At 34.0% G+C, this 72089-nt stretch overlaps 1 protein-coding gene and 1 pseudogene across 1 annotated transcript; both read left to right on the forward strand.

Moving 5' to 3' along the window:
- The first annotated feature begins 977 nt into the window (after positions 1–977).
- On the forward strand, positions 978–2691 carry LOC120185377 (7-deoxyloganetic acid glucosyl transferase-like). The gene is made up of 3 exons (XM_039189617.1): positions 978–1473; positions 1571–1646; positions 1821–2691. The coding sequence occupies exons 1-3, from the start codon at positions 978–980 to the stop codon at positions 2689–2691; spliced, it is 1443 nt and encodes a 480-aa protein (XP_039045548.1).
- A 7815-nt stretch (positions 2692–10506) lies between these two features.
- On the forward strand, positions 10507–36380 carry LOC120185378 (annotated as a pseudogene).
- Positions 36381–72089: the final 35709 nt, after the last annotated feature.

A 72089-nucleotide genomic window follows, 5' to 3' on the forward strand; every position in this document is an offset into this window, starting at 1 on the left:
ATTGACGATTGGTTTTCAATTTCACATTTTTTTTCTTTTTTTTTCAGCATTAAACAAACGGAAAACATACCACGTCAGTAGAATTTAACAGTGTCGTTGGTCAACAACGGAAAACGTTAGTCACGAGGCCACATGGAATTTTTTTTAGTTAGAAGGTCACATTGATAAAAAAACCGATAGGGGCCACATTGATTTAAAAAACCGATAGGGGCCACATTGTTTTTTTTTTACGTTCAAGGACCTTTGATGTCTTTTTGTTTAGAATTTATAAAATGCATAGTTAATATATTATTACGTTAGTTTAAAATTTATCACACCATCTATTTAGTTAAAAAATAGTGGCAAATAACAAAAATGATCAAAATTTATAAGTTCAGTTATAAAGTTGAAAAAAGTCTAACATTTGGAGTGGTGTAAAAGGTTAAAAGAAATTTTATTCCTCTTTAATAACTTGATTTGAGCAGAGTAATCGATAAATTTAAATCTTTAAAACTATATATATAGTTTAAGTGTTTAAAGTGATTACGTATAATTATTTAAAAAGTTAGAGTTAAAAACATAATTAGGAAATATTTAAGATAAAGTACATGAATGAGATTCGACTATTCATATGTTCCAAACTCGTCTTTTTCTATTAAAAAATTGATGACAATCTAAGTTGGATGTTAGCATGTTGATTTTTAGAATCAGATTTTATCATATCGTATTCAACAAGTTAATGTTTAAATGAGACTACCATCATTTTTTTAATAAAAAAATGAGTTTGGAACATATAAATAATTAAATGATTATTTTATAACTTTTAATAGTCGAGAGATTCAACAAAATAATATATTATAATCAAAATATTATTTTATAAATTTTAATAGTAGGGAAATATTTGTTTACTTTACCCAATATTTTTTTAGTTTAAACTTTTCATTTAAGCAACCATTTTTATAGTTTATGCTGCTAAAGTTGAGGTTCCAATAAAAAAAATGGAAAATCAAAAACCTCAACCACCCCATGTCGTCTTCTTGCCCTTTCCGGCGCTGGGCCATATCAAACCGATGCTCAAACTAGCAGAGCTTCTCAGCCACGCCGGTCTCCAAGTCACCTTCATCAACACCCAACACATCCACCACCTTCTCCTCCCTTCCATCGACACCGACGCCCTCTACCGCCGCTTCCCTAACTTCAACTTCTTGTCCATCCCCGACGGTCTCCCCCCTCACCATCCACGCACCTTCTTAAACATCTTCCCATCTATAAGCTCCGCCACCGTAACTGCACTATGTCATATGTTGGTTTCTGATCTCAGCTGCACAACCACCACCTGCATCATAGCAGATGGGATAATGTCTTCTTCCGTCGTAACTGCTGGTGAAGAATTCGGGATCCCTGTTTTGGCGTTCCGCACGTTTAGTGCTTGCTGCACCTGGGCTAACTTTCACTTGTCGAAACTCATTGAAGAAGGGGAAGTTCCACTGCAAGGTTAGCTTAAGCCTTGTTGACTTTTTATCGATGATATATAATATAGATTTTGCTTCCTTTAATCATATACATATGTGTATTGTTTTTGCTGGTAAAGACATGGATAAGCTGGTGACTTGCATTCCAGGATTAGAGAATGTTTTAAGGTGTCGAGATCTTCCAGGAATTTGCAGGTACGGGAGTTGACTAAACAAGAACCGATCAAATTAAATGAAATTATGGCAGTTGGATTGATTTATTCATAATAAACTTCGATTTGGTTAACGAATGCAAATAATTAGATTAATGGAAGTCCGATTGGTCTATTGCCCGAAACTGGATCGACCGATTCATTGTACTATTTGCAGGGTTGAGAGAGCTGAGGATCCAATCCTGGAATTCTTTATCAACGAGGCCAAAGCCATGCTGCGAGCATCTGCTCTCATACTAAACACCTTCGATGAACTCGAAGCTCCCATCATTTCTAAACTCAGCTCTTTGTTCCCCAAAATCTACACGATCGGCCCTTTGCATGCTCTCTCAAATGTCCGTATCAACGTCAACGACGACCCATCCCCTTTAGCATCATCATCAACAAGTATTCTGTGGAAAGAGGACAAAGATTGCATCACTTGGCTCCATTCCCAACCATCGAAATCAGTCGTCTTCGCCAGCTTAGGAAGCATAGCGAGCTTGACGCAAGAGCAAATACTCGAGTTCTGGCATGGGTTGGTCGACAGCGGGAAATCATTTCTGTTGGTCATACGACCCGACTTAATCATTGGAGAAGACAGTAGTGGTAATTCGGCTCAACTCTTGACGGACCTTCAAGAAAGGACCAAAGGTAAGGGAATGATAGTGAGTTGGGCACCTCAAGAACAGGTGTTGTCTCACCCAGCCGTCGGAGGGTTCTTGACTCACGGCGGATGGAACTCGATCTTGGAAAGTACGCATGCCGGAGTGCCGATGATTTGTTGGCCTGTAATATCGGACCAACAAGTGAATAGCAGGTTCGTGAGTGAGGTTTGGAGAGTGGGTTTGGACATGAAAGACAGATGTGAGAGAGGAGTGGTGGAGAAAATGGTGAGGGATTTGATGGAAGTAAAGAGAGATGAAATCATGAAGGTGATGGATGGGGTTGCAGAGCAAGCACGGAAGAGTGTTGAAGAAGGTGGTTCGTCTTATCGGAACCTGGAGTTATTGATTCAAGAAATTAGGTCCATGACTACTTTGATTTAACTCCACAATTACGATAAATTATTTTATGATCTTCTAAGCAATGAATGATCTTCAAGAATATGGTTGCACCCTCCAACATCATTCTCGATCCATTGTTGTATGGTCACTTATATTTTCTCATGTACGTTTGTTGATTTCCGTAATGATTGACGATATACAATTGCTTGATTCAAAATTTAGAGTAGAATTTAAAGGTTAGGGATTGGTGGCTTCAAAATTTCAGTTAACCAATTAAACCGATATAACTGAATTTTTTAGATAATTGGTCGGTCAACGGTTAATGATTTTTTTCAAAATTCGATTATCGGTTAATTCGATTCAAAATCTGTTAGTTAACCGAATTAATAAAAAAATTTTAAATATTTAATATATTATTTATATAATAATAGCTTTAGTAGTTTTTAAATTTTGGTTCCAAATTAATCGATTGAACTAACCAATCGTATTAACTGAATTAGCCAGAAATATTAAATATTTAATATATAGTATATATTATTTAAAATTTAGGTTAATTCAATTAACCCACTGATTAACCGAACTTTATTTGATTCGATTAATTATTTTTTTAAAAAATTCGGGTAATAAAATTTTGAAAGTTGGATTCAGTTAGCTGGCCGATCGAACACCCAGGAATAGCATAAAGAAAATGTCTTTGTCATTTACATACGTGTTTGGAATGAGAGTTAATAATTTCTGTTTTGTTAGGATTAAAAGTCGTACAAGAAAAAGGAAATAAAGTAAAAGAAATGAAAATTAAGGAAACTAAATGATTATAAATATATTGTCGGATTCGTTGAAATTATGGAAGTGAAGGATATATAAACGAATCTTATAGTGGTTCCCTTAGTACTATTACGTTGTTAAAGTATGTTAACGAATAGTGTAGTGGTTCCCTTTGTACTATTATATTCCTTAAACTTATTAGAATGAGTAAAGAAAGCTGAAAATCTTGAACAAAGTTTCTTAACTTTTCATTAACAGTACATGGTTTATATACACAGTAACTAACTTCACAAGCTGGTAATCTGGTATAACAGAATACTAACAAACTAACTGCACTACATTACACATACACACAACAGATTACTTCAACAGCTCATTCTAGATTCATTCTAAAACATTTACTTCAATATCCCCCCTACTTTTTCTCTTCTCAACTTCAAGAAACGACAACACACCAAGCCTTTGTCTGAACTGAGCAAAACTATCTCTCGTTAGTGCTTTAGTAAGCCCGTCTGCTACTTGATGTTCAGAAGGTAAAAAGTTCACTTGAAGCTTTCCTGCAGCCACTCGTTCCCTCACGAAGTGTATGTCTAACTCCACATGCTTTGTCCTAGAGTGGTGTATTGGATTAGCACTCATGGAAATTGCACTGGTGTTGTCACCCCACGCCACTGAAGCAGTTTGAACTGGAACTTTCATATCAGTTAGCAATGCTTCAAGCCAAACGACATCAGAGGTGGCATCGGCTAGGCTCCTGTACTCAGCCTCTGTGGTGGATCTCGAGACTATCTTTTGTTTCTTTGAAATCCACTGAACCATGCTACCACCTAGGAAAACACAGGTGCCTGATATGGACCTTCTATCATCAACATTACTTCCCCAATCTGCATCAGCAAAAGCCACAAGCTGAAACGGTTCTGTTCTTGGCAAACACACCAAGCCATAATCGAGTGTCCCCTTAAGGTATCTCAGCACCCATTTGACAGCCACCAAGTGTTGTTCACATGGTGTATGCATAAACTGTGCTAGCTTATTCACACAATAAGCTATGTCTGGCCTTGTATGACAAGCATACAATAAGGACCCAACTAAACTTCGATATTCCCTTGCATTTTCTAACAAACTGCCTGCACCGTTACTTGAAAGTTAAATCGATGCAACCATAGGAGTTGAAGTTGCTGTGGCCTTACTCATTCCTGACTTATCTAGCAGTTCCATTATATACTTCTTCTGACTAAGGAACACTGCACCATCAACACCCTTAACTTCAATTCCAAGAAAGAAATTAAGCTTACCCAAGTCTTTGAGTGAAAACTTTTCTCCTAGCAACTTCACAACTTGTTCGATATCCTCATTTTTGCCTCATGTAACAATGATATCATCAACATAGGCTAAGACATACGTGTTAGTACAATCACTATGTTTAATGAACAATGAGTTATCTGCACGAGAACTTTGAAACCCCAAGTCCACCAGAAAAATTTTCAGCTTGGAGTACTAATTCCTTGGTGCTTGCCTCAATCCATACAAGGCTTTCTGTAGCTTGCACACCAACCCTTTTCCATCTCCAGCCTGTTATTCAAAGCCTTGAGGTTGTTCCATGAACACCTCTTTATTTAATTCGCCATTCAAAAACTTATTGTTAACGTCTACTTGCCTTAGACTCCAACCATTACGAGCAGCAATTGTCAACACAACATTTACTGTTGACATTTTTACGACAAGGCTAAATGTTTCTTGAAAATCCTGACCAGGCAATTGTGAGAATCCTTTAGCCACGAGTCTGGCTTTATATTTTTGTATCGGGCCATCAGCATTATGCTTGACTCGAAATAGCCACTTACAGCCAACAACAATCCTTCCTTCTGGTAGAGGGACAATCGACCACGTATTATTCCTTTGAAGTGCTTCATATTTAGAAAGAACAACTGCCTTCCACAATGGATTCTTGAAAGCTTCATAAATATTTTGAGGTTCAACCTCATTTATATCGTTGCTATTCTGACATGCAGATTAACCACTAATAGTTGAGGATTACATCTTGGGTTTGAACACTCCATTTTTTATGCGTGTAACCATGTGGTGACGTGTAACTGGTAGTAACGTCTCATGCTGACTATGACTACTTTAACCATTATCGCTCGATCCTTCATTAGCCTGATTCGACATAGAGGTATCTGCAACATTTGAACTCTGTTGTTCAATCTCATCTACTGCATTATTTCCTGACATTACAGGCTGTACATCTACTTCATGACTAGCAACTTCAGGCATATTCATATTGTTAAAGGAGTTGGACCCTGATACATCAGCACTGGTTACATGGTTATCACCGTGTGATTCTTCTCTCATGCAGACACGTTGAGCACCATTTACTATAGGAAATTGTACACTACTCTTACGTAACGTACACTTGCATCCAGTCTTGTTTCCTGATGTTGCAAAGGGAAAGAATTCTTCATCAAAAGTAACATGGCGTGAAATAAATAGTCGACCGTCCGAGTTCATACATTGGTAACCTTTGTGCTGAGTACTATATCCCAAGAACACGCACTGAGAGGATCGATAGGTAAGTTTGTGAGCATTATATGGCCGTAAATAGGGAAAGCAACGACAACCAAAAATTCTAAGATAGCTATAGTCTGGTTTCTTGGAGAATAACACCTCGTATGGGGATTTGTTTTGAAGAACTTTTATAGGCAATCAATTGATAAGGTGCACAGCAGTGCATACTGTATACGACCAGAACTTAAATGGAATTGAAGCTTGAGCCATAAGAACCAGTGCTGACTCAATTATGTGTCTGTGTTTTCGCTCGACTACACCGTTTTGCTCGGACGTTTGTGGACATGCTAGACGATGCACCACACCTAGTGACTTAAGCCAAGTGGAGACTGATCGATACTCACCTCCCCAATCACTTTGAACTTCTTTTACAGTGGCATTGAATTGAGTTCGTATCAAGCTGAAGAACAACTGGAAAGTTGGCAGAACCTGGTCCTTGGTTTTAAGCAAGTAAACCCAACTATGTCTCGTGCACGCATCAATGAAAGAGACATAATACCTATATCCAGTGGAGGCTATGTGTGTTGGACCCCATACATCACTGAAAACTAGGTAAAACGGCGTGGTATATACTATTTGAGATTGATTGAATGACAATTTATGGCTTTTACCCAATCTACATGCAACACATAACGAATTGTAAACCATATTATTTCTAGGAAACATTACACCAACTTATTTACATGCTTGCACAAGACATGATGAGCAGGATGCCCAAACTCTCGTGCCAGAGATCATACTTTTTATTGCTACTACAAGAATCTTCTACCATCATGGATGACAAGCTTCCAAGCACTCTGCATTTGTTATGAACTGATAAAGGCATGCATGCTCTTGTCCTTTTAGCAACACCACTTTAGTCATTTCATCCTTAACCAAGTACGACCCCGCATGAAACTCAAAGAACACCTTATTATCTCTAGCAAACTTTGACACAGAAAGAAGGTTTTGGTTACTGAGGGAACATGCAATAAATCATTAAGAACCAGTGCACGAGAATAGTAGTCATGGATGAAGAGCCATATATAACAGTGTATTTTTTCAGTACCTTCACTTTTGTCAGCCAACACCTGGAAACGTCTGATCAAAGTGATGCCAGCAACGATCGACCGAGTGTCCATTTTTTTCACACAGTTAACATTGTAACCGAGGACGGCCACGACCACGCCCTGTAGGTTTGTTACTCCTGTTATAACTGCCAGTTCCATTCCCGTTGTAGACCTGAGCTGTAGACCTACTATTTTCACGAGTGTTTGCACGAACAGTAGCTACATTCGCACTCATAAAAGGGATTGTTGCAACTGAAAACCACTCAATTGTGACTCAGCATCCATTAAGACTGTTTGACATTGTCAACAGAGAACATATCTTGCTCGTAGTAATCACAGCCACAAATGGTTGATATTCAACCGAAAGTCCATTTAGAATGGAAGCAATCTGTTCAAGTCCGAGATCGCACTCCACACGCTGCAAGCGCATCACACACTTCTTTAATCTTTGTAAGATATAGCCTCATGTTGTCATCACCTTTCTTAATAGATCTGAGTATACAATGTAGACTCATCACAGTCGTAGTTAACGATTGACAAAGAACTTCTGAACCGTTCACCACACATCAGCTGCTGTCTCAGCTCCTACAAATGAGGGAGCAAGGGATCACTGATTGTAGACAGCAACCAGGATGCAAGAGCACTATCCTGAGCAACATAGGTTTCATAGTCTTCATTTACAACACTAGCACCTGATTCATCAGCAATTCGAGCAGGTGGCGGTAGTAACTCTCCATTGAGCAGTCTCTCTAACCTGTTACGAACCGTGAGCAATATTTGTTGTTTCCACAATAAGAAATTCGCTTCATCTAACAAGATGTTGACCTTCTTATGTGTGAAGATCTTGCTACGAGCAGCTTCCCCGAATTCAAAGGCAATATTGCTACAATCGCCCATGAAAGCAGCAACCTCCAGGATCACAAGGCGGATGATACCATATTAGAATGAGTAAAGAAAGTTGAAAATCTTGAAGAAAGTTTCTTAACTTTCATTAACAGTACATGGTTTATATACACATAGTAACTAACTTCACAAGCTGGTAATTTGGTATAACAAATACTAACAAACTAACTGCACTACATTACACATACACACAATAGATTACTTCAACAGCTCATTCTAGATTCATTCTAGAATATTTACTTCAATAAAACTAATATATAGTAAGGAGAAAATACCTAACATCTCAACAATAGTAAGCATACCTCGGGGATATAAATAAGAACGGACGTAGGATTTTAAGTTAGGAGACAACTTTAAATTTATAAAATTTCGATGAAACAAACTTGAATTTATAAATTTTAAAAAAATAAAAATATATTTTCTATTAAAAATACATAACTCGCTCCCCTAGTTGCATTCCTCACTATAATCCTTCAATTGAGTAAAAGATAAATTCACTGCTCCAGAAACATGTGACTGACGATCAGACATGAACTTCAAAACACTTTGCTGATCGTTTTTCATTGTTGATTGCAGAAATTGATGTGATTGAAAATTTGATCTTTGAAGTAAATAAATTATTACTCCTGAGTGAGTAGTACTAATAACGTGTTATAAATAATATACGAAGCAATAAAAATAACATGAAGAAAAAATATAAGAATAAAGGAAATAATTGTATTATTATCTTAATATTAATTGTGTATATTTTCTTTGAACTCCATATTTATAAGCTTAAGAAGTAGATATAATATAGAACTCTAACTCAAATGGATATTAAAGTTCTAACGATAAAATATATCAAAACTCAATCTTATAAGCATAAATATACATTCACATATATAAATATTCATAATATTAATAATTTATTTTTTATGTTATATTAGAAAATTAATAGATTATCAATTTATCATATTTTTATTATCTATTAGTAAATTAGTATTTTTTAGTGATTTTTTTAAGATAACTACTAAAAATTACGTAAAAAGATTCGAGCTGCTCGCAAACTTATCGGGTTGAGTTGGACTTTGTTCGACAACTCGTTAAGGTCTCGAGTTAAACTTGAGTTCGATTCAAATAAACCCAGATAAAGTTTTTATCGAGTTATAACCAATTCAAATAAACCCGGATAAAATATCGAGTTTTGACGGAGTCAAGTTTCACTGCTTATCTCATTAAGTATGCAATATCTTCAAGCTTTAATGTGTACGTGAATTATGGAAAGTGAAGTAAAGAGGGAGATATTCCTTTTTGGGTGTTTATATTAAACTTAATGGTTATTGTTTCCCAGTCCACAAATATTTTTATGGATTCAATGCTTATTTGTTCTGTGAAGGATAAAATTGAATTGATTTAATCATGAATTAAACTTCCGATTTGTGTTCATCTTATGAAATGAACGTATTATATGGAAATAGTTGGTGGTTATTGGTTAGACAATACCTAAGAGTTTTTGATTTCTTGAATTGTCATTGGCACGCTCCCTTGTGTGAAGAAGCGAAGGTTATTGATTACTTGTGGACGCAAATAGAAATATGCATTCTCCCTCTTTTGAATCTTGATAATTGACAGCTGCATATATAACATGTCTATTGCTTTGTGATGATCATAATCATAGTCATAATTCACAGTTGCTATGTAGTAAGTGTAAGCATTGCTTATTGGTGAATCTCACTAGCCTACTAGATGTTTGCACATAGTAAATCTCGTCGTCTCGATAAATTTCTCTTTCTCTCTTAGATATTGGTGATTCCGGATAAACATTTTTTTCATTTTGGTCACACATCGTTAAAATTAATATAATTGCTGACATGATACTTTTATTTTTCAAAGATGACATGTGTAACACCCAATTCAGGGGCTAAAATTTTAGAAATTATAAAGTGGTGAATTTAATTGGTATTTTGGAAGAAATTAAGGACTAAATTGTAAAATCGCAAAAATTGATTACTATTTTAAGAAGTATAGAAAATTTAGTGACTAAACTCATGGTTTACCTATTTTTTATAGGATGAATTATAAACCCCACTTCCCAAGAGTTTCTACAGATTATCCCCCATTTCCCTCCCTCATTGACCCTCCTTTGATCTCCGATCTACTCACCGTCCGGCCTCCGTTTGACGAATCAAAACCACTATTGTGTTCGTTGTCGACCGATGAACAAAAACCCTTAAACCTTTCATCGTGAATCATCATCGTTCGTCGTTAATTTCAGTCGGAAGTATCGTCGGTTTTAAATAAATTTTCGTTGGTTTTCCATCGATTCATATCGATCCGGTCATCCGTTTTCGACACCTCCCACACCATCGTGTTCTTTGCATCATTCCAGTCCCCGGTGACCTCCGTGTCTCCGTCGTCGCTGGTGCGTGGAGGTGAGAAAGTCAAAGTTTCTAACGTTTCGGAATCGAGCTATCCACCGTTCAAAATTGTGAACCGAGCTTGGTAAGTGTCTTAAAATGCCATAAATAATTTTTAGAAAATTTTTTGGGATTTTTAGGGGCTCCCAAGACGCCCCACGCGCCCCCTGTCTGTGGGGATGGTTCTGCGCAGGTAAACAGAAAAAAGCCAGTTTGACCGACCCGACCTGACCCGTTGACCAGCGTTGACCATCGTTGACCAAAACTTTGACCGGCGTTGACCGACCATTGAACGACTGTTGACTTTTTTCGAGTATACCTATCCAGACATTTTTTGACGTCATGAATCCGCTTTTGGAGTCCGTTTCATCAAATTCGAACCCGATAAGCTATTTTTCACTTATTTATCATCCGATTCGATCCGTTTTTCGAAATTAAGCCTCGTTTTTTATGAAATTTTTATTGATATTTATTTGAGGAATTATTGGAAGTTGAATTAAAGATCGAGGGCATTCGAATGGAATTTATTTGGTTGATCAGTATGGCAAGGAAATCGAGATACTACTTTACTACTTCTTTATGCTTATTGGAATATGTTGATATTGGTAAATGTATGAATAAGATAATATTGGTCTCATATGTGTAGTTAATTAATTTCTACACTCGATCCGAATACGATAAAAATTTGCTAGCTGATTATGGTTCAAATGACTTTTATAAGAAATTGAGGGATTGTTAGAATTAAAATTACAAGTTCTGTGTTTAGTGATAAAGGAATCAGCTTGGATCTGTAACATATAATTTATTTCATCAAAGGCACTTGGATGATAAATTATGAGAATACTCCGATAGGGTAAAATGAAAAATACCCTTATGTTGTAAAAAGACAAGATTTGACCATGGAAGTAGGATAAGGGGTTTTTAAAGACATATTGATATGATGAAACTACTGATGTGCATAAGAAATACTAGTTTTGCTTAGGAAATTTAGATAACCGTTTTTAACCCCAAGAGAGATTATGCAAGATACTAGAAGTATGTAAAGGAATCATTTCGAGATCAGAGAATGTTTGAGAAAGTAATTAACCATAGGATCTCTAAATTAGAGTTATTTTCGTTAAGAGTTAATACTGAAATTATTTGGGTTAAAAAATTACGAAAATGCCCTTGAAAGGTAAAAATAGTCCGAGTTGACCATGAATGAGAAAGTACTTTGAGGATTTGTACTTAACTCGATAAATTACAGATTTAAATGTTAAGATTCTATCTTTGTACAGAAAATTCCTAATAACCTGATTGTAACTTCTGCGAAGGCAATAAACCTGAAAATCTCTTAGTTAAGAATAATGTATCGATAGTGCTCTTTTGACAAAATTGTACGAAATAAATGAAATAAATGATAAGTTTAAATTCGATAATAAGATCGGACGGAAAGAAATGATTATAATACACTGAATCTATAAAATGACCATAATACCCCTAGAATGGAAATGACCCAAGAATATCAACAAGCTAAGGAATGATTGGATATCCTCGAGCTCTGAAATGAATAGAATAAAGCTAAACACCAAAATGACCAAAATACCCTTATGGCCTAGACTAAGTAAATATTTTTGATTAATTAAGGAATCCAAGTAAATATGTGTGTTGTATTACCCTTAAAAGTTATGGAACACAACTTAAGTGAGTTGATCAACCTTAATGATATGTCAGTACCTGATATGCACATATATTACTTGAATGAGTGTTCGTCTACTCAAGTTTGGCTCGATGATAATTTTGGAAGTATTCAGCTCAGCTCAACTCTATATCGCATTCAGCACTAAGAATTGGATATTTGTTCGACAAATCAACCACGAAGACTGAACTGAACTGAACGGAAGTACAATATGTATCCAAAATTCAGAGACGTCCAAATTAATCTGAAAAACTACGAAGTAACTGGAATGGATTTGACTGCTAAATGAACTAGGTAACCTCAATGACTAAGGATTTAGTAAGTGATTTGAATAAGTCTGGAAACTCTGATGAGTTTACATAGTGTAAAATTATTATGGGTTATAAACCAAAAATCAAGTACGTCAGCATTTCATGATATCGTTGAAGTGTGGAAATGAAATAAAGACCCTTGGAAGACCCATTCAGTGATGACTCCAAGGATGATTTATGGACATTAATTGTTGTTATTAAAGAGAAAATATCTGAAGGACAAAGAATGAACCGGTCAACAGGCATTAATTCTGGGAGTTGTTTAGCTTGAGTTATTTCTATAATCCAATAGATCGACAGAGATTGTAAATGTCTTAAACCTTCATTTCTTCTTTATCAGCTCAAGTCTCGTTCTGAATAATTGATGATTCCGTCAGTTATTGAACTCTTCCAATAGTGATTCTAAATTCCAATATTCTATCGGTATACCGAAGACCCATGTTTCTCTGCCTGCCAAGATTATCCAATACCTCTAAATAATATATGTAAACTCTGGTGTGTTCTCTAATCACTTGAATATTTTATCTGATTTTCGATTTGAATTTTGTTGTGATTCCTGACATGGATTCTGATCTGATACTTGACCTGGATTTTAATCCGATACTTGACATGAATTCTGATATGATACTTGACCTGAATTATGTTTTGATTTTGATATATCCGTTTACGAACGAAACATGTTTTATTTGGGGGTATTGTTGGAGGAAGAATATTTGTAGGCTCATCGGCTTTGTGCTCAGGGCCTTACTGGACGTGACGGGGTTGTATGGTTTTGGGGAACCTACACATTTTGTTCGTGACGGATAGGGGAATTACTATGGTTTTTGAAAATTAAAAATATGTTTTAAAAAGATTTGTATCTTTCACTGGTTTTGTGGGAACACACTAGATAACCTATTCTGATCTCTTGAAGCTAGACATCTGAAATATTTCCCTGAACTAAATGTTACTATCTGTTACTACCTGAAATATCCATAGGATCTCTACTCAGTATAAAGATATGTAGATGTCTGAACCGATAAGTAAATATATGTTTATCTGTATCTGCACGTTTTTCAGCATCATCTGGTAGTTCTGTATTATGAGCTTTCCAAAGCTCACCCTGTTACTCACCTTTTTAGGTTAAAAGAATCATACCAGTACATATATCGATATCAGTAAAGGAGTTTTTCTGGCGTTCTTGCAGAGTGTGGTACATGTGATTAGGGGGCATATAATTGTATTTTATTTTATATACGAGTTTGAAAATCTATTTTATTTCTCCATACTAATAAATCATTTTATAAGTTACATGTTTTAACAAAAGTTTTAAATTTTCCGCTATTTTTATAGTGGGTCATTCTGGTGGCCCTAATGTGACACTCCAGATCGGATCGGGTTACCCACTTCAGTCTGAGGGGTTACAATTTAGTGGTATCAGAGCTATGGTTGAGTCAAAATTTTCAAAACAGACTGGTTGGTCGAATTTCAAAAAGATTTCTAATCAGTACATGCCCCTAGACTACAATCATACTTCTCTGAGCTGGAACTCCAAGGTTGAGTCCTTATCTGTAATGAGCAAACCTAAGTTTTCATACGTTAGGATTCTATCGTTTTATAAAGGAATAACAGTAACGTTTGTCTAAATTCTGTAAAGTACCACACGAGCCATGTGAGAGTTACTCATCTTAGAAATTCTGACCGACTCCGGAAATGAATTGGGATATGCTACTGCTCTATGAGCCTATTCTCGTAACCAATACTGAATTGATTCCTCAATGAAATTTTCGTTCGGATTCTTTTATTGAAATGAGGAAAAGTTCTGATAAGAATGTATACTCAGCTAGTTAAGGATTAGTGGAGGATTCATAATATATAAAGCTACTTGAAGATATGAAAGAACTGATGTAAGTTTTATTTATGCAATTATGTGAGATGAATGGATTTCGAGGATGAAATTCTTTTAAGGATGAGAGAATTGTAACACCCCAATTTAGGGGCTAAAATTTTAGAAATTATAAAGTGGTGAATTTAATTGGTATTTTGGAAGAAATTGAGGATTAAATTGTAAAATCGCAAAAATTGATTACCATTTTAAGAAGTTCAAAACATTCTGTGACTAAACTCATGGTTTTCTCATTTTTTATAGGATGAATTATAAACCCCATTTCCCGTGAGTTTCTATAGATTATCCCCCATTTCCCTCCCTTGTTGACCCTCCTTTGATCTCCGATCTACTCACCGTCCGGCCTCCGTTTGACGAATCGAAACCACCATCGTGTTTGTTGTCGACCGATGAACAAAACCCTTAAACCTTTCATCATCAATCGTAGTTGTTCGTCGTTAATTTCAGTCGGAAGTATCATCGGTTTTAAATAAATTTTCGTTGGTTTTCTATCGATCCGGCCATCTGTTTTCGGCACCTCCCACACCATCGTGTTCCTTGCATCGTTCTGAGTCCACCGGTGACCTCCGTGTCTCCGTCGTCGCCGACACGTGGAGGGGTGAGAAAGTTAAAATTTCTAACGTTTCGAAATCAAGCTCTCCACTTTTCAAAATTGTGAACCGAGCTTGGTAAGTGTCTTAAAATGCATAAAATAAATTTTAGAAAAAGTTTCGTGATTTTTAGGGGTTCCGAGGACGCCACACGCCCCACGCGCCGCCCCCTGCGTGTAGGGATGGTTCTGCGCAGGTAAACAGAAAAAAGAAAACAACCGGTTTGACAGGTCTGACCCGAAACAACCGGTTTGACAGGTCTGACCCGACTCGATCAGACCCGACTGGCCGACCCGACCCGTTGACCAGTGTGACCGTTGACCGGCGTTGACCACTGTTGACAAGAACTTTGATCGGCATTGACCGGCAATTGAATGATAGGTGACTTTTTCCGGGTATACTTATCCTGGCATTTTTTGATGTCCTGAATCCGTTTTTGGGGTCCGTTTCGTCAAATTCGAACCCGTTAAACTATTTTTTGGTGATTTATCATCCGATTCGTTCTGTTTTTCAGTAAGCCTTATTTTTTATGAAATTTTTATTGTTATGTATTTGAGGAATTATTGGAAGTTGAATTAAAGATCGAGGGCATTCGAATGGAGTTTATTTTATCGATCAGTATGGCATAAAAATCGAGGTAATACTTTACTACCTCTTTATGCTTATTGGAATATGTTGATATTGGTAAATGCATGAATAAGATAATATTGATCTTATATGTGTAGTTAATTAATTTCTACACTCGATCCGAATACGATAAAAATTCGGTAACTGATTATGGTTCAGATGACTTCTATAAGAAATTGAGGGATTGTTAGAATTAAAATTACAAGTTCTATGTTTAGTGATAAAGGAATCACCTTGGATATGTAACATATAATTTATTTCATCAAAGGTACATGGATGAGAAATTATGAGAATACTCTAGTAGGGTAAAATTATGAAAAATACCCTTATGTTGTAAAAAGACATTATTTGACCATGGAAGATAGATAAGGGGTTTTTAAAGACATATTGATCTGATGAAACTACTGATGTGTATAAGAAATACTAGTTTTGCTTAGGAAATTTGGGTAATCGATTTTTAACCCCAATAGGGTTTATGCAAGATACTAGAAGCCTGTTAAGGAATCATTTCGAGATCAGAGAATATTTGGGAAAACAATTAACCATAGGATCTCTAAATTAGAGTTATTTTTGTTAAAAGTTAGTACCGAAATTATTTGGGTTAAGATATTATGAAAATGCCCTTGAAAGATAAAAATAGTGTGAGTTAACCCTGAATGAGAAAGTACTTTGAGGATTCATACTTAACTCGATAAATTACAGATTTAAATGTTAAGATTCTATCTTTGTACAGAAAATTCCAGATAACCTGATTGTAACTTCTGAGAAGGCAATAGACCTGAAAATCTCTGAGTTAAGAATAATTTATCTATAGTGCTCTTTTGACAGAATTGTACGAAATGACTGAAATAAATGATAAGTTTAAATTCGATAATAAGATCGGACGGAAGGAAATGATTGTAATACACTGGATCTGTAAAATGACCAGAATACCCCTAGAATGGAAATGACCCAAGCATATCAACAAGCTCATGAATGATTGGATATCCTCGAGCTCTGAAATGAATGGAATAAAACTAAACACCAAAATGACCAAAATACCCTTATGGCCTAGACTAAGTAAATGTTTTGAATTAATTAAGGAATCCAAGTAAATATGGGTGTTGTACTACCATAAAAAGTTATGGAACACAACTTAAGTGAGTTGATCAACCTTAATGATATGTCAGTACTTTATCTGCACAGGTATTACTTTAATGAGTGTTCGTCTACTCAAGTTTGGCTAATCAGTTGAATATCTGTAAAGATCTGTGTTTCTCTACCTACCAAGATTATCCAGTACCTCTAATTAATATTTGTAAACTCTGGTGTGTTCCGTAATCAGTTGAATATTTTATCTAATTTTCGATTTGAATTAGGTTATGATACCTGACATGGATTCTAATCTGATACTTGACCTGGATTATGATCCGATACTTGACATGAATTCTGATCTGATACTTGACTTGTATTATGTTTTGATTTTGATATATCCGTTTACAGATGTAACATGTTTTATTTGGGGGTATTGTTGGAGGAAGAATATTTGCAGGCTCCTCAACTTTGTGGTTAGGGCCTTATTGGACGTGACGGGGTTGTATGGTTCTGGGGAACCTACATATGTTGTTCATGATGGATGGGGGAATTACTATGGTTTTTGAATTTTAAAAATATGTTTTATAAAGGAATAACAGTAACGTCTGTCTAAATTATGTAAAGTACCACACGAGCCATGTGAGAGTTACTCATCTGAGAAATTCTGACCCGACTCCGGAAATAAAATTGGGATATGCCACTGCTCTATGAGCCTATTCTCATAACCAATACTGAATTGATTCCTCAAGGAAATTTTCGTTTGGATTCTTTGATTGAAATGAGGAAAAATTCTGATAAGAATGTATACTCAGCTAGTTAAGAATTAGTGGAGGACGCGTATTTCTATAAAAGCTACTTGAAGATATGAAAGAACTGATGTAAGTTTTATTTATGCAATTATGTGACATGAATGAATTTTGAGGAAGAAATTCTTTTAAGGATGGGAGAATTGTAATACCCCAATTTAGGGGCTAAAATTTTAGAAATTATAAAATGGTGAATTTAATTGGTATTTTGGAAGAAATTGAGGATTAAATTGTAAAATCGCAAAAATTGATTACCATTTTAAGAAGTGCAAAACATTCAGTGACTCTCATGGTTTTCTCACTTTTTATAAGATGAATTATAAACCCCATTTCCCATGAGTTTCTATAGATTATCCCCCATTTCCCTCCCTTATTGACCCTCCTTTGATCTCCGATCTACTCACCGTCCGGCCTCTGTTTGACGAACTGAAACCACCATCGTGTTCATTGTCGATCGATGAACAAAAATCCTTAAACCTTTCGTCATGAATCGTAGTCGTTCGTCGTTAATTTTAGTCAGAAGTATTGTCGGTTTTAAATAAATTTTCATAGGTTTTCCGTCGATTCACGTCGATCCGACTATCCGTTTTCGATTCCTCCCACACCATCGTGTTCATTTCATCGTAAAATATAATCAGTTCTCTGTTTATTGATAAAGGAATCAACTTGGATCTGTAAAATATAATTTATTTCATCAAAGGTACTTGGATGAGAAATTATGAGAATGCTCCGGTAGGGTAAAATTATGAAAATACCCTTATGTTGTAAAAAGACAAGATTTGACCATGAAAGTTGGATAAGGGGTTTTTAAAGACATATTGATCTGATGAAACTACTGATGTACATAAGAAATACTAGTTTTGCTTAGGAAATTTGGATAACCGGTTTTTAACCCCAAGAGGGTTTATGCAAGATACTAGAAGTCTGTTAAGGAATCATTTCGAGATCAGAGAATGTTTGGGAAAACAATTAACCATAGGATCTCTATATTAGAGTTATTTTCGTTAAGAGTTAATACCCAAATTATTTGGGTTAAGAATTTATGAAAATGCCCTTGAAATGTAAAAATAGTCTGAGTTAACCCTGAATAAGAAAATACTTTGAGGATTCGTACTTAACTCGATAAATTACATATTTAAATGTTAAGATTCTGTCTTTGTACAGAAAATTCCTTTTAACCTGATTGTAACTTCTAAGAAAGCAATAGACCTAAAAATCTTCGAGTTAAGAATAATTTATCGATAGTGCTTTTTTGAAAGAATTGTAAGAAATGACTGAAATAAATGATAAGTTTAAATTCGATAATAAGATCGGACAGAAGGAAATGATTGGAATACACTGGATCTGTAAAATGACCAGAATACCCCTAGAATGGAAATGACCCAAATATATCAACAAGCTTAGGAATGATTAGATATCCTCGAGCTCTGAAATAAATGGAATAAAACTAAACACCAAAATGACCAAAATACCCTTATAACCTAGACTAAGTAAATGTTTTGGATTAATTAAGGAATCCAAGTAAATATGGGTGTTGTACTACCATAAAAAGTTATGGAACACAACTTAAGTGAGTTGATCAACCTTAATGATATGTCAGTACCTGATCTGCACAGACATTACTTTAATGAGTGTTAGTCTACTCAAGTTTGGCTCGATGATAATTTTGGATGTATTCAGCTCAGCTCAACTCTAGATCGCATTCAGCACTAAGAATTGGATATTTGTTCGACAAATCAACCACGAAGACTGAACTGAACGAAAGTACAATACGTATCCAAAATTCAGAGACGTCCAAATTAATCTGAAAAACTCTAAAGTAACTGTAATGGATTTGACTGCTAAATGAACTAAGTAACGTCAATGACTGAGGATTTAGTAAGTGATGTGGATAAGTCTTGAAATTCTGATGAGTTTACATAGTGTACAATTACTATGGGTTATGATCCAAAAATCAATTACGTCAGCATTTCATGATATCGTTGAAGTATGTAAATGAAATAAAGACCCTTGGAAGACCCATTCAGCGATGACTCCAAAGATGATTTATGGACATTAATTGTTGTTATTAATGAGTAAATATTTGAAAGACGAAGAATGAACCGGTCAACAGGCATTAGTTCTGGGAGTTGTTTAGGTTGAGTTATTTTGATATTCTGATAGATCGACAGAGACTGTAAATGTCTTAAACCTTCATTTCTTCTATATCAGCTGAAGTCTCATTCTGAATAATTGATGATTCCATCAGTTATTGAACTCTTCCAATAGTGATTCTAAATTCCTATATTCTATCAGTATACCGAAGATCCGTGTTTCGCTGCCTGCCAAGATTATCCAATACCTCTAAATAATATATGTAAACTCTGGTGTGTTCTCTAATCACTTGAATATTTTATCTGATTTCGATTTGAATTCTGTTGTGATTCCTGACATGGATTCTGATCTGATACTTGACCTGGATTTTAATCGATACTTGACATGAATTCTGATATGATACTTGACCTGAATTATGTTTTGATTTTGATATATCCATTTACGGACGGAACATGTTTTATTTGGGGGTATTTTTGGAGGAAGAATATTTGTAGGCTCATCGGCTTTGTGCTTAGGGCCTTACTGGACGTGACGGGGTTGTATGGTTCTGGGGAACCTACACATTTTGTTCGTGACGGATGGGGGAATTACTATGGTTTTTGAATTTTAAAAATATGTTTTAAAAATATATGTATATTTTCATTGTTTTTGTTGGAACACACTACATAACCTATTCTGATCTCCTAAACCTAGACAACTGAAATATTTCCCTGAACTAAAAGCTTACTATCTGTTACTACCTGAAATATCCGTAGGATCTCTGCTCAGCATAATGATATGTAGATGTCTGAACCGATAAGGAAATGTATGTTATTTGTATCTGCATATTTTTTAGCATCATCTGGTAGTTCTGTATTACTGATCTTTCCAAAGCTCACCCTGTTACTCACATTTTCAGGTTAAAAGAATCGTACCAGTGCATCTATCGACATCAGTAAGGAGTTCTTCCGGCGTTTCTTGCAGAGTATGGTACATGTGATTAGGGGGCATGTAATTGTATTTTGTTTTATATACGAGTATGAAAATCTGTTTTATTTTTGCATACTGATAAACCATTTTATAAGTTAAATATTTTTATAAAAGTTAAATATTTCGCTATTTTTACAGTGGGTCATTCGGTGGCCCTAATGTGACACTCCATATCAAATCGGGTTACCCACATCAGTCTGAGAGGTTACAATTTAGTGGTATCAGAGCTATGGTTGAGTCAAATTTTTCAGGATAGACCGGTCAGTCGAATTTCAAAAAGATGTCTGATTAGTACATGCCCCTAGACTACAATCATACTTCTCTTAGCCGAACTCTAAGGTTGAGTCCTTATCTGAAATGAGCAAACCTAAGTTTTCATCGTTAGGATTCTATCGTTTTATAAAGGAATAACAATAACGTCTGTCTAAATTCTGTAAAGTACCGCACGAGCCATGTGAGAGTTACTCATCTGAGAAATTCTGACCCAACTCCGGAAATGAAATTGGGATATGCTACTGCTTTATGAGTCTTTCTCGTAACCAAGACTGAATTGATTCCTCAAGGAAATTTTCGTTCGGATTCTTTTATTGAAATGAGGAAAAGTTATGATAAAAATCTATACTCGGTTAGTTAAAGATTAGTGGATGATCCATATTTCTATAAAAGCTACTTAAAGATATGAAAGAAGTGATGGAAGTTTATTTATGCAATTATGTGACATGAATGAATTTCGAGGACGAAATTCTTTTAAGGATGGGAGAATTGTAACACCCCAATTTAGGGGCTAAAATTTTAGAAATTATAAAGTGGTGAATTTAATTGGTATTTTGGAAGAAATTGAGGATTAAATTGTAAAATCGCAAAAATGATTATCATTTTAAGAAGTGCAGAATATTCAGTGACTAAACTCATGGTTTACCTATTTTTATAGGATGAATTATAAACCCTATTTCCCATGAGTTTCTACAGATTATCCCCATTTCCCTACCTCGTTGACCCTCCTTTAATCTCTAATTTACTCACCGTCTGACCTCCGTTTGACGAACCGAAACCACCATCATGTTTGTTGTCGACCGATGAACAAAAACCCTCAAACCTTTTGTTATGAATCGGTGTCGTTCGCCGTTAATTTCAGTCAGAAGTATCGCGGTTTTAAATATATTTTCATTGGTTTTTCGTCGATACGGTCATCCGTTTTCGACACCTCTCACACCATCATGTTCCTTGCATCATTTCGAGTCCACCGGTGACCTCCGTGTCTCCGTCGTTCCTGGCGCGTGGACGGGTGAGAAAGTCAAAGTTTCTAACGTTTCAGAATCGAGCTCTACACCATTCAATATTGTGAACCGAGCTTGGTAAGTGTCTTAAACTGCATAAAATAATTTTTAGAAAATTTTCTAGGATTTTTAGGGGCACCGAGGACGCCACACACGCCCCACGTGCTGCCCCCTTCGTGTGGGGATGATTCTACGCAGGTAAACAGAAAAAAAATTGGTTTGACCAGTCCGACCCGATCCGTTGACCGGCGTTGACCACCGTTGACCTGAACTTTGACTGGCCATTGAATGGCCGTTGACTTTTTTTGGGTATGGCCTATCTTGTCGTTTTTCAAAGTCTTGAATCTATTTTTGGAGTCCGTTTCGCCAAATTCAATCCTTGTAAGCAGTTTTTCACTGATTTATCATCTGATTCGATCCTTTTTTCGGAATTAAGACTCGTTTTTTATGAAATTTTTATTGTTATGCATTTGAGGAATTATTGGAAGTTAAATTAAAGATCGAGGGCATTCGAATGGAATTTATTTGGTTAAATAAGTATGGCACGAAAATCGAGGTAATACTTTACTACCTCTTTATGCTTATTGGAATATGTTGATATTTGTAAATACATTAATAAGATAATATTGATCGTATATGTGTAGTTAATTAATTTCTACACTCAATCCGAATACGATAAAAATTTGGTAACTGATTATGGTTCAGATGACTTTTATAAAATTGAGGGATTGTTAGAATTAAAATTACAAGTTCTGTGTTTAGTGATAAAGGAATCTGCTTGTATCTGTAACATATAATTTATTTCATCAAAGGTACTTGGATGGGAAATTATGAGAATACTCCGGTAGGGTAAAATTATGAAAATACCCTTATGTTGTAAAAATACAAGATTTGCCATGGAAGTTGGAGAAGGGGTTTTTAAAGACATATTGATATGATGAAACTACTGATGCACATAAGAAATACTAGTTTTGCTTAGGAAATTACGATAACCAATTTTTAACCCCAAGAGGGTTTATACAAGATACTAGAAGTCTGTTAAGGAATCATTTCGAGATAGAGAATGTTTGGGAAAAGAATTAACCATAGGATCTCTAAATTATAGTTATTTTCGTTAATAGTTAATACTGAAATTATTTGGGTTAAGAAATTACAAAAATGCCCTTGAAAGGTAAAAATAGTTCGAGTTGACTATGAATGAGAAAGTACTTTGAGTATTCGTACTTAACTCGATAAATTACGGATTTAAATGTTAAGATTCTGTCTTTGTACAGAAAATTCCTGATAACCTGATTGTAACTTCTGAGAAGGCAATGGACTTGAAAATCTCCGAGTTAAGAATAATTTATCGATAGTGCTCTTTTGACAAAATTGTACAAAATGACTGAAATAAATGATAAGCTTTAATTTGATAATAAGATCGGATGGAAGAAAATGATTGTAATACACTGGATCTGTAAAATGACCAGAATACCCCTAGAATGGAAATGACCCTAGAATATCAACAAGCTCAGGAATGATTGGATATACTCGAGCTCTAAAATGAATAGAATAAAACTAAACACCAAAATACCCTTATGGCCTAGACTAAGTAAATTTTTGGATTAATTAAGGAATCCAAGTAAATATGGGTGTTGTACTACCCTTAAAAGTTATGGAACACAACTTAAGTGAGTTGATCAACCTTAATGATATGTCAGTACATGATCTACAGAGATATTACTTGAATGAGTGTTCGTCTACTCAAGTTTGGCTCGATGATAATTTTGGAAGTATTCAGCTCAGCTCAACTCAACTCTAGATCGCATTCAACACTAAGAATTGAATATTTGTTCGATAAATCAACCACGAAGACCGAACTGAACTGAACGAAAGTACAATATGTATCCAAAATTCATAGACGTCTAAATTAATCTTAAAAACTCCGAAGTAACTGGAATGAATTTGACTACTAAATGAACTAGGTAACCTCAATGACTGAGGATTTAGTAAGTGATTTGGATAAGTCTGGATACTCTGATGAGTTTACATAGTGTACAATTAATATGGGTTATGAACCAAAAATCAAGTACGTCAGCATTTCATGATATCGTTGAAGTGTGGAAATGAAAAAAAGACCCTTGGAAGACCCATTCAGCGACGACTCCAAAGTTGATTTATGACATTAGTTGTTGTTATTAAAGAGTAAATATTTGAAGGATAAAGAATGAACCGGTCAACAGTAATTAGTTCTGGGAGTTATTCAGCTTGAGTTATTTTGATAATCCAATAGATCGACATAGACTGTAAATGTCTTGAACCTTATTTCTTCCTTATCAACTCAAGTTCATTCTGAATAATTGATGATTCCGTCAGTTATTAAACTCTTCCAATAGTAATTCTAAATTTCAATATTATATCGGTATATTGAAGATCCGTGTTTCTCTACCTGCCAAGATTATCCAGTACCTCTAAATAATATCTGTAAACTCTGGTGTATTCCCTAATCACTTGAATATTTTATCTAATTTCCTATTTGAATTCTATTATGATATATGACATGGATTTTGATATGATACTTGACCTGGATTCTGATCCGATACTTGACCTGATTCTGATATGATACTTGATCTGAATTATATTTTGACTTTGATATATCCATTTACAGACGGAACATGTTTTATTTGGGGGTATTGTTTGAGAAAGAATATTTACAGGCTCCTTGGCTTTGTGCTCCGGGCCTTATTAGACGTGACGGGGTTGTATGGATCTGGGGAACCTACACATTTTGTTCATGACGGATGGGGGAATTACTATGGTTTTTGAATTTTAAAACAATGTTTTAAAAAGATCTATATCTTTTCACTGGTTTGTGGGAACACACTAGATAACCTATTCTGATCTCCTGAACCTAGACATCTGAAATATTTCCCTGAATTAAACGCTTATTATCTGTTACTACCTGAAATATCCGTAGGATCTCTACTCATAAAGATCTGTAGATGTAATCCTCTCAGACCGATGCGGGTAGCCCGATCCAATCTAGAGTGTCACATTAGGCCACCGGAGTGACCCACCATAAAAAATAGCGAAAAATTTAAAACTTTTCTTAAAACCTGTAAAATCATAAATGATTTATTATTATTCAGAAATAAAACATATTTTTTAAACTCAGATATAAAATAAAATACAATCTACATGCCCCATAATCACATATATCATCCTCTGAAAGCAACGCCAAAAGAACACCCTTACTGAAATCGATAGCTGCACTGGTACAATTATTTTAACCTGCAATTGTGAATAACAAAGTGAACTTCGAAAAGCTCAGTAATACAGAACTACCAGATGATGCTACATGACATGTAGATAATTGGAAATCCATATAATTTCCTTATCGAATCAGATGTATACAATTATCGGAATAATCTGGGGTACCACTGGTAGTTCATCAAGTAGAAACTATGAATCTCATATCATAAGAAACATTTCATAATATCACATTTTAGAAGATCGAATAGGTTGTCTAGTACGTTCTAATCAAAACCATTGAAAATATATAAATCTTTTAAAACCATAATGGAACCCTCCATCCAAACTCCATTATGCAGTTCCCCATAACTGCGTTCGTAGGGCTTACCCTAAGCACACAGCAAAGGGAGCTAACCTAAGATATGCCTTGGGGCCTATGGGCCTACCCAAGGGTATCATTAGGTCTGTAAGGTCTTATCAACTGGATCACGGCTGTGCCTCCATACTCCTGAATCCTATCCATATAAAAAAGTGGTAGAAATCGGTTTTAGCCATAAAACTCAATACCTGGACCATTATCCAGAAATATGTCATAATCGTAATAATGAAATAAATCATATAATTGATTTCCACCTGTACACCATAAGTAGGCTAATGATTAACCTAAGGGAGTGCTTTGGGGCCTGAGAGTCTACCCAAGGATCACCTTAGGTCCGTAATAAATTTCCAGCTTGATCAGAGCTGTATCTCCAGTCTACCCATATAATATCCCAATAAAATAGTTCCATAAGTAACCAGTATATTTCATGGTCCATAAATCAATAACAATTCATAGTTTTTGATGACAACCGTAATCAGATATCACATACCATGTTGCCATGGTTCATAAACCAGTAAATCAATAATTTTGTTAAAACTCATTTCAAAACATATAAAATTGCCATGTAGTACATGTGGAACACACTAGAGTATCCAAGTATTTTTCAGAGGCTTTTATAGTTATCAGTATGGATAACATGAAGTTTATGCAATTTAATCGGATTAGAAGAACGAGGTTCTATTGGAGAGAATCGATTACTATCTGATCTAATCAGACACTTAAAGTTGATACTTAGAATCCCACTATGTTTTTATGTTCATCAGGAAAACGTTCAAGAACAATTGGAGTGATTTGAGTTGATAAAGAAGAAATGAAGATTGAGGACATTTACCATTTATATTAATCAATCGAATTATCAAACAACTCCCAGAAATGATGCTTGTCGATTGTTCAATTCATTGTCCTTATGTGGCATTAACTCTTTAATACCAAATGCATATATATAGATCATCTCTAGAATCATCGCTGAATATATCCTCCAATAGTCTCTATTTCATTTTCACATTTCAACGATATCAATAAATGCTGACGTATTTGATTTATCGTTCGTTACCATAATAAAAATACATTATGCAAGTTCATTAGCGTTCCAGACTCATCAAAATCACTTATTAATCATCAATCATAGAGATTACTTAATTACTTTAGCATTCAAGTTATCTTGGTTACTTCAGAGTTTTCCAAAGTAATTCGGACGTTTCTAAATTTTGGATACATATAGTACTTCCGTTCAGTTCAATATGGTCTTCGTGGTTGATTTGTCTAACGAATATCCACTTCTTAGTACCGAATACGCTATAGAGTTGAGCTGAGCTAAGTACTTACAGAATTATCATCGATCCAAACTTGAGAAGACGAACACGCATTCAAGTGGTATCTATGTCATTCAAGTACTGATATAGTATTATCATTGATCGACCCGCATAAGGTGTTTTCCCTAACTTTTTAAGGCAATGCCACATTCATACTTATTTGAGTTCCTTAATGAATCCAAAATATTTACTTATTCTTGGCCATAAGGGTATTTTGGTCCTTTTGGTGTTTAATGTTTTTCATTCATTTCAAAGCTTGAGGATATGCATTAATTCCTGGGCTTGGTGATATTCTTGAGTCATTTCCATTACAGAGGTATTTTGGTCATTTTACAGATCCAGTGTATTTCAATCCTTTCATTCCATCTAATCTTATTATTAATTCAAACGTATCATCTTTTCTAGTCCTTTCGAACAATTCTGACCAAAGTGCACCCTCAATAATTTATTCTTCAAGTATTTACTCATAACTCAGAGATTTACAGATTATCAAGAATTTTCTGTATAAACGCGTGAACCTAACGATGAAATTAGTAATTCATCGATTTAGGCATGACTTCTTGAGTACTTTTCCATTCAGGATTAATTCGGGCTATTTTTCCTCTCAAAGGTAATCTCGTAATTTCTTAACCATATAATTTCAGTATTAAAACTCTTAACAAAGATAATTATAATTTAGAGATATAGGGTTAATCACTTTCCCGGATAATCTCTAAACTTTAAATTATTCCTTATCAACTTCTAGTATATTGTACAAGCCATCTTGGGTTTAGAAATCAGTTATCCATATTTCCTAAGCAAAACTAGTATTTTCCATACATATCAATAGTTTCATCAGATCAATATGTCTTTACAAACTTCTTATCTAACTTACAGGGTCAATTCTTATCCTTACTACAACATAAGGTATTTTCATAATTTTACCTAATCGAAGTATTCTCATAATTTATCACTTAAACTGTATTCGATTCGAGTCCATCATAAACAAACAGGCATAACAGTCCAATCATATACATCCATGCATTTTTTCATTTTTAACATGTTCTATAAATCATAAAGAGGTAGTAATGTATTACCTCGATTTTGTGCCATACTGATCGACCATAAAAATTCCATTCGAATGCTATCAATCTTTAATTCAAATTCCAATAATTCGTCAAATACATAACAATAGAAATTTCATAAAAAACGGGGCTTCATTCTGACAAACTGATCGAATCGGATGATAAATCAGTGAAAAATAGCTTATCAAGTTTGAATTTGGCGAAACATACCCCAAAAAGAATTCGTAACGTCGAAAAACATAAAATATGAATTTTGAAAATTTTGACTTTTTCGGTCAAAGTCAACTGTCAACGATTTTACACAAACATCACCCTAACAGAAATTAATTACAAATTAGGCACCATTCTAAAAAATTTACAAAACTAGCACCCGAGTTTTTTAACACAAATATCACCCTGCGGCTAGGACTTTCCCACGCGCAGGGGGCGGCGCATGGGCCGCGTATGACGTCGTGGAGTGTCAAAAAATTCCCGAAAAAATTCCTAAAATTTATTTTCAGGCAATTTGAAACACTTACCAAGCTCAGTTGACAATTTTGAACGGCGGAGAGCTCGATTTCGGAACATCGAAACTTTAACTTTCTTACCCCTCCACGCACCGATGACGACGGAGACACGGAGATCACCGGTGGACTTGGAACGATGCAAGGAACACAATGGTGCAGGAGGTGTCAAAAATGGATGGCCGGATCGACGTGAATCGACAAAAAACCAATGAAAATTGAGTTAAAACTGACAATATTTCCGACTGAAATTAACGACGAACGAAGATGATTCACGATGAAAGGTTTGAGGGTTTTTGTTTTTATCGGTTGACAATGAACACGATGGTGGTTTGGTTGTCAGACGGAGGTCGGACGGTGAGTAAATCGAAGAAGAAATGAGGGTTGAAAGGGGAGGGAAACTGAAACTTTTCTGCAGAAACTGATCGGGAAATGATATATATTTCAACATATATGAAAAATGGTTAAATTCAGGACCAAGTCACTGAATTTCTACACTTTATAAAACGGTCTGCCAACTTTAAAATTTTACAATTTAATCCTTAATTTCTTCCAAAATACCAATTAAATCCAATACTTTAAAATTACTAAAATTTAGCCCCTAAATTGGGGTGTTACAATTCTCCCCTCCTTAAAAGAATTTCATCCTCAAAATTTATTCCAATCACTGAAATGCAGAAATGAAACTTCCATCAGTTCTTTCATAGTTTCACGTAGCTTTTACAAAAATACTGATACTCTATTAATCCTTAACCAGTTGAGTATACATTTTCTTCAGAACTCTTCCTCATTCCAATAAAAGAATCAAAACGGATTTATCCTTGTAGAATCAATTCAACCTAGGTTACGAGAATATGCTCATAGAGCGATAGCATATCCCAATTTCATTTCCGGAGTCGGGTCAGAAATTCTCAGATGAGTAACTTTTACATGGCTCGTGTGGTACTTTACAGAATTTAGACAAACGTTACTGGTATTCCTTTATGCAAAGGTAGAGCCTTAACAGATAAAAACTTAGGTTTGCTCGTTACATATAGGGACTCAGCCTTGGAGTTCCGGCTAGAGAGGTACGATTGTAGTCTAGGGCATGTACTGATCATACATCTTTTTTAACTTTGACTGACCGGTCTATCATGAAAATTTTGACTCAAACCAAAGCTCTGATACCATTAAATGTAACCCCTTTAGACCGATTAGGTAGCCCGATCCGATCTGGAGTGTCACATTAGGGCCACCGGAGCGACCCACCGTAAAAATAGCGGAAACTTTAAAATTTTTCTTAAAACCTGTAAAATCATAAAATTATTTATTATTATTCAGAAATAAAACAGATTTTTCAAACTCAAATATAAAACAAAATACAATCTACATGCCCCCTAATCACATGTACCATCCTCTGAAAGCAACACTGGAAGAACACCCTTACTGAAATCGATAGTTGCACTGGTACAATTCTTTTAACCTACAATGGTGAATAACAAAGTGAGCTTCGAAAATCTCAGTAATACAGAACTACCAATGATGCTACATAACATGTAGATAAATAGAAAGCCATATAATTTCCTTACCAATCAGATGTATATCAATTATCGGAATAATCTGGGGTACCATTGGTAGTTCATCAAGTAGAAACCATGAATCTCAGTTCATAAGAAACATTTCATAGTATCACATTTTCAGAAGATCGAATAGGATGTCTAGTGTGTTCCAATCAAAACCATTGAAAAGATATAAATATTTTAAAACCATGATTGAACCCTCCATCCAAACTCCATCATGCAGTTCCCCAGAACTACGTCCGTAGGGCTTACCGTAAGCACACAACAAAGGGAGCCAACCTAAGATATGCCTTGGGGCCTATGGGCCTACCCAAGGGTATCATTAGGTCCGTAAGGTCTTATCAGCTGGATCAGGGATGTGCCTCCATACTCCAAAATCCTATCCATATAAAAATCCGGTAGAAATCAGTTTTAGCCATAAAACGCAATACCTGAACCGTTATTTAGTAATGTGCCATAATCGTAATAATGAAATAAATTGTATAACTAATTTCCACCAGTACACCATAAGTATGCCAATGATTAACCTAAGGGAGTGCCTTGGGGCTGAGAGCCTACCTAAGGATCACCTTAGGTTCGTAAGAAATTTCCAGTTTGATCAGAGTTGTATCTCCAGTCTACCAATATAATATCCCAATAAAACATTTCCATAAGTAACCAATATATTTCATGGTCCTTAAATCAATAACAATTCATAGTTTTCGATGACAACCGTAATCAGATATCACATACCATGTTGCCATAGTTCATAAACCAGTAAACCAATAATTTTGTTAAAACTCATTTCAAAACATATAAAACTGTCATGTAGTACATGTGGAACACACTAAAGTATCCAAGTATTTTTCAGAGGCATTTTATAGTTATCAGTATGGATAACATGAAGCTTATGTAATTTAATCTGATTATATGAACGAGGTTCTATTAGAGAGAATCGATTACTATCCGATCTAATCGGACACTTAAAGTTGATACTTAGAATCCCACTATGTTTTCATGTGCATCAGGAAAGTGTTCAAGAACGCTTGAAGTTATTTGAGTTGATAAAGAAAAAATGAAGATTCAGGACATTTACCATTTATATTAATTGATCAAATTATCAAACAACTCCCAGAACTGATGTTTATCGACTGCTCAATTCATTGTCCTTATATGGCATTAACTCTTTAATACCATAATGCATATATATAGATCATCTCCAGAATCATCGCTGAATATATCCTCCAATAGTCTCTATTTCATTTCCATGTTTCAACGGTATCAAGAAATACTGACGTATTTGATTTATGGTTTGTTACCATAATGACAATACATTATACAAGTTCATTAGCGTTCCCAGACTCATCCAAATCACTTATTAAATCCTCAGCCATAGAGATTACTTAATTTCTTTAGTAGTCAAGTTATCTCGGTTACTTCAGAGTTTTCCAAAGTAATTCGGACATTTCTAAATTTCAGATACATATAGTACTTCGTTCAGTTCAATATGGTCTTCGTGGTTGATTTGTCTAACGAATATCCACTTATTAGTACCGAATGCGCTGTAGAGTTGAGTTGAGCTAAGTACTTACAGAATTATCATCGATCCAAACTTGAGAAAACGAACACACATTCAAGTGGTATCTATGTCATTCAAGTATTGATATAGTATTATCGTTGATTGACCCGCATAAGGTGTTTTCCATAACTGTTTAAGGCAATGCCATATCCATACTTATTTGAATTCCTTAATGAATCCAAAATATTTACTTATTCTTGGCCATAAGGGTATTTTGGTCTTTCGGTGCTCAATGTTTTTCCATTCATTTCAAAGCTTGAGGATATGCATTCATTCCTAGGCTTGGTGATATTCTTGATTCATTTCCATTACAGAGGTATTTTGGTCATTTTACAGATCCAGTTTATTTCAATCATTTCCTTTTATCTAATATTATTATTAATTCAAACGTATCATCTTTTCTAGTCCTTTTGAATAATTCTGACCAAAGTGTACCCTCAATAATTTATTCTTCAAGTATTTACTCATAAATCAGAGATTTATGGATTATCAAGAATTTTCTGTATAAATGAGTGAACCTAATGTTGAAATTAGTAATTCATCGATTTAGGCTTGACTTTTTGAGTACTTTTCCATTCAGGATCAATTCGGGCTATTTTTCCCTCTCAAGGGTAATCTCGTAATTTCTTAACCATATAATTTTGGTATTAAAACTCTTAACAAAGATAATTATAATTTAGAGATTCTAGGGTTAATCGCTTTCCCGGATAATCTCTAAACTTTAAATTATTCCTTATCAACTTCTAGTATCTTGTACAAGCCATCTTGGGTTTAGAAATCAGTTATCCAGATTTCCTAAGCAAAACTAGTATTTTTCATACACATAAATAGTTTTCATCATATCAATTTGTCTTTACAAACTTCTTATCCAACTTACAGGGTCAATTCTTATCCTTACTACAACATAAGAGTATTTCGTAATTTTACCTATTCGAAGTATTCTCATAATTTATCACTTAATTCGTATTCGATTCAAGTCCATCCATAAACAAACAGGCATAACAATCCAATCATATACATCCATGCATTTTTTCATTCCATCATGTTCTATAAAGCATAAGAGGTAGTAATGTATTACCTTGATTTTCATGCCATACTGATCGACCATAAAAATTTCATTCGAACACCCTCACTCTTTAATTCAAATTCCAATAATTCCTCAAATACATAACAATAGAAATTTCATAAGAAACGGGGTTTAATTCTGACAAATATATCGAATCGGATGATAAATCAGTGAAAAACAACTTACCGGGTTTGAATTTGGTGAAACGAACCCCAAAAATAGATTCAAGACGTTGATCATAAAATATGACTTTTCAAAAATTTTAACTTTTTCGATCAAAGTCAACCGTCAACAGTCAACGACGATCAACAATTTTACACAAAAATCACCTTAATAAAAATTCATTACAAATTAGGCACCATTCTAAAAATATTTACAAAACTAGCACCTGAGTTTTTTTTACACAAATATCACCATGTGGCTAGGACTTTCCCACGCGCAAGGGACGGCGCGTGCGGCGTCGTGGAGTGTAAAATAATTCCCGAAAAAATTCCTAAATTATTTTCAGGCAATTTGGAAACTTACCAAGCTCGGTTCACAATTTTGAACGGCGGAGAGCTCGATTCCGGAACATCGAAATTTGACTTTCTCACCCCTCCACGCGTCAGCGACGATGGAGACACGGAGATCACCGGTGGACTCGGAACGATGCAAGGAACACCATGGTGCAGGAGGTGTTGAAAACGGATGGCCGGATCGACGTGAATCTACGAAAGACCAACGAAAATTGAGTTAAAACCGACGATACTTCCTAATGAAATTAACGACGAACGACGATGATTCACGATGAAAGGTTTGAGGTTTTTTGTTCATCGGTCGACAACAAACACAATGGTGGTTTTGGTTCGTCAAACGGAGGTCGGACGGTGAGTAGATCGAAGAAGAAATGAGGGTTGAAGGGGGAGGGAAACTAGGAAAATTTTCTACAGAAACTGATGGGGAAATGATATATATTTTCAACATATATGAAAAATGGTTAAATTTATGACTAAGTCACTAAATTTCCTGCACTTTATAAAATGGTCTGCCAACTTTGAAATTTTACAATTTAATCCTCAATCTCTTCCAAAAATACCAATTAAATCCAATACTTTAAAATTACTAAAATTTAGCCCCTAAATTAGGGTGTTACAGTATATGTCTAAACCGATAAGGAAATATATGTTTATCTGTATCTGCACATTTTTCAGCATCATCTGGTAGTTCTGTATTACTGAGCTTTCCAAAACTCACCCTGTTACTCACCTTTTCAGGTTAAAAGAATCGTACTAGTGTATCTATCGAAATCAGTAAATGAGTTATTCCGGCGTTGCTTGCAGAGTATGGTACATGTGATTAGGGGGCATGTAATTGTATTTTGTTTTATATACGAGTTTAAAAATTTGTTTTATTTCTGCATACTGATAAATCATTTTATAAGTTACATGTTTTAATAAAAGTTTTAAATTTTTCGCTATTTTTACAGTGGGTCGTTTCGGTGGCCCTAATGTGACACTCCAGATCGGATTGGGTTACCCGCATCGGTCTGAGGGGGTTATAACATGATATTACGTAATGGAAACATATCAACATCATCGTTATTTTTTAATGATGGGTAGGACTGTAAATGAGCTGAGTCGAGCTCAAGTATTAATGAGCTCGGCTCGACTCAAAAAACTCTAAAATAGAGCTTAACTTGACTCGAAAACTCGCGAGCCTAAATTTTTCTAGCTCGAATCGAACTCAAAACCATGAATTGAAGCTCGTATAGGCTTGAAATAAAAAAAATCTTAAACTTAATTCGATTGAAGCTCAATCTCAAACTCGAATCTGAACCTTAAATACATGAAAACTTTATACTGCATTTAAAAAAATCAACACATAAATGTTAATAGTATTAATAATTTAATTTTTAAAAATAAAATATTAATATATTATATTTTATAGTTGTTCACGAGTTTTTCGAGTCGATTATCAAAATAAAATTAAAACTAAATGTTAGATGTAATTTTAAAAAATAATTAGACGACTAGGACGAATCAATTTTCTATAAGGGTGCAAAAGTAGAGGATCAAAGGCAAAAATGAAAAATGGAGAATCTAAAACCTGAATCAACCCATGTAGTATTTTCTTGCCCTTCCCGGCGCTGAGCCACATCAAACCCATGGTCAAATTCGCAGAGCTTCTCAGCCATGCCGGTTTCCAAGTCACTTTAATCAACAGCCATCACATCCACCACCGTCTCCTACTTCGATCGACACCGCCGCCTTCTACCGCCGCTTTCCTAACTTCCACTTCTTGTCCGCCCCCGACGATCTCCCCCCACTCCATCCACGCAACTTCTTAGATATTTTCCCATCTGTGAGATCTTCCATCGTCACTAAACTCCGTCAGCTGTTGGTTTCTGATCTTAGTCGCACAACCACCACCTGCAACATAGCAGATGGGATAATGTCTTCGTCCGTCGTAACTGCTGGTGAAGAATTCGGGTCCCTGTTTTAGCGTTCCGCAGGTACAGTGCTTGCTGCACCTGGACTTACTTTTATTTGTCCAAACTCATTGAGGAAGGGGAATTTCCACTGCAAGGTTAGCTTAAGCCTTGTTGACTTTTAATCCTTGACGATATAGTTTTTGCTTCTTTTAATCATATATAATTTGCAGGTAAAGACATGGACAAGCCGGTGACTTGCATTCCAGGCTTAGAGAATGTTTTAAGGCGTCGAGATCTTCCAGGAATTTACAGGTACGGACGTTAAGTAAACAAGAACCGATCATATTATTTCAGTTACATTGATGAATTCATAGTAAACTTTGATTTGGTTAACGGAATGCAATTAATTAGATTAATGGAAGTCCGATTGGTCTATTGTCTGAAACCGAATCGACCGATTCATTGTACTATTTGCAGGGTTGAGAGAGCTCAGGATCGAATGCTTGAATTCTTCATCAACGAGACCACGGCCATGCTGCGAGCATCTGCTCTAATACTAGATACCTTCAATGAACTCGAAGCTCCCGTTATTTCTAAACTCACCTCTTTGTTCCCCAAAATCTACACAATTGGCCCTTTGCATGCTCTCTTAAAAGTCCGTCTCAACGTCAACGACTACCCATCCCCTTTAGCATCATCATCAACAAGTATTCTGTGGAAAGAGGATAAAGATTGCATCACTTGGCTCCATCCCCAACCATCGAAATCAGTCGCCTTCGCCAGCTTTGGGAGCATAGCGAGCTTGACTCATGAACAAATACTCGAGTTCTTGCATGGCTTGGTCAACAAGGGGAAATCATTTCTGTTGGTCATACGACACGACTTAATCATCGGAGAAGACAGTAGTGGTAATTCAGGTCAACTCTTGATGGACCTTCAAGAAAGGACCAAAGCTAAGGGAACAGGGCGGACCCAGGATAAAAATTCGGGGTTGCACAAAAAAATTCTTATAAATTTTTTAGGGGTTGCACAATATTAAAGGTGACACTTGTATTAATTAAAAAAAATTAGAAAAAATTAACATTAAGTAGACAATTTTGTTGTATAAAATTTTTTTTCCTATAAGAATTTATCTGAAATATAGAGATTCTACTTAAAAATCATAAAATATATATATAAAAATACTAAAATAATATCATTTGATCAATGTTCCTCACAATTTAAGGGGTTGTCCGGACTACCCCTGACAACCCCTGAGTCCGCCCCTGTAAGGGAATGATAGTGAGTTGGGCACCTCAAGAGCAGGTGTTGACTCACCTAGCCGTAGGAGGGTTCTTGACTCACGGCGGATAGAACTCGATCTTGGAAAGTACACATGCCGGAGTGCCGATGATTTGTTGGCCTGTAATAGCGGACCAACAAGTGAACAGCAGGTTCGTGAGTGAGGTTTGGAGGGTGGGTTTCGAGATGAAAGACAGATGTGAAATAAAAGTGGAGAAGTTGGTGAGGAATTTGATGGAAGTAAAGGGAGATGAAATCATGAAGGTTATGGATGGGGTTGCTGAGCAAGCTCGGAAGAGTGTTGAAGAAGGTGGTTCTTATTATCGGAACCTGGAGTTATTGATTCAAGACATTCGGTCCTTGACTACTTTGATTTAACTCCACAATTACGATAAATTATTTTATGAACCTTTAAGCCATGATTCTAACCAAATAAAAGAATTAGGGGTAGTTTGGTTCGAGGCATACAATATTATCGATAGAATAGAATCCTCATTCCTCTGTTTGGTTGGCCGGTAATCTTATTCTCAGTAATCTTTTATTACCAACAGTGGATTTTTTAGGATATATTACCGGAAATGTGATTACCCCCTACTCTTAGATATTGTTGAATTACCGGCGTTTTAGACTAAAATGCCCTTATTTTTTTCCCCAAAATTATCCTTCTTCTATCGTTGAATAATAAAAATTCTACGAAGGTTAAATTATAAATTTATCCTTAAATTATTTTAGATTTACAAAAAAATCCATAATTATAATTTTATATGAAGTTCAGGGGTTAAAATAAAATTTTACCCTTTCATTAAATCTATTTATCTTTTCAATTTTGTAAAACAAATTATATAAATTTTATGAATTTAAATTTTTTAAAGAAAATATATAAATTAATTATAGTAATATTATAGTAGAATTCAACTTGTTAAAAAAATAAATATATAATAAGGATAATTTGGTAAAATATATATTTCAATAATCTTTTATTCCTTTAACCAAACACGGTAATCTTACATTCCTACTAAACTAACCAAACACAAAATACAATATTCTCAATAATCCTATTCTCTGATAATCTTTTATTACCACCGATAATCTTACATTCAGTGAACCAAACGCACCCTTATATCAATACTCATTTTCAGGTCATTTATATATAAAAAATTATTTTTTAAATATTTTTTTATTAATGCATATCAATATCAATATTAAATCTAAATTTAAGGTTTATTTTTTCGGTCTTCATTAATCCTTTTTCTACTTCAACACACATCAAAGTTCACAGTTTCTTGATATTATAGTGTAAAATTATTATTCGATTTAAAAAGAATTAGATGCAAGAGTTTTTGCATGTGAATCAAAGAAGATGTAGCACGATGTTGTGAAATCTGTGCATCCGAATTGATTCTGTCGAGACGTTTCTCTGCCTTTGCAACGGAGAGTGCAAATAGTACACCCCAGACGGTGTAACTAGTCTCAAAAAAGTAAGTGATTATCCTCCATGAATTAGATTAAACACCAAATTGTAGAGTCGCCATCAATCTTTTTATTTGGTGAGATTGATCACCAAACTGTCATATTATTTTAATAAAAATTCCTAAGAATAATATTAAAATAATACAACTCGGGTTTGCTTACCAGAAAAAATGAGTTCAGTTGTCGGTTACACATGGGGAAAGATTAGCACCACATAACGCCCAAAATTAATACCGATATTTATTAATTTAATGTCTTTGCAATAAATAGTAAACTTATTTTCTAGATTTAAATTTACAAATAATAAATGATTACTAAATAATATTATTAATCCTATTATAATATTATATTAATTTAATGAATTATGTATAATAATAATCCTAATATATATAAATACTAATTAATCACATAATGTAATAATTATTAATAAAATATTAATATTCATTATTCTTAATTTGAAATAATCCTAAAATTATATACAAATTATGTAATTTATCCTTAATTTACTAATACATGATCAAAATAGGATTTAATAAAATAATAAGGACTGAATATATAATTTTACTCCTAAATTATATATATTAATATATAAGTAGGACTATAATATTGATATATGAAATTTAAATGCCAAATTGAAATTCGAAGAAACCTGATTCGTGAAGCTTACAAAATCAGGGGAGTGCATATGCAATTTACTCGTCCCTTTTTTACACAGAAGCCCTCTCCCAAAACGACACCGTATGAGAGAGGGTATAAATGGCCCAAGTTTGGCCCTAAAGAGACAAGTGCTCTCATTTCTCTCATTTCCTCTTCTCTCTAAACCGAGAGAACCTCTCGGTTCTCTCTAACTTCCTTACCTGAGGAAAACCGATCACCAGTCAATCGCCCTGTTCCACCGATTTTTGTTGCCTCCGGCCACCACCCACGGTGGCCGGATTTACAAAATTACTCTTAAATCGTAGATCAAAATACCCTTTACCCGAAACCACCCTCCGTTCTTCCTAAAACCCGACCAAACGCAATATATCTAGGTTTTTACCTTTGGTGAAATGGAGTTTCCGACAACGTTTGCGATGGTAAGTTTCCTCACTTTTTTTTTTTTTATTACTGCTGTGGATCTTTTTGGTAGCCTTCAGTTTTCTCTCCTATGTTGTTCTTGTGTTTGTTGGGTTCCTCTTTCTTGCTCTCTCTTCCTATTGTTTGCAAGTGATGAAGGTTTATATAGCCCTCGACGATTCTCTGTTTGGACCGATTAAAGAGGAGTACCCCGGTGAGTCACCAAAGCTATGGTGGTGACTCACCCTAGGGTTGCGACGTGTGCGGCTGGTGTGCTTCTTCTGGAGCCTTGCATCCGTTTAGTTGTTGGAGGTACTGGAAAGTTGGTGGAAACCCTAGCTTCTGATAGATCTGGGCCATCAGATCTCCTTTAATCGGACGGCTGAGGTTGAGTTGTGGCGCTAGAATAGAGATGAAACCCTAGTTTCTCGGTCTGCTCTCATGTGTTCTTGCTGGAATTGGACTTGGATGGGTCTTGGCTTGTAACCGGTTGGGCTCGGGTTTGGTTGTAATCAAGCCTGTGTGCCTTTCATTGTAACCGGGCCTTCGGGGTTTACAAATAATAATATTTATTATATTATTATTATTATATATAATAACATATATAATGAACGTCACTCGGACAAAAACTAATGTCGACAACTGTCCCTCTTTGCTTATTGTTATGTAAACAAGAATAAAGCAAAGATAAAAATACAAGTTTTCGTCGAGTGATCCTCTTGCTTTGCTGGGAAATTCATTCCACTACTCTTCCGTGGAGAGCGAATTTCAATCTGATCGTGCTCCTGCTTCATTACCCTTCTGTGAAGGCTGAGGATGACTTACAAATGATTTGCTTCATTACTATTTTGTGAAGGCTGAATTTGCATTACTTGAACAGAAACTGTTTCACTACTCTTCCATGAAGACTGAATGATTGACTTAATGAGAATCTAATTTCACTACTCTTCCGTGAAGATCAGACTCACCATTGGATTACTTCACTACACTTCCGTGAATATTTCATACATTGCTGAAAAATCCATTCCATTACTCTTCCGTGGAAAACAAATTTTATTCTGGTTCTTTCTTTTGCTCCACTACTCTTCCGTGAAGACTAAATGATTGACTTAATGAGAATCTAATTTCACTACTCTTCTGTGAAGATCAGACTCACCATTGGATTACTTCATAACTCTTCCGTGAAGATTTCATACTTTGCTGAAAAATCCGTTCCACTACTCTTTTATGGAGTTCAGATTTATGATTGAATTTGCTTCCACTACTCTTCCGTGGAGTTTAATACTTTGCTGAAAAATTTGTTCCACTGCTCTTCCGTGAAGTCAGATTTATGTTTGAATTTGCTTCCACTACTCTTTCATGGAGTTTAATACTTTGCTGAAAAATCCGTTCCACTACTCTTCCGTGAAGTTCAAATTTATGTTTGAATTTGCTTCTACTACTCTTTCGTGGAGTTTGATATTTTGCTAAAAAAAATACGTTCCACTACTCTTCCTTGGAGTTTAGATTTATGTTTGATTTGATTTGAAAAGAACCAACTTGCTCAAGAGACTGACAAATGACCTGAAGGCTTTACAAATGACTCGAAGTTTTTACAAATTTGTGGGAAATATTTACTAGGTAATAAATTTCTTACTTTTCAAGAAATTCCATTTTGGAAAAGGTTAAATGAGAAATGTGGAAAATTGTTTTCTCATTTTCAAAACAACTTGTTGGTTTTGGCATGCCCCAAAATGCAGAATGCGTCCATCCGTTATTCAAATATTTGCTTCTCCAAACATGATTCATTTATTTGAGACATGAATTTTACCTTATACTCGTAAGGTATTTTGTTCCTGCATCTTTGTGAAAATGTATCTATGCAAATGCAATGAAATGTATCAATGAAATACATGATCTTTATGTAAATGATGAATGTATAACCCTAAAGTTTGATCTTCTTTTTTCTATCGCTTAATCACCCCTTTTCAAGGCCCTTTCTCGGATATCAGTGTAGCAACTCATGCTAACTTGCATTTCTAAATAACCATCTGGTAAACTTGTATCTTTGTGTCTTCTTTGTCTTAATTTGCATGAAAATTTCAGAAGAATTGTTTCATTTATGGGACTCTTGTCATACTCAGAATTATGACCTAGTTGCCTCACATTGTTCTTGATAACACCAGTTGTCTTTATTTGAACTTGTGTAGAAATCTGATAAAGCTTTATGTATTTAAAAAGAGAATCTATCATTTTTGAAAAGAGAATCTATCATCCTGGCAGAACGTAGATATGAATATGCTAAATCCAACAGAGATTTAATCAAGATATCAGCCACATCTGTTCTAATTTGACTCTTGAAACACATTACAAGAAGGATTTATCCTAATTCCTTTCATGTCTCCACATCTAATCAGATCTCTTCACAAGAAGAATTTTATCCTAATTACTTTCATGTCTCCACATCTAATCAGATCTCGAATAAGGTTATTCAAAATATATCATGTCAAGATGCTTAACAACAATCCATTGTTCAATCTTAGTTGGCTCCACTAGTTTCTTGTTGTTAAAATTCCAACGTTCTTTCTTCATGGAAAGAAATCTTCATTATTTCTCATTTCTGATTCTTGGAATGTGAAGACAAATTCCATCTTATTTTAACCACATGATCACAATATTGGTTCAACACTATAATTATTGGTTCGTAAAATATTTGACAACACGTTCATCCTTTCCTGTGGGTTCTGCCTAGATTTCTTAACCAGTGAACTTTCTGCAAGCTGTTTGAAGTTTTTATATGATGTCACAATGATACTTCAGTAAAAATGTAAGTGAGATGATATCAGAGTACATTTGACAACACATTCATCCTTTTTTGTGACTCCTGTGAGGATAATGTGATCACATGATTGACAGAACAGTGATATATGACCAACTTGACTGCCATTTTCACCATTTTCATTCTTCATACCTTTTTGTTTCATTGGGAATATTTGTTCATATCGAAAATTTTTCCATAGGATGATAAGGGTTCAACATGCCCCATCATTTGGTTCTTGTCGATGTGAGCCTTTAAAAATGCTCCAACATTGACGTGATCATTTGAAATATCCTACTTGGATCATTTTTTATGAAATAGGCCTTTACAATGTCCACGTAAATTATTTCTGACTGAAATGGGCCTTCAGTATGCCCTAGCATTAAAATGTCCCAACATTATTTCATGCTGATGTGTGTCTTCAAGATGTTCCAACATTCTAAGTTGTAATGTTCATTTTTAATGTCCATTTGATTTGAATCTCATGATTCCCTTGTGATCCAACTTTGATAATGTTCCATCGTGGGTACTTGTAGCTTTCTGGGTGCCAAATTGGTTTATCTTGAATGCTCTCTTTCCTTTGACACAAATGCATCTTCCGAACGAAATAATCATCTATTTCTTGAATGGTTACATTCTTTCCCTTTTATTAGGCTCTAAGATATGTCTTTCTTTTAAATGAAGCGATCATCTGCTTCTCAACAGGTTGTCATAAAGGAATGTTATAAGTCTAATTCCCCAGAACTTGGTTTCTAAAGCCACTTGCTTTCAAGAATGTAAAATGCTTCATCATTCTGGCCTTACTCATTCTTTTTTCAATAAGGGTAAAATATACATTAATTTGCTTCAAGATATTTTCTTACTTGAAACTATCTTGTTTTAAAATGTTCTTCCTCCTTTCTTATCAAAGAATGAAATAATTTTGTAAAATATCGCACCTTACAGGTTTATAATAGAATCAAATCATAAGCATGAGTTCAAAGAATATCACAAGAATTAACAACTTTTACTATTTTAGAGTTATAGTTCTTTGACAAGTATCAAGATTAAGAGGTTAGTTTCAGGTTGGCTTTCCTATGTTCTATGGTTACATCTTAGTGAAGATGTCATTCCTCTCTCACTCTTTTGTGAACATTGTCACATGTCTTACTTTCTTGACTTGGTATCTTTAACCGGATGTGTACAAAATGACACAATCTAGTATAACAGTTACTAGACCTTCTAGGATACTTCTATTTCAATTCTCTGAAATCTTTGATTTTATCCAAAGTAGTGTGAAAACATCAATCTAATAACGAAATTTCTGTGTGCACATGTGTGAAATAGACTATAATATGTATTATTTCATTTTTACAAAAAACGTTTTCTTTTACAATTTAGGCTGGTTGAATTCAGCTTTATCAAAATTAGCCACCATTGGGCTAATTACATATATGACTCTTACTTTTTACAGGGAACCTGTTATAATCTATGTGTTAGGTGAAATTCAGAAAATCTCATTACCAAATTTCAATTCACCATCAGTTGACTTTAGACTAGATTTGTCAAAGTTTCATCATCAAACTTCATCTATAGAAAAATAATTTGGCTAGCTTTGCAATGTTACAAAATTTACCCCATGTTGTATGCTTCTAAATATCAATACCAAGCCTTTTGCCTAATTCCTTGCATTAAAGAAGGTTCTCTCATATTTGTGAGATGTTGCAATGTTTAAGATGCATTTCTTCTGAGGTAAGGTCAGGGTCCTTTTTTCTAGTATTCAATCTTGATACCTTGCCAAAAATGTTTAACTCTGTTTGTGAAAAGCTTTTAATCTAATGATATTCAAAGAACTGTAAGATTTCAAAATTGATTCAATGCTCATAACCTCAAAAGTAAACATTTTATTTCAAATTTTGGAGAAATGAGCAAAAACATGTTTAAACAAGATGTTACAAAATGAAAGGTATAATAGTGGTAGATAACAACTTTTCCTACCCTATTTTTCCTTGGATATTGGGTGTATAATCAGACCAGGATCTTTTTCTATATTTGCCCCCTATTTCTTGATCATTTCTTTGGTAGTTTCTTTTGATGAGCTTTTAGGTACAAAAATATCAGCTTTTTCTTGAGCTATTTCTTAGTCAAATCCTATAATTATCTTCCCTGACTGGAAGTTGAGCTTAGTTTGAATTTCAGAACTAATTTCTTTGGTGGCAATAGTTGTATCTTGGTTCTGGATGTTTCTTACAGCTGTATTTGGAGTAACATTCTTTAAATTTCCCCCTACTTCTCTTGATTTCAAAAGATATGATATAGATGTCTCCAAAGTTATATCTACTTTGCTTCTTTTTTAACCTGTAGGCCAGTCTCGGATTACCTTTCATTTAACTTTTTCATTTCTTCTTTTTGCATCATCTTTTAGCTTGAGAGAAGTATTGAGAGTTAAATCTGCCAAACATACTTTATCATCTTTAGCTTTACCTTGTCCTCCATTTGTTTTGACACTATCAACTTTATTCTTGGGGTTGACTCTCAAATGTTTGATCAAAATGGATTGACTGTCGGCATCCACTTCTATAATTCCATGAGTCAGAAGATCTTGAACTCATCGTTTAAAGTTGCAATAATTTTCGATGGAATATCCTCGGATTCCAGCATGATACTCACAAAAAACCCTTTTATTATACCATCTTGGGTAAAGAGGTACCAAAGGTTTAGCTAGACATGGAGCAATAAGTTGGGCTTCATGTAATTTGGCATATAACTTGTTGCATGAGATTGAAGGAAAACAGGGTAGGGATTACCTTGATATGATTGTTTCCTTACTATTGCCTTCTTGAAAATGTTTGCTTTGAATGTTTGACTTTTGACCATCATCTTTAGAGATATGACTTGAAAATTTCTCTTTTTCAACCATCTTTGAATTTCTGAGGAGCTTAGGTTTCCCATTTTCGAAATATAACAACCCTTTTTCCATAAGGTCTTAGACTTTTAATTTCAGCATTATGCAACTTTCAGTAAAATGACCAAAATCTCTAGATTGATAATTGTATGGATTCTTGATATTTTTCCAATTTGGATGTAAATAAGTACTAGGAGAGATAGGTGTACAATACCACTTTCAAAGAGAAAGGGTAACAACTCTGAATACGAAATTGAAATTGGTATGAGATGTTTCATCCTCTTTTTCTTCTTGCCTTTTTTATCCATTTTCAATGGGACTTGTTCCATATTTCTCTTCTTTGAGCCAACTTTAATATCTATGTTTTCTGTCATATTTCCTGTTCTATAAAGCTGAGTTAGATTTCTATATTCAACAACAGGTTCTTGGTCATTTGTCATTATATCATTGCAATCCAAACTTTCTCCTGAGGCTTTCATCTTTTCATGCTCCATAGGGTCTTCTAACATCTTTTCCCCATACATTAGAGTAAGCATCATACTCCTTATCTTGGTCATCTCTTCCCTGGACTCAGACTTCAAGCATTTCTTGTTGGATTTCTACAAGTTGTTCTTGGATTCTCTCAATCATTCCAACTCGAGCTAATATTTCATTTATTACTTTTAATCTTTTAAAGACATGCCCCTGATTCTTGAAGGTACTTTCAGAATTCCTGATTTCAAAATCCTTTATTGATTACTCCCATGCTTTCGTGATTAACATATGTTATCATGCTATGAATATAAATACAAATGTGAATGTAAATGTATGTATGAAAAGTGTAATTCAAGAGTGATTATCTCAAAACAACTTCCATTGAACACCAAAAAGGTTTTTTTCCATACATCCACAGGATCATTACATATAAGGGATAACTTTCCCTCCTAATTTTTCTATCTCCTTAAAAAGCCAAGTTAATTTTCATTCATACTCAGAAGTTGATTCGTCATTCTGCTTCAGCTCTCTTGTAAAACCAGCTAAATTTACCATCTTGTGGGCTACCTTGCTTGCTTGGGCAGCATCTTTTTTCATGTTATCTTCTTTTTCTCGAATCTTACCTGCCACTTCCCGAAGTTGTAGACAATATTGCTCATTTTCCTTTATTAGGGAACCTTTATGCTCAAGAAGTTCTTGTACCAGATCTCCATAATCATCCACCATTTTCATTAATGAGTGGTTCTAAGCTCTAGTGGATTTTAATTCAACATTAATATCATATTGATGGATCAGATATGAAGTTTCCAAGTTGGTTATATCCTTCTTCAATATCTGGTTTTCAGCTTAACATTTCTCCAAAATGGTGATCGCTGCATTTTATATTTCTTCAGCAATTTGAAAGTCATAGGAGAATTTCTTTGTTTGATCCTCATGCATCTTTTTCCAGTAACCAGCATCACTTTTCAGTTTAATGATTCTCGTCATCCATTCTTCAGGGGTATTTCCTAGTCCAACATCTTTGAAGGTTTGACTGACTTTTCGGAAATCATCAAGCATGGCTTCGACCTCTGTGCTCAATTTCTTGTTTTCGTCTTTCCAAAAACGGGCTTGAGCTTCATAAAAATTCTTTCCCTTGTGACTGCTTCTATTGATGCTCTTACCATAAAAAGCTTTTGGCACCAATCTAACAGGATTTTTATGTACATACCTTTCCATTATTTTAAAAGCTTCTTCAAGATACCTTGGTTGCTTCATAGTTTACTTGATCATGAAACCCTTTTTCCATAATGAAAGCCTTTGATTTTGATAATCACTCTTGAATCAACACCCTTGGGTATGTTATGATTATGCAAATGCAAACAGAATAATTAATATGTGCATTTTCAGAATATATACAAAAACTAGTTTGTAAGAAAAAATCATATCACAGTCTCATGGTTTCTAGTTCCATGCTTTGTTTGGAAAAATAACCTAACCGCATGATTTCTAGTTCACATGTATTTATTTTAAAAAAATATTAAATATGTAAAAGACTTAACATGCTTTTCCTTGTGTATTTAATCTTACAAGACTCAATCAGGTTAGGCTCCACCTAGACTTCAGTTCTAAGTTTATTATATGCTGGGTTTTGGCTCTAGAGTAAGAAGGGTCAACAAATTGTCCTTTGTTGGTGTCCCCTTGGACTGTCAAGCCCTCAATCCTAGTCCATTACATACTTTCGGATTAAGTTCAATTCGAAGGAACACACTTCCTTAAGTCTATACGGAGGTGAAAACCACACGAGGAACATAAGGTGTGAGCTCAAAGAATAGTCCCCTATCCCATATGGAGGTGAAAGCCACACGAGGGAGTAGTTTCTCATTCACTTAAACAGGATAAGAGCGGGGTTTTAGCTCATGTAATTAATGCAGTGCACAGTTGGTGAGGAAAAGTATAAAATAAAAATAATAAACAACCTATTATTTTATTCTAATGACCCAAAATTAAATCTGTACACATAAAAAATAAGTTAGTAAAATAATAAAAATAATAAAATAAATTTATTATTTACTGTAAAGATAACTAATTAATAAATTGGTGGTTTGACTCTCATTTTAAAAAATGTCCCCAACGGTTTCGCCAAGCTGTCGAGACGTTTCTTTGCCCTGGCGACGGAGAGTGCAAATAGTACACCCCAGACGGTGTAACTAGTCTCGAAAAAGTAAGTACTTATCCTCCATGAATCAGATTAAACACCAAATTGTAGAGTCGCCACCAATCTTTTTATTTGGTGAGATTGGTCACCAAAATGTCATATTATTTTAATAAAAATTCATAAGAATAATATTAAAATAATACAACTCAGGTCTGCTTACAAGAGAAAATGAGTTCGGGAGTCAGTTACGCATGGGGAAGGATTAAAACCCCGTAACGCCCAAAATTGGTATCGATATATATTAATTTAATTTCTTTGCAGTAAATAATAAACTTATTTTCTAGATTTAAATTTACAAATAATAAATGACTACTAAAAAATATTATTAATCCTATTATAATATTATATTAATTTAATGAATTATGTATAATAATAATCCTAATATATATAAATACTAATTAATCACATAATGTAATAATTATTAATAAAATATTAATATTAATTAATCTTAATTTGAAATAATCCTAAAATTATATACAAATTATGTAATTTATCCTTAATTTACTAATACAGGATCAAAATAAGATTTAATAAAATAATAAGGACTAAATATATAATTTTACCCTAAATTATATATATTAATATATAAATAGGACTATAATATTGATATCTGAAATTTAAATGCCAAATTGAAATTCGAAGAAACATGATTCGTGACCAAATCGTGAAGCTTACAAAACCAGGGGGAGTGCGGATGTAATTTACCCATCCCTTATTTATATAGAAGCCCCTCTCCCGAAACGACAACATATAGGAGAGGGTATAAGTGGCCCAAGTTTGGCCCTAAAGAGCCAAGTGCTCTCATTTCTCTCGTTTCCTCCTCTCTCTAAATCGATAGAACATCTCGGTTCACTCTAGCTTCCTCGCCTAAGGAAAACTGGTCATCGGTCAGTCGCCCTGTTTCGCCGTCGCCAGCCACTACCCACGGTGGCCAGATTTACAAAATTACTCCTAAATTGTAGATCAAAATACCCTTTACCCTAAACCACCCTCTTTCCTTCCTAAAACCCAACCAAACGTAATAGATCTAGGTTTTACCTTCAGTGAAATGGAGTTTCCGACGACGTTTGCGATGGTGAGTTTCTTCACTATCTTTTTTTCTTTTTGTTACTACTGTGGATCATTGTGGTAGCCTTCAGTTTGCTCTCCTCTATTTTTCTTTTGTTTGTTGGGTTCCTCTTTCTTGCTCTATCTTCCTCTTGTTTGCAGGTGATGAGGGTTTATATAGCCCTAGACGATGCTCTGTTTGGACCGGTTAAAGAGGAGTACCCCGGTGAGTCACCGAAGCTACGGTGGTGACTCACCCTAGGGTTGCGACGTGTACGTCTGGTGTGCTTCTTTTGAAGCCCTCTGGTGAGTTCTGTTGAGGTAGAAACGGCGTGGAAGCATTGGATTGGAGACATCAGAGTCAGTGGTCAGAATAAACCCTAGGGTAGTAATGATACCCTAGTTTATCGCTGGATGGTTCCTGGCCCTTGGATCTGCCTTTAGATCGGACGGTTGAGTTACTAGAGGCGCTGGAAATTTTGTGGAAACCCTAGCTTCTGATAGATCTAGGCCATCAGATCTCCTTCAATCGGACGGCTGAGGATGAGTTGTGCGCTAGAGTAGAGATGAAACCCTAGTTACTCGGGCTTCTCTTGTGTGGGCTTACTAGAATTAGGCTTGGATGGGTTTGGGCTTGTAATCGGTTGGGCTCAGGTTTGGTTGTAATCAGGCCTGTGTTCCTTTCATTGTAATCGAGCCTTCGGGCTTTACAAATAATAATATTTATTACATTATTATTATATATAATAACATATATAATGAACGTCACTCGGACGAAAATTAGTGTCGACAGATTCAAAACCTGCACTTTTGAGCCCATTAGCTTCATCTTATGATGAATATGTATAATTATTTGTTCAATGCTGGACGTGGATTATGTAAATTATAGTACTACCAATAAATACAGTTATTATTATATAGATTATTATTGTTGCAGGAAACTTACTACCATTTTTGGTATAGGATCAACTTGTGTTGCTATCTACCCTTGAGCAGTGGTTGGTAAAACCCAATGAACGATAACAATGGCAAAAAGGTGTTGACTCAAGTCATGTTTTAACACCTTGGTGAAAAGAGGTTACAGAATTTGGAGGATTTGAATGAGTTCATATAGTTTTTTTAATTAGGCTAAGGTGATTAATTAGAAAGTAATATTTGTTCTAAATAATCTCAACCATTTGACAATGAACGTTCAATCAACCTGCTGCAGTTGTTGGTGTTTGAACCCGTGAGCTCTAAAAACAACGATTCCTTCAACCACTAAGGTAATTTAGTTCGCGCGAATGAGTTTAGATAGTTGATTCAAAGCTTATGTCATTAGGAAAATAGGAGTATTAGTTTTGATTTTTCCAATGTTATTTCAACCAAGGGATTTTTACATTATTATATGCTTCTCTAGAATGAGTTTTAATGTGTTGTTGGAGAAGAAATGTGATTAATGGAGGCCCTAAAAATAATTTGAAGATTTGGATTTAATATTGTCGACATTAGTTTTCTTAGTTTTCGTCCGAGTGACGTTTATTATATATACGTATAATAATATTATGTTATAAATATTATTATTACAAAGCCCAAAGGCCCGGTTACAAAGCAAATCACAGGCCCGGTTACAACCAAACCTGAGCCCGATTCAGATTCAGGCCCAGACCCATCCAGGCCTAGATCTAGTAGGCCCACGAGGAAACCCAACTCTGCTAGGGTTTCTCTCCATCTTCTCCATCGGCTAGCAGATCCCAGCCGTTCGATCTCAATGCAGATCAAGGGTCTAGATCGAGCCAACAGAAACCCTAGGGTTATCATCTCGCCGCCTCCACAGCTCCAATCTGGCGCTGCCACGACTCCACCGCCACTCTAGATCTCACCAGAGCACTCCAGAAGGCTCTAGAAGAAGAATATCAGCCGCACACATTGCAACCCTAGGGTGAGTCACCACCGTAGCTCCGGTGACTCATAGGGGTTCATCCTTTTAACTAGTCCGAAGGATGGTTCGACGAGGTCTAGAAATAGCCTAATCCTGCAAAGAAAACCACAACAACAAGCAACAAAAACAAACAGAAACGAGAGCAAGAAAAAGAAGTAGAAAAGAAATTACCCAAGCGTCGAAGTCGAAACGCCGTCGGAGAATGCATTTTACCGAAGGTAAAATCTTAGATCTAGGCCGATTAAAATATTTTTCTTTACAAAGGAGGGTAGATTTGGATTGTGGGTATTTTGATCTACGATTTAGGCTAACTTGCAAAATTTCGGCCACGGTGGAATACGACGACGTAAGGCGACTGGTCGGTGACCGGTCTTCCTCATACGAATAAATTTAGAGAGAACTGAGAGGTTCTCTCATCTAGAGAGAGAAAGAAAGGAGATAAATGAGAGAATGAAGGCCTTAGGGCCAGTTTTAGGGCTTAAATACCCTCCCTCGTACGACGTCATTTTAGGGGAGGGTATCTTTGTAATTTTAGCATGGGTAAACTACTTGTGTGATCCCCACACTTTGTCAACCTTTCATTTTGGTCCCGAAAATAGGTTTTTACATTTTTTTTTAATTTGGTCTTTTCATTTTATTTAATTTTATTATAGTCTTATCTATTACTTATATATAATTTAGGGTAAAATTACACATTAATCCCTATTATTTTAAATAATTTACATTTTGACCTATATTAATAAGTTAGGATAATTACATAATTATAGTATTATTTCGAATTAAATTGATTACTTTTTTATATTTTATTAATTATTATAATATGATTAATTATTATTAGTACTTTAGGATTATTGATTTATAATTTAATCTATATAGTTATAACATAATATTACAATAAAACTAGTAATTGTTATTTAGTATTTATATTATATGCAAATTAATTTAATTACAAATTTATAATTTATTGCAATGAAATTAATTAATAAATACCAGTACCAATTTTGGGCGTTATGCGGGTACTAATCCTTCCCCATACGTAATCGACTCCCGAACTTATTTTTCTGGTAAGCAGACCCGAGTTGTATTATTTTAATATTATTCTTAGGAATATTTATTAAAACAATATGACATTTTGGTGACCAATCTCACCGAACTAAAAGATTGGTGGTGACTCTACAATTTGGTGTTTTATCTGATTCACGGAGGATAAGCACATACTTTTTTGAGACTAGTTACACTGTTTGGGGTGTACATTTGCACTCTTCGTCACCGGGCAGAGAAACGTCTCGACATCTTGGCGACTCCTCTGGGGAACGTTTTTTTTAAAATGAGAGTCCAGCCACCAATTTATTAATTATTTGTCTTTGCAGTAAATAATTTGTTTTAATTTTGTTTTAATTATTTTTATTATTTTACTAACTTTTTTTTTTTATGTGTAAATAGATTTAATTTTGGGTCATTAGAATAAAATAATGGGCTATATATTATTTATTTTATGTTTTTCCTCACCCATTGTACACTACATTCATGACATGAGCTAAAACCCCTCTCTTATCTTGTTTAAGTGAATGAGAAACTATTCCCTCATGTGGTTTTCACCTCCGTATGGGATAGGGGACCATTCTTTGAGCTCACACCTTATGTTTCTCGAGTGGTTTTCACCTCCGTATGGACATAAGGAAGTGTGTTCCTTTGAATTGAACTTAATCTGAAAGTCTGTAATGGACTAGGACTGAGGGCTTGACAGTCCAAGGGGACACCAACAAAGGACAATTCGTTGACCCTCCTTACTTTAGAGCCAAAACTCAGCATATAGCAAACCTATAACTAGAGTCTTAGTGAAGCCTAACCCGATTGAGTCTTGTAAGATTAAGTACACAAGGGAAAAGCATGTTTAGTCTTTTATTTTTTATTATTCTCTGAATAAATGCATGCAAACTAGAAATCATGCGGTTAGGTTATTTTTCCAAACAAAGCATGGAACTAGGAAGCATGAGGTTAGGATATGAATTTTTCTTACTAACGAGTTTTTGTATATATTCTGAAAATACATATAATTATTATTCTGTTTGCATTTGCATAAATATGAAATACCCAAGGGTATTGACTCAAGAGTGATTATCAAAATCAAAAGGTTTTTATTATGGACAAAGGGTTTCATGATCAAGTAAACTGTGAAATAGACAAAGAAGGGTATCTTGAGTAAGCTTTTAAAATAATGGAGGGATATGAATACAAAAATCCTGTTAGATTGGTACCCAAAGCATTTTATGGTAAGAACATCAATAAAAGCAATCACAAGGGAGAGAATTTTTATGAAGCTCAAGCCCGTTTTTAGAAAGAAGAAAACAAGAAATTGAGCACAGAGGTCGAAGCCATGCTTGATGATTTCTGAAAAGTCAGTCAAACTTTTAAGGATGTTGGTCTTGGAAATACCCCTGAAGAATGGATGACAGGAATCATTAAGCTGAAGAGTGATGTTGGTTACTGGAAAAAGATACATAAGGATCAAGCAAAGAAATTCTCCTAAGACTTTCAAATTGTTGAAGAAATATACAATGCAACCATTACCAATTTGAAAAAATGTCAAGTTGAAAACCAGATATTGAAGAAGTATATAGGCCAACATAGAAGCTTCATATTTGATCCATCAATGTGAGATTAATGTTGAATTAAAATCCACTATAGCTCAGAACCACACATTGTTGAAAATGGTGGACGATTATGGAGATATGGTACAAGAACTTCTTGAACATAAAGGTTCTATGTTAAAGGAAAATAAACAATATTGTCTACAACTTCGGGAAATGGTAGGTAAGATTCAAGAAAAAGAAAACGACGTGAAGAAAGTTGTTGTTCAAGCAAGAAAGATAGCTTACAAGCTAGTAAACTTAGCTGGTTTTACAAAGGGAGCTGAAGCAGAATGACGAATCAACTTCTGATCATGAATGGAAATTAAATTGGCTTTTTAAGGAGATAGAGAAATTATAAGGGAACATTTTCCCTTATATGTAATGATATTTTGGATGTATTGAAAAACTCTTTCTTGTGTTCAATGGAAGCTGTTTAAAGATAGTCACTCTTAAATTACACCTTTCATACATTTACATTCATATATACATTCATGTTCTGCATAGCATGATAACATGTGTTAATCATGAAAGCATGGGAGTCATCAGTAAAAGATTTCGGAATCAAGAATTCTGAAAGTACATTCAAGAATCAGGGGTAGGTATTTAAAAGATTAAAAGCAATGAATGGAATATTAGCTCTAGTTGGAAGTATTGAGAGAATCCAAGAACAACTTATGGAAATTCAACAAGAAATGCTTGAAGAAACAAGAAGGTTCCAAGCTGAGTCCAGGGAACAGATGTCTAAGATGATGAGTATGATGGTTACTCTGTTATATGGGGGAAAAATGTTAGAAGACCCTATGGAGCATGAAAAGATGAAGGTCTCAGGAAAAAGTCTGGATTTCAATGATATGATGACAAATGACCAAGAACCTGTTATGGAATATAGAAATCCAACTCAGTTTTATGGATCAGGAAATATGACAGAAAACATGGACATCGAAGTTGGTTCAAATAAGAGAAATATGGAACAAGTCCCATTGAAAATGGATAAAAAGGACAAGAAGGAAAAAAGATGACACATCTCATTCCAATTCCAATTTTGTATTCAGATTTGTTACCCTTTCTCTTTGAAAGTGGTCTTGTAACACCCATCCCTCCTAGTACTTATTTGCATCCAAATTAGAAAAATATCAAGAATCCATGCAATTATCACTTTGGAGATTTTGGTCATTATACAAAAAATTGCATAATGCTGAAATTAAAAGTCTAAGAGGGAGGGTTGTTATGTTTTGAAGGTAGGAACCCAAAGCTGGTTGAAAAAGAGAAATTTTCAAGTCATAATTTCTTTCAAAATGATGGTCAAAAGTCATACATTCAAAGAAAACATTTTCAAGAAGGAAATGGTAAGGAAACAGACATATCAAGGGATTTTCTACCCTGTTTTCCTTCAATCTCATGCAACAAGTTATATGCCAAATTACATGAAGCCCAACTTATTACCCCGTGTCTAGTTAAACTTTTGGTCCTCCTTACCCAAGATGGTATAATAAAAAGGTTTTTTGTGAGTATCATGCTGGAATCCGAGGATACTCCATTGAAAATTATGGCAACTTCAAACGACGAGTTCAAGATCTTCTGACTCACTAAGTTATAGAAGTGGATGCTAACAGTCAATCCATTTTGATCTAATATTTAGGAGTTAACCCCAAAGATGAAGTTGATAGTGTCAAAACAAATAGAGGATCAAGCAAAGCCAATAAGGATGAAGTATGTATGGCAAATGTAACTCTCGATACTTCTATTAAGCTAAAAGATGATGCAAAAATAAGAAATGAAAAGGCAAAAGGAAAGGTAATTCCAGACTGGCCTACATGTTTAAAAAGAAATAAGGTAGATACAACCTTGGAGATACCTATATAATAACTTTTAAAATCAAGAGGATTAGAGGGCAATTTAAAAAGAAAAGAAAATGCTACTCCAAGTACAACTACAAGAAACATCCGGAATCATGATACAACTATTGTCACCAAAGAGATTGGTTCTGAAATTCAAACTGAGCCCAATTGTCAGTCGAGAAAGATGATGCTAGGGTTTGACCAAGAGATAGCTCAGGAGAAAGCGGAGATTTGTGTATCTAAAAACTCATCCAAAGAAGCTACCCAAGAAATAATCAAGAAATGGGGGGCAAATATCGACAAAGATTCTGGTTTGATTATACACCCAACATCCAAAGAATAATTGGGCAGTGGAAGTTGTTATCTACCACTATTGTGCCTTTCATTTTGTAACATCTTGTTTGAATATGTTTTTGTTCCTTTCTCCGCCTTTTGTAATAAAATGTGTTAGTTTTACGGTTATGAGCATTGAATTAATTTTGCAATCTTGTATTTCTTTGAATATTAATTGGATTAAAAAAACTCTTTACAATTAGAGTTATACATCTTTAACAAAAGTATCAAGATTAAGAACCAAGAAAAAAAGGACCATGACCTTACCTAAGAAGAAATGCATCCCAAACACTACCCTTCCATAAATATGAGAGAGATTTCTCCATTGTAAGGAATTAGAAAAAAGGCTTGGTATTAATATTTAGAAGTATACAATGTGGGGCATCTTTTGTAACATTGCAAAGCTGAATAGATTGTTTTTCTATTGATGAGGTTCGAAGATGAAACTTTGATAAATCTAGTCTAAGTCAGTTGTTGGGGGAATTAAAATTTGGTAATGAAATTTTTTGAATTTCACCAAACACATAGGCTATAACAGATTCCCTGTAAAAAAAAGTAAGAGTCATATATGTAGTAAAGCTATCCCTCTAGAGCAATTGGTTAATAGCTTCGGCTTTATGAATAAGTTTCAATTAGCCCAATGATGGCTAATGTCAATAAAGCTTAATTCAGCTAGCCAAAATGGCAAAAGAAGTTGTTGTAAGAAGGTGAAATGAATACCTGTTATAGTCTACTTCACACACGTGCACACAGAAATTTCGTTATTAGATCGATGTTTTCACACTGCTTTAAATAGAATCAAAGATTTCATAGAATTGAAATTGAGGTATTATAGAAGGTCTAGTAAGTGTTATACTAAATTGTGTCATTTTGTATGCATCCAGTTAAAAATACCAAGTCATGAAAGTGAGGCAAGTGACAATATTCACAAAGAGCGAGAGAGGAGTGACATCTTCGCTAAGATGTAACCATAGAAAATAGGGAAGCCAACCTGAAACTAACTTCTCAATCTTGATACATGTCAAAGAACTATAATTCTAAAATAGTAAAAGTTGTTGATTCTTTTGATATTCTTTGAATTCATACTTATGATATGATTCTATTGTGAACCTGTAAGGTGCAATATTTTTCAAAATTATTTCATTCTTTAATAAGAAAAGAGGAAGAATATTTTTAAACAGGATGGTCTCAAACCAGAAAAAATCTTGAGCTATGTCGATTTTACCTCTATTAGAAAAAGGAATAAGCCTGAGAAACTAAAGTCTAGGGAATTTGACTTATAATGTTCCTTTGTGACAATCTGAAAGGCACATATCCCATTACATAGTAAAAAAGGCAAAATGCAACCAGTTAAAAAGAAGATGATTACCTCATTTGGAAGAGGCACATATCTTAAACATTTATGTCAGAAGAATTGATTACTTCTTAAGTTTGTAATGACATGAAGAGAAACCCTCAAGTTACATTATTGTTTAGTAACAATGAAACGAGAACATTCAAGATCAAGATATTTGGCACAAATCAAGAACATGTGTACCTACAAGGGGACATTATCAAAATTAGACCTCATGAGAAGCCTGAATGGACATTAAAAGTGAACTTTACAACTTAGAATGTTGGGACATCTTGAAGGCCTATTTCAGACAAAAATAGTTCAGGTAGGATGTTTTGAACGATCACATCAATGCTAAAGTATTTTTGAAGGCTCATATCACAAATGTTGAACACATTTTAAAGGTTCACATCAATAAAAATCAAATGTCGGGCTATGCTATCATCTTAGAAAGATCATCGATTTGAGCAAATATTTCCATTGAAATAGAAAGGTATGAAGAATGAAAATGGTGAAACAATGACAATAGAGTTGACCATACATCACTGTTCTGTCCACCATACGATCACATTATCCCCACATGAGTCACAATAAATGATGAATGTATTGTCAAAGGTTTCTTAATATGATCTCACTTACTGGAGTATCATTGTGACATCATACAAAAGGTCTGGACATCGTACAAAGAGTTCCTTGGTTGAGAAATATAGATAGAAACCACATGAAAAGATGAATGTGTTGTTAAATATTTTACGAACCAATAATTCTGGTACTGAACCAATGTTGCGATCATGTGGTTGACATAGGATAAAGTTTGCCTTCACACTCCAAGAATCATAAATGAGAAATGATGAAGATTTCTTTCCACGAAAAGATGTTGGAACTTTAACAACAAGAAACTAGTAGAATCAACTAAGATTGAACGACAAGTTGTTATACATCTTGACATGATATGATCTTAATAATCTTGTTCGAGATCTGATTAGATGTGGAGACATGAAATTAGGATAAATCTTTCTTGTGATGTGTTTCAAGAGTCAAATCAGAACAGACGTGGCTGATATCTTGATTAAATCTCTGATGAGTTTGGCATAATTATGTCTACATTCTGCAAGGATGATAGATACATTTTTCAAAGATGATAAATTCTCTTTTCATAGACTAAAATTTTATCAGAATTCTACACAAGTTCAGGTAAGGACAACTGGTGTTATCAAGAAAAGTGGGGCAACAAGGTCATAATTCTGAGTATGGCAAGAATCCCATAAATTAAATAGTTCTTCTGAAGGTAAAAGAATATACGAAGATATAAGTTGACCAGATGGTTATTCAAAAAATAATGATGAAAATGAATGATCAAGTGGAAAAAGAGCAAACTGTGGAGTCAATTAAGGATTGAATTGATATTCTGCATTCATATATTCATTATTTGCATAAAGATCATGCATTTCATTGCACAGTAAATTATGACAACACATTTATCCTTTCATGTGGTTTCTATCTTTGGAGTCAATTAAGGATTGAACAAATATTTTGGGGCATGCCCAAACCAACAAGTTGTTTAGAAAAATGAGAAAGTAATTTTCAACGTTTCTCATCCAATCTTTTCTAAAATTGAAATTGTTGAAAAGTAATAAGTTTCTTACCCTGTAAATTATTTCTCACGCATTTGTAAAGCCTTCGGGTCATTTGTAAAGCCTTCGGGTCATTTTGTAAAGCCTTTGGATTATTTGTAAATCCTTTGGGTCATCTGTCAGTTTTTCAAGCAAGATGATTTTATTCAAGTCAAACTCCACGGAAGAGTTGTGGAAACAAATACAACTTTGAATTTGATCTTCACGAAAGAGTAGTGAAATTAGATTCTTATTAAGTCAATTGTTCTCAGCCTCCACAGAAGAGTAGTGAAGTAAGAACAAAACAAAAATTCGCTCTCCACGGAAAAGTAGTGGAATCAAATCAATCTTGAATCTGATCTTCACGGAAGAGTAGTGAAACAAATTCTTTTCAAAGTTAGTCATTTTCAGCCTTCACGGAAGAGTAGTGAAGCAAAAGCAAGAGCAAGAGCAAGAGCAAAATTCGCTCTCCACGGAAGAGTAGTCGAACGAATTTTTCAGCAAAGTATGATACCTTCACGAAAGAATAGTGAAGTAATTCAATTGTGAGTATGATCTTCACGAAAGAGTAGTGAAATTAGATTTTTTTATTAAGTCAATCATTCATTTGTTTTCACGGAAGAGTAGTGAAACAGATTGTTCAAGTCATGCAAATTCAGCCTTCACAGAATAGTAGTGAAGCAAATCATTTGCAAGTCATCCTCAACCTCCACAGAAGAGTAGTGAAACAGAAGCATGATTAGATGGAAATTCGCTCTCCATGAAAGAATAATGGAATGAATCTCCCAACAAAGCAAGAAGTTTACTCGACGAAAACTTTTTATCTTTTTATCTTTGCTTTATTCTTGTTTACACAAAAATAAGCAAGAGGGGCAGTTATCGACATTAGTTTTTGTTTGAGTGATGTTTATTATATATACATATAATAATATTATGTTATAAATATTATCATTACAAAGCCCGAAGGCCCGGTTACAAAGCAAATCACAGGCCCGGTTACAACCAAACCCGAGCCCGATTCAGATTCAGGCCCAGACCCATCCAGACTTAGATCCAGCAGGCCCACGAGTGAACCCAACTCTGCTAGGGTTTCTCTTCATCTTCTACAGCCGCAAATAGATCCCAGCCGTTCGATATAAACATAGATCAAGGGTCCAGATCGAGCCAACAAAACCCCTAAAAACCCTAAGGTTATCATCTCGCCACCTCCACAGTTCCAATCTGGTGCTTCCACGACTCCTCCGCCACTCTAGATCTCGCCAGACTACTTCAAAAGGCTCTAGAAGAAGATTATCAGCCGCACACGTTGCAACCCTAGGGTAAGTTACCACCATAGCTCTTGTGACTCACTGGGGTTTATCCTTTTAACCATTCTGAATGATGGTTCGACGAGGGCTATAAATAGCCCGATCTTGCAAAGAAAACCACAACAAGAGAAAAAAACAAACAGAAAGGGAAAGTAACAAAAACAAACAGAAACGAGAGCAAGAAAAGGAAGTAGAGCAGAAATTACCCAAGCGTCGAAGTCCAAACGCCGTCGGAGAACGCATTTTACTAAAGGTAAAATCTTAGATCTAGGCCGATTGAAAGATCTTTAGAGAAAAAGGAGGGTAGATTCGTATTGTGGGTATTTTGATCTATGATTTAGGCTAGCTTGCGAAATTCCGACCACCGTGGGTGGTGGCAGGCAGCGGCGGAATACGGCAGAGTAAAGCTGTCGGTCGGTGATCGATCTTCCTCAGGCGAAGAAATTTAGAGATAACCGATAGGTTCTCTTGTCTAGAGAGAGAAAAGAAATTAGAGAAATGAGAGAATGGAGGTCTTAGGGCCGATTTTAGGGCTTAAATACCTTCTCTCATGCGATGTCGTTTTGGGGAGGGTATCTTTATAATTTTAGCATGGGTAAACTACATGTGTGATCCCCACAACTTTTTCAACCTTTCATTTTGGTCATGCAAACAGGTTTTTTAAGTTTTTTTGATTTGGTATTTTCATTTTATTTAATTTTATTATAGTCTTATCTATTACTTATATATAATTTAGGGTAAAATTACACATTAATCCCTATTATTTTAAATAATTTACATTTCAACCTATATTAATAAGTTAGGATAAATTACATAATTATAGTATTATTTCGAATTAAATTAATTAATTTTTATATTTTTATTAATTATTATAATATTATTAATTATTATTAGTACTTTAGGATTATTGATTTATAATTTAATATATATAGTTATAACATAATATTACAATAAGACTAGTAATTGTTATTTAGTATTTATATTATATGCAAATTAATTTAATGACAATTTTATAATTTATTGCAAAGACATTAATTAATAAATATTGATATCAATTTTGGGCGTTATGGGGGTGCTAATCCTTCTCCATATGTAATCGACTCTCGAACTCATTTTTCTGGTAAGCAGACCCGAGTTGTATTATTTTAATATTATTCTTAGGAATTTTTATTAAAATAATATGACATTTTGATGACAAATCTCACCGAATTAAAAGATTGGTGACGACTCTACAATTTGGTGTTTTATCTGATTCACGGAGGATAAGCACTTACTTTTTCGAGACTAGTTATACCGTTTAGGGTGTACTATTTGCATTCTTCGTCGCCGGGCAGAGAAACGTCTCGACAAATATTGATAAACATTAATGAAGAAATTTATTAAATAGATTGATGTCAATTTTTTAATTGATTAGAACTATTGATGATGTGATGTTAAATGTTCATAAAATAAATTTTCGGTGAAAAAGGTTTAAGAAATAATTTCTCTACAATTACACATTTAAGATAATTAGATGAATAAAAATAAACGATTGAGATTAATTCTTTATTAATTTTCAATGATTATTTTTCCATTTTTTGTTATTAATCTCAATCATTTATTTTTACTTTTTCAATAATTTTGTTGATTAAATGAAATATCTAAATAAAGAATTATAAATGTTTTGTTGATTAAGTCATTAGATATATAATATCTTCTAGCTTTGAATATTAACCATTTGATTAACATAATTTTCATTTTTTCCTCGTTTTAATCTTTCATACCAAGTAAAATCTCAAGTGTTTATCGATGTTATTAAATTATGCTTTTAAAAAGATAAATAATCATTTCAGATATGATGTTATAAACTTAAACATGCTTCAAAATAATAATTTATCTACCAAGTTACCTCAGTGATTAAAGGAATCGTTGTTGTTCCTAGAGGTTATGAATTCGAGCATCAACAGCTGCAGCAGTGTGCTTGAGCAGTTATTATTAAATTGTTGAGAGTATTTAATACAAATATTATTTTATAATCACATTAACTTAATAAAAAATTAAATAACTTATCATTTAAGATGAAAAGATCAAACATAACACGAAACAAACATTAAGGTCTAAGGATTATTCTGTTAACTTTTTCAACTAATTAAATAATTTATAAATATTTTATGCAAAATAAAAGATTGGATCACCAAATCTACTCGTAATTTTCAATACAACAAATGTTTATGGAATTTTAATGTCAAAACTCCTTACATTAGTTTAAAACTCTTGCTTAAAAATATTATTTTAAAAGCTTCTAAATTTGTTAAGTTACAAATTACTTTTTTTATACAAACAACTAATTTTACTTAAACTATAAAATATCCTAAATTACAATAAAGATTTATAATCACCAACATAAATTAAGGACATAATTAAGAAAATTTTCTATAACTATTGAGATAAAACTAACAAATTAAGATCACATAAAGATCATACAAGGAAAGATTAAAAATCTAACCAAGAATCTCGAACAAAGATAGATACAAATAGATCTGATCGCATCGACAAATGAAACACAAAAGTGGATCAAGTTATTGAAAGACTATCGACAAACCGCAAATCAGACTCGAACGACGTGAAAAGCTATCCACGAAAGCAAATCGGGTACCGAAATCCAATTCGATTGTGCAAAACAGGGAAGATCAATAAGATATCGGATAAACGCATCTTGATCAGTCGTTGCGATATCAAATCAACCCTAAGAAAAAGATAAATGAAAAAAAGATCAAACGACAAAAAAACATGCCTAAAGGCAGAAGAAAACATGTCATAAAGGCAGTGGCGAAACTTGGTGATAAAGCGTGGGGCGCAACCTAAAATTAAACTATTTGGAAGTTTAAATTAAAATTTTCAAAAATTTTGAAGGGTTTAATTATATTTTTTCCAAAAATATTAGAGTCTAACTAAAGTTTTTGAAATTTTGAGAGGCTTAATAAGAATTTTTTTAAATTATGGGAGGGATTTAATTAAAAACATTAAAAAATTTAAAGTTTAATCTGAATTTTTTAAAATTTTAGGGACTAAATTAAACTTTTTGAAAATTTAAAGAGTCTAAATTATAAATTTTTAAATTTTGGGGGTCATGGCCCCACTAACCCTACTTATGTTCCGACATTGCATAAAAACAGATGAAAACGTGTCATACACACAAAATTATTGAAAATAAAAAACAAAATATAATAGAGATATGATATAAGAAAAGAAAATATCAATAAATAACATTGACAATTGACAACTAACATCAAATTGATATCACTGTCGACCAAAAAAGACTAAAAAAGAAATGAATAATATACCAATAAAAGAAATCTATGTTTTTTTCAATGAATTATGCCTTAGTTTAGTAATATAATAGAAATGCCTTAGTTTAATAATTTCAATAATCACATGAACATATATATCAAGTTTTATTTATGAGCAGGTTTTAAATCCAAATTTGACATATTTGAATAATACTTTAAATCACGAATAAAACAATATTAGTGATAAAGTAATTATTATTATTCCTTAAGATCTCAAATTCAAGAATCATAAATATAAAAAATGTAAACATACTATCTTATACTTACATTAATAAAACAATACCTCAAAACACGACATCCATATGATTTTGAAGTCAAACTTATAATATTTACTTACGAAATGTTGTCAACATATAAGAAAGAGACCTAACTCAAAATAATATATATAATATAAACAAATTTATATAAAATAGGGTAAACTATACGGGTGACCACTCAACTTAAAAATCATTTTGACCATCGATATTTCGATTTGATTAATCATACCACCCAATTATTTAAACGCTTCAATCAAACCACTAATTGTTAATTTTTAAGGATGATGTGACCGTGGCAGTTAAAAAACCTGATATAATTCTACATTTGGTCCTCAAGATTTACACATTCTATCAATTTAGATATAATTTATTTTAATTAAAATAAATTTAATCTCCAGTTAAAAGGTAACATGTGTCACCACCTTATTAAGGTTAGAAAAAAAATTGATAATTGTAATCCAAGCGGGTTTCGTACCTAGGACAAGCAGTTATTAGTAGATGTGTACAAAAATACCTGACCAGATTGATTTGGCCCACCGACCCAAACTTCAAAAAATTGGGTAATTCTCTAAAACAATTACACAACCGGGCCGGGTACCTGACCTTGGTTTGGGCCAAAAAATTTTATATTCAGGTACTCGTCCCAACCCGATAATATTAATATATAAATATATAGTTTAAATTATATTTTTATTTTGGGTTTCTTAATATTTTTACCTTAAAAATAAATTTAAATCCCTAATTTTTTTCTTAGATTTGTATTATGTAATTTTAAGTTTTAAATTTTACAAAAAAATTTATTAATTTGTCAATATGAGATTTAAAAAAAAATCACTATCGATATTAATAACTTTATTTTTTTTCTTTTAGAAATAAACTTTAATATATATATATATATATATCCAAAATATTTATCCTTAAAATTAACTTCAAATTACTAACTTTTTGTGTATGAATTGTGTATAATGAACCTTTAAATTTTTATGTGTTTTCTATGTGTTTTTTTAATATTAAAATAAAAAATAGATGAATCGGGTACCTATATCCCAAAAATAAGAGTACTCGACTTTTACAGGTACCCGGCTATCGGGTACCCAGAATTAATGGACCGGTTCACATGCCAAAAAATATACTATCTGGAGAACTGGAAACCCGATACTTCGGGTATCGGATTTTGAACACCCCTAGCTATTAGATGCATGGCTGAACCACTCCACCAAACAATCCTTTTTTTTTTATATTACAACATATTATATATATAACTAATTCAGTTAATGTCAGGAAACAATAAGAAGTAAAAATGCAAATTGGAAGGCTATGATTCAAAACAAGGATGAAATTACTTAGTCCGATAATATATTTAAATATTTTATTTATTTTTATATTTTTATTAATGAAAAAATAATTCTTAATTTTTACTTATTAATTATAATTTATATTAATTTTTTATATTTTCAATTTTTTAATGGAAGAAATGATTCTTTATTTTTATTTATCAACTTTAATTTATAACATTTTTATATATTTTTAATTATTATTAATCAAAGAAATATTTTTAAAATTTAACTTATTAACTATAATTTATAATATTTTTATATATTTTTAATTTTTGTTAATTGAAAAAATAATCCTTAATTTTTATCTCTTAACTATAATTTACAACATTTTTTATATATTTTTAATTTTTAATAAAAAAGAAATTCTTGACTTTTATTTGTTAATTATAATTTACAGTTTTTATATATTAAAATTTTTAATTGAATAAATAAATTTTAATTTTATTTATTAATTATAATTTAATAGTTATATACAATATTGATTTAAAATTTACAATTATTTTTTTATTAGTAAAAAATTAAGAATTATTTATTCCATTAATAAAAATTAAAAACTATAAAAATGTTCTAAATTATATTCAAATATGTGATTCAACTTATTGTTAAATAAATTTCATCTTTCGTCCCAAATTACGTTTTCATTTCTTTTTTCTTTTTTCTTTTTTGGAATAAATATATATAACATGTTGTGATGTCGAACCAATGAGGGTCTTGGTGGAGTGGTTTAGGCTTGTGCTTAATACTCCCTTGTCCTTAGTTTGATTCCAGCTGGGCTCACAACCCACCATTTTATTTTCTCAGGTATCACCACTTTATTGGAAGAAAATTAAATATATTAAATAAGTAAAAAATTAAGAAAATATCTCTCAACCAGATAATGACACGTTTTATCATTTAATTGGATATTAAACTTATTTTAATTAAAATAAATTATATCTAAATTGATAGAATGTATAAATATTGAGGACCAAATATGTAATTATATCAAATTTAATAACTACCATGCCACATCATCCGTTAAAAGTTAATAACTGGTTTGATTAAGCGTTTAAATAATTATGTGATCTCATTGATCAAATCAAAATATCGATGGTCAAAATAATTTTTGATCCTATAAAATATTTTTATTTTACTATAAATTATAAATTTGTTGTTTAATATAAATATAATTTTAATATTTTATTATAATTAAATTTTAATTTAAAGCTCTTATGACTTTTTGATGCAACTTATAACTACACTATCCCGGCTTTTAATTTCACAAGAACTATTCTCGTAGACCTTCTAAATGGATCCACATATAAATCAAAACTTAAATAATTGTATGGTAATTTTTTCCATATAAGCTCGGTTTATCAAATCATTCGTAATTTCAGTCATTAAGATTTATTCATTTTAAAATAGATTTTGAATAAATATATATTCTTTATTTACATGTAAATAAGATATGAAGATTCATCTTAAAAATATTGAGATTAATAGATTTTATTATTTGAGACCACGGATAAAGTAATGATTTAAGTTCATCTAATAATTTTTTTTGGTAGGTCGTTTTTGTCGCTTATATTCTTTTTATTTTTTCTAATATATCTATATAGTAAAAGGAAAATAGTATATCTAAAAAACATCTATTTTTCATTAAATTAAAGACTTAATAAAAAAAGTGTATAAACTTTGTCTCGGAAAACAAAATTTTCGCTAAAAATAGATACTTAACGTTTTTTTCGTTACACTTTTAAATGCTCAGACGTCAACCGCCGTTAAATTTGACTGTTGAGTGACGCATGTCACGTTGGTACTTTTGAAAATTTTATTTAAAATAAAATATATATAATTTTTTATTTTAAGAAAAACTAAATTTTTTTGGCCGTTGAATAATGGATTAGGGAAAGGAGACAACTTTTTCTCATTAGGATTTCAATTTGAACAAAATGCAAAGCTTATTATTATTATCCCCAATCCCACAGCATACAAAAGAGTTATAACTCCGGCCAAACCAAATTAACAAAAAGCAGCTGCCTTGCCCTCCTCCAACTATAAAATTCCTTTAATTTCACCTAAATATCCAATTAACATTTTCCTTCTGTCGGAACCGTCTTTCGGTTGGGCCCCGCATTGGGCTTCGACTTGAATGAATTGGGTTAGAGTCGCCACCGACCATTTTAAAACGAATTTAGGTGGGTCGGACAACATCTTACCTGATCTGCGTTGTACCAGAAACGTGTTGGGTTCGGGAGTCGGTTACGGTCAAGGAAGGATTATCACCATTGAATCGCCCTTTCGGTACCAATTAATTTGTCGGTTGTCTTTAATTGCGAAAATTGAAATTTAAAATTTAAAAATCCGATTCGAATTACTTACCTTTGATCGATTGAAATTTCTATACCAAGGTCAAAAATGTTGGGAAAAAACATAAGGATGAAAAAATGATAATAACAATAAATCAAAGAAAAAATAATAAAAAAAATAAAAATAAAAGTAAAAGTAAAAGTAAAAATTAAAATAAAACAAAATAATAAATAACCTAGAAAAACAATACCAGAAAAAATAATAAAAGAAATATATAAAAAGAGTAAAATAAAATAAAGGGACAAAAAGGAAATAATAATGAACATAACATACATATATACTAAATAAATAAATAAATAATAAGAACAAAAAGAAATTGAAATATGAACGGACAAAATGAAATAAAAACAAACTTGGATGATTGAGGCATGAAATTTCCCTTTTGAATCATAAAAACACGTGCAACATTAAAAAACTAAAGTTTTGGTTTTTAAAACCATGCATCGTCTATCTCAAATTCAAAAGAGGGAGAGGCTCTGGAATTGCAGTGGTCGAGTGTCGTCTACCGCTGGGTTCTGGTATTCGTTCGATTCTATACTTCACGGGGTGTTTTGTCTCGACGTTGGAAACACGAATCCAGCCTCCATTTTACATGAAATGGTCGATAAATGTTTCGGCTTTTCCTCCCTCAGTTTTTCCAAATCGTTGCCTTTTCCTCTGATTTTGGTTCCACGTTTTTCTCTGTCATTTCCTCTTGATGCTTGAGTCTATTTATAGTCTAAAGAAACCTATTTTTAGCTCAAATTTAGAGTCCTACTTGGACTCAAATGCTTCAGTTTTAGTGTTTCAATAGGACTCAAAAATGTTGGTTTTAGTGTTTCAATAGGACTTAAATACGTTGATTTATTTTCTGAATCTTACTAAATCAGGATTGTTGAGTATGGGGCTTGCAAAAATAAAAAATAATAATAATAATAATAAATAAATAAATAAATAAATATAATAAAATATTTTTGTAGACCCGGACAAAAATGGATTTCTACAGCTGCCCCTCTTTGCACATTTTTGTGTTAACAAGAATAGGGCAAAGATGAAAAAGACAACCAGTTTTAGTTCGGTTCTCTTTGATTTGAGACTTGATAGTGTTTGTAGTGAAACTAAGTCCATCATTAGGCACGATATCCTTCGGACAAAAATGGATTTCTACAGCTGCCCCTCTTTGCACATTTTTGTGTTAACAAGAATAGGGCAAAGATGAAAAAGACAACCAGTTTTAGTTCGGTTCTCTTTGATTTGAGACTTGATAGTGTTTGTAGTGAAACTAAGTCCATCCATTAGGCACGATATCCTTCTTCTTGAAGTTGAAATTGTGGGTAAATCGAAAAGTGACTCTTTGTTGCCAATCTTGGTCGACCTTGGTCTTCTTCTCGATTTAAAGACCTGGGTGTAAAAATTGACCGGAAAGTAGTTCATTGCTAATGCAACGCGATTGATATGCCCTCGAGCTGAATAAAATCAAACTCGAAGGTCTTTGGCAGATACCCCTCTTGTCTTGAGCTATGCTGCAAATGATGGTGCCTTTGAGCTGAGTGGAGTCGAACTCGGAGATCCTTGTTGACAGATAACCCTTTTAGCCTTGAGTTATGTTGTAAATGATGTGCCTTAGAGCTAAGCGTAGTTGAACTCGAAGGTCTTTATTGGAAGATAACCCTTCAAGCATTGAGTTATGATGTAAATGATGTGTCTTGAAGTTGAGCGTAATCGAACTCGAAGGTTTGATGTTTCAAGAGAAACATTTTCAAATGTTTTTTTTCAAGAGAAACAATTTCAAGGGTTTTTTTGTGTTTCAAGAAAACTGTCTCAAGAGGGACAAAATTTGTTTCAAAAGGAACTATCTCAAGAAAAACTTATTTCTAAAAGAAACTGTCTCAAGGGAGACGAAATTTGTTTCAAGGAAAAGATATTCAAAGATTTTGTTTCAAATGAAACTGTCTCAAGAGAGACAAAATTTGTTTCAAGGGAAACTGTCTCAAGAGAGACAAGATTTTGTTTCAAGGGAAACTGTCTCAAAGAGAGACAAAACTTGGAAACTGTCTCAAGAGAGACAATGGTGAGCACGATTCCCTTCGTCATGAAGTTGAAACCGTGAATGGCCCCTTCGTTGTGAAGTTGAGCCTTGGAATTGGATATCCTTCGTCGTGAAGTTGAAATCCAGTATGTTGTTTCGAGGCCAATATCATTCATTGTGAAGTTGAACTTGACTTCAAAACTGGAAAGTTTGTTAACAGACACTCCTTCTCTGAGTTGGATATCCTCCACCGTGAAGTTGAAATCCAATCTGGAGATGGATGCTGCTTGAGTGTACGATTCCCTTCGTCGTGAAGTTGAAACCGTGGGTGGCCCCTTCGCCGTGAAGTTGAGCCAGGAATTGGATATCCTTCATCGTGAAGTTGAAATCCAAGTAAGTTGTATTGTTCCGAGTCCAATATCCTCCGCCGTGAAGTTGAAATTGGCTCTGGAACTGGGAAATTGTTTGTTGACAACCAACCGTCCCTTCGCTATGAAGTTGAACTTGTGTTGTCTCGAGTCCAATATTCTTTGCTATGAAGTTGAAATTGGCTCTGAAACTGGGAAGCCCTTCGTCGTGAAGTTGAGCCTCAAAATGGCACGATATCCTCCGTCGTGGAGTTAAAATTATGGATGTGTGGGTACGATATCCTCCGTTGTGGAGTTGAAATCGTGGATGGCCCCTTCATCGTGAAGTTGAGCCTTGACTTGAATATCCTTCGTCGTGAAGTTGAAATCCAAGTATTGTATGTTGCGAGTGGACACAATTCCCTTCGTCGTGAAGTTGAAACCGTGGATGACCCCTTTATTATATGAAGTTTGACTTCGAGCTAGATATCCTTCGTTGTGAAGTTGAAATCTACTCTCGAGCAAATTGTGTCGCTTTGAGTCCAATATCCTTCGCTGTGAAATTGAAATTGACTCCGAATGAAATTGGAAAGTTATTTGTCGACTGACAGTTGCCCCTTCGCTGTGAAGTTGAGCAACCACCATCAATTTCTGAATGTGGTTTGAATCGAGTATCTTTCATCTTGAAGTTAAAACTTGACTCTAAAGCTGCAAAAATTATGTATGTGAAAAAAAATGATGCTTTAAGATGCATGCATAATGAATTAGCTCTTGTTTTATTCATCAGGCAGAATCTCATTTTTTGTCTGCTGGTTCCTGCACGTGGAGGAAAGACCTTCGGAAGATTTGATAATTCACATAATGATATTGAATTCCCAATGATGCCCCAATATTCAATGTTGAATCTAAAAAAATGCCCCAACATTTGATGTTAAATCTCAAAAAATGCCCCAGCATTTGATGTTGAATCTTCAAAGATGCCCTCATTGTTCCTCATTTCTTGCTTCAACATTGATTCTAAGCATGAGCTTAGTGTTTGAGAGCCACAAAAGTTTTAAAAATATTGTCCCTTTTGGGTTATTGTGTTTGTTAAGTAAGGGTTTGGCTCAGGTTATTGTGTTTGGTCAAAGGTTTGGCATTTTTGTTTACTTGATGCTCAAAGGTTTGATGGGGTAGCTTGCATGCTCCTCTATTGGAAGTGTTCTCCGATTCCCAGCTTTCATGGTCACGCTTGGATTGTGCGATGCCTTATCAAGGAATTTGTACGATCGCCTCAACTGTCCAATTTTTGTATTCGAGCCGCCTTTTCAGGTTTTAACTCGAATCCTCCTTTGGTTTCAAGACGTCATTCGTAATTTACGTCTTGAACCCCCCCTTTGTTATTTTTCTCTATCATACATTAATTACACTGTTTTTGGCAAATAAATATTAATCCTGATGGGCGGGATGAAATCTGAAGATAGTCTCTTCTGTTTAGAAATCCATGTATGATTAGAAGGGACTTTTAAGGCACGTAACGTAGGTCATGTTTCATGGTTATGAAAGAAATGGATAAAATGCCCAAACAAGTGTTTAAGGGTAATTGAACCAAGGATCAATTCATTCTGATGTCTTTAATCATATCTTGCTCAATTTGAATATGCTCGTATGCATCTCTCTCTTGATGCTCTATGATCTTTGAGTGGAGTGATTCAGTGATTCATAAATGATTGTGCTTGATCAATCTCATTTGATTCTCTATGATATTCGAGTGAAGTGGTTCAGTGATTCACAAATGATTATGCTTGATCAATCTCATAGTTTGAATCTCGATACGTCGTTTGAATCGAGAGAATCTTTGCATGCGCATCTTGTCTTCTTTTTTTCTTCAATTTTCCTTTTTTTTTTCTCTTTGTTTTCTCTTTTTGTTCTTGATTGAATCTTCGCATTTGGCATTTGGTTCACCTTTCGGTATCTCATCTGAATCAATGTCTTCACTCATGCGAGCAGATTTTCTCCACCTTCCCCCTTGTATGGAGGATGATCCTAGATTAGGGTTGAATAAGAAGAAAAATACTATAGGCTCAAAAGGGGACACAAGGGATATATATTTTCTCATGTTGTGAAGGGGTAAAGAAATAAAGTCGTTCATCATTTCATACATGGAAGCTTTTACAGAAGAGGTATCCCCAAGGGGAAAGATTTTTAGGATTATTTTTATTCACATGAAAACAATGTAATTAATGCATGATAGAATTATTTCGAGTGAATTCTTCTTTCTGCTTCTTGCCCCCAACATGTATCAATGTTCAGGCTCCCTGCGAGATGCCCCAAGTTGTGTCTTAGAAGAATGCTCATGTTCAAATGAACAACTCAATGCCTTGGGTTTTAATGGTATAAAAATGTCAATTTTGAGTCTGAAAAGAAAATGGTGTGACTTTATTGACTTAAAGAAAGGTATGGGTGTATCAAAAAGATAAAGACATTGTTAAAAAAAATTCAAAGGGAGGTAATGTCAAAATTTGGTCTTTTTGGTAATAACTATGAGTTATTTTGGATAAAGAATCAAGGTATTTTATTTTGGGGTTTGAGATAGGATAAGAAAGGTCTAATCTTGCCATATGTCAAAAATCTATAATTCTTGAAGAATTAAAAGAATCCTTAATTCATTTAATATTCGAAGAACTAAAGATTAAAATTTGTTCAATTGCTCAACCTTAGAAAGTAACATAAATTCAATCGTTTAAAAGATTAAGCAAACATGAATGATCGAAGACGTGTTCAAACAAACCAATCCTCTAAGTGCAAATGATATATGCAATACCCCATTTTTCGGCTGTCCATGCCCCTAAATCCATCAGGTTTTAGATCTCACGCTTCAGCGCCTTATAGTTCTCAGATGAATGTTTGGAGCATCCTATGTGGTAATTGCAAACAGCTTCAACATCATAGCCCTTAGGATATGTGGACTCTTTTCTCAGATCATCCTGACAGGCTTAGTCGTACAACCAGTTGATCGGATCATTCGTTGTGATTTCAGTTTTTTTCTTTTGATGTTATAATCTTGCTTCCATGTGGTGTCATGTGGTTAAAACCAATTCATCGAATCTTCCATGAAGAAATTTTATGTTTATGAAAATGCTTAAAAATGAAATGTAGATGCAAAATGCAAAATGAAAAAATGCATGAAATGTTCGAGTCATTAATCCAAAAACATGTCTGTTATTAGAAATAATCCTTATTGGGGACAAAAGTGTTTTATCTTTTAAGAGAAAAAATCCTGACAGCTTCTGATATGTTGACTAGTCTTCGTCCTTCGTCTGTCACTGGTTGAATAACCTGTCGAACTGCTCTGGCTTCTCTGGATAAACTGTGCAGATGACGAGCTGCTTGCCCCAAAAAAAGTCTCGAAGGACTGTACTTTCGGCTTTCACTCTCTGCTGAGTCTGTTCCCTAACGGCAACATCATTGGAGCCCTCCATCGATAGAAACTATCCGAAGCTTGCTTCTTGAATTCGTCAGCAATGACATTTAGCTCAGCTAGGGTTTCGACATCTTGTTCTCGTAGTTTTCAAAAG

This window comes from Hibiscus syriacus, unplaced genomic scaffold (genome assembly GCF_006381635.1).
Source record: "Hibiscus syriacus cultivar Baekdansim isolate YM2019G1 unplaced genomic scaffold, ASM638163v2 tig00113123_pilon, whole genome shotgun sequence".
Lineage (NCBI taxonomy): Eukaryota > Viridiplantae > Streptophyta > Magnoliopsida > Malvales > Malvaceae > Hibiscus > Hibiscus syriacus.

Bases quoted from the DNA above. Each gene is read 5' to 3' on its own strand.
- LOC120185377 (XM_039189617.1), top strand. From the start codon at position 978: ATGGAAAATCAAAAACCTCAACCACCCCATGTCGTCTTCTTGCCCTTT. The intron at 1,474-1,570 runs GTTAGCTTAAGC...TTGCTGGTAAAG, and splicing joins AGGGGAAGTTCCACTGCAAG to ACATGGATAAGCTGGTGACT. The intron at 1,647-1,820 runs GTACGGGAGTTG...TACTATTTGCAG, and splicing joins GATCTTCCAGGAATTTGCAG to GGTTGAGAGAGCTGAGGATC.